The sequence below is a fragment of the Orcinus orca genome, chromosome 1 (assembly GCF_937001465.1).
Source record: "Orcinus orca chromosome 1, mOrcOrc1.1, whole genome shotgun sequence".
Taxonomy (NCBI): Eukaryota; Metazoa; Chordata; class Mammalia; order Artiodactyla; family Delphinidae; genus Orcinus; species Orcinus orca.
The window spans coordinates 168314411-168369205 of NC_064559.1; the positions used below are offsets into that span (position 1 = coordinate 168314411).

General features: G+C 41.9%; 1 protein-coding gene across 3 annotated transcripts; it reads right to left on the reverse strand.

Annotated features, from left to right (window-relative positions):
* Positions 1–6028: 6028 nt before the first annotated feature.
* Positions 6029–33350, reverse strand: CPT2 (carnitine palmitoyltransferase 2). Of its 3 annotated transcripts, none has more exons than XM_004273838.3 (5): positions 33054–33350; positions 21126–21206; positions 19255–19361; positions 7678–8982; positions 6029–6663 (listed from the first exon to the last, which is right to left on the reverse strand). In XM_004273838.3, the coding sequence occupies exons 1-5, from the start codon at positions 33203–33205 to the stop codon at positions 6332–6334; spliced, it is 1977 nt and encodes a 658-aa protein (XP_004273886.1). In that variant the 5' UTR covers positions 33206–33350; the 3' UTR covers positions 6029–6331. The 3 variants fall into 3 exon arrangements, with proteins under 3 accessions (XP_004273886.1, XP_049555879.1, XP_033291379.1); XM_049699922.1 differs by lacking the exon at positions 33054–33350 and adding an exon at positions 22609–22724; XM_033435488.2 differs by lacking the exons at positions 21126–21206; positions 33054–33350 and adding an exon at positions 19116–19167 and having other exon boundaries at positions 19255–19350.
* Between the last annotated feature and the right edge of the window lie 21445 nt (positions 33351–54795).

Sequence of the window (54795 nt, forward strand, 5' to 3'; positions counted from 1 at the left end):
TATAGCTTGGGGACAAGAGGGGAGTGGGGTGCTGGGACACAAAGGACGTCTATAGAAGGCCACTTCTCCAAGGTCAGGAAACAACTAACCTACACGATACATAAAAATACAAACAGCAATTTAAGCAAAGTAAGGCAACAGAAGAACATGTTCCAGATGAAGGACCAAGGTAAAAGCTAAGAAGAAGAACTAAGTGAAGTGGAGAGCGCCGATCTACCCAAGAAAGAGTTCAGGATAGTCATCATAAATATGATCAAAGAACTCGGGAGAAGAATGCATGCACAGAGCAAAAGTTAGAAGTTTTTAACAAAGAGTTAGAAAATATAAAGAACCAAACAGAGATGAAAATACAATAACTGAAATGAAACATACACCAAGGGGAATCAAAAGTAGACCAAATGATGCAGAGGAACAGATCAGTGAGCTGGAAGACAGGGTAGTGGAAATCACTGATGCTAAAAGGAAAAAGAAAACAGAATGAGAAGAAATGAGGACAGTTTGAAGAGACCTCTGGGACAACATCAAGCATACTAACATTCACATTACAGGAGTCCCAGAAGGAGAAGACAGAGAGAAAGGGGGCAGAGAACACATTTGAAGAGATAATAGCTGAAGACTTCCCTAATCTGGGAAAGGAAACAGTCATCCAAGTCCAGGAAGCACAGAGAGTCCCATACAGGATTAACCCAAAGAGGAACATACCAAGACACACTGTAATTAAAATGGCAAAAATTAAAGATAAAGAGAGACTATTCCAAGCAGAAAGGGGAAAGCAAAAAGAAAGGAATAACATACATGGGAATTCCCATAAGTCTATCAGCTGACTTTTCAGCAGAAACTCTGCAGGCCAGAAGGGAGCAACATGATACATTTAAAGTGATGAAAGGGAAAAATCCTGCAACCAAGAATACTGTACCCAGCAAGGCTCTCATTCAGATTTTATGGGGAGATCAAAAGCAAAAGTTCAGAACCACCAAACCAGCTTTACAAGAAATGTTATAGGAACTCTAAGTGAAAAAGAGAAGGCCACAAATAGAAACATGAAAATTACGAAAGGAAAAAGCTCACCAGTAAAGGCAAATATACTATAAATGTAGGAAATCATCCGCACACAAAGCCAGTAGGCAGGTTAAAAGAAAAAAGTGGCAAAATCACCTATATCCACAATAAGTAGTTAAAGGATACACAAAACAATTAGATGTAAAATATGATGTCAAAGACAGTCATCACGATAGGAGGAGAGTACAAATGCAGGGGTGTTAAAATTCATTTGAAATTAAGAGATCAGCAACTAAAAACAATCACGTATACATAAAGATTGCTATGTATAAACCTCATGGTAACCACAAACCAAAAATCTATAACAGATACACACGCAAAAAAGAACAAGGAAAAAAATGAAATTTTGCCGTTTGCAACAACATGGATGGACTTGGGTATTGTGCTTAGTGAAATAAGTCAAAGAGAGAAAGACAAGTACTGTATGATATCACTTATACAAGGAATTTTAAAAATAAAACAAACTAGTGAATGTAACAAAAAAGAAACAGATTCACAGATATAGAAAACAAACTAATTGGTTACCAGTGGGGAGAGGGAAAGGGGGAGGGACAAGATAGGGGTAGGGGATTAAGATGTACAAACTAGTATATATAAAATAAGCTACAAGGACGTATTGTACAGCACAGGGAATAGAGCCACAATCTAGTAATGGAGACAGCTGCAGAAACTGAAAAGCACTGCGATAAAGGTTAGATTGTCAGGATGCTCTGGGCCTACACAGGAGGGGCACCAACTAACTCAGCCTCAGAGGGGTGGGGTGAGAGGAGGTGCAGTCTATCTGAAACCTGAAGGTTGAGCAGAAGATAGCTGAAAGGGTGGAGAGGGGCTTATGCTCCAAGTAGAGGCTTCCTCAGGGTAAGCTGTTAAGAGAGGTGGGTCTGAAAAGATGAGCAGGGCCAGCTCCATCAAGGCCGCAACTGTCACACTGAGGAGTATGGACTGTTTTCCAAGTTAATGGAAAACCACTGAGGAATTTTAAGCAGGGATATGATCAGACTTGTACATGAAAAAAATCACTGGCTACAGTGAGGAGAATGGACTGGAGGGAATGAGTGGAGTCTAGAGGCCAGTTAGGAGGGGAGAAATAGGCTCCGCCTCTTGACAGGAGGCGCTACAAAGTCACCTTGCAAAGGTGCGGGTGCCAGGAGGGAACAATGCAGTCTCCAGAAATAACACGTTATGTGTCAGGCCCCTCACTGGCCGAAACAGAAGCCAAAGCGGAATATGGAGGAAGGGATGACACATTCTTCCGGGGAGACCCCATGAGCGTGGCTTCATGGGAGGGGACATCTGAGCTGGGCTAAAAAGAACAAGGACTAATTTGGCAGAGGATGTGCTGGAGCCAAGGGCATTCTGAGGATGGAGGATGGCATTTGCAAGGTACAGAGTCACAGTGAAGCTCAGACATGTCTGAGACCAATGGGAGGCTTAGTGTGGCTGAAGCACGAGGCTCGAGGACGGCTGGTAAGGAAGTGGGGGCTGCTAACGTGAATTTTTTTTGGTTCCTGCCTAACAACTTGGTGTTGCACAAACAGTATGATATCAATAAAGGAAAAAAGAAAAAGAAATAAACATTTTCTTAAACCCCACCATCCTAGCTCCCTAACAGAAGTGTGTTTATTTTCCCCTGTTCTCTTTCAGGGCCTGTCTACACACAGACATGTTTTCATATGGCTATAATCCTAGCAGCATTAAGATTATATTTAACTGTTTTCCACTTAATATCATAAATACCAAATGTGATTCTGCTTATTCAGTGGCCCTGTCTTCTTTACAATGGAAGATTCCCAGAAAGAAGATATACTTGGAACCAATTCCGCTCAAGCAGTCCCCCGAGCTCTATTCTCTGCTGGAGGCTCCCTGCATCTCTTTGTTTATCAAGCCCCAGCTGTGTCTCCTGAAACACCCTAAACTCTCTCCCTTTCAGCACCTACCCCACTGTCTCATGTCCACCTCCTCCAATCCTGGCTCCCATTCCTTTTTTGTCAGTTATTCCGTCACATGAAGATAATTGGATAGGTGTCACTAGATTTGGAAAATATGTTCGAGGTGGTCTAATTTAAAACATACGCTAATAAAACCCACAATGAGATTCCACTTCACACTCACCAGAATGGCTATAATCCAAATAGATGAAAACAAGTGTTGCTGAGGATGTGGAGAAGCTGGAACATTCACACTCTGCTGGTGGGAATGTAAAATGGTGCAACCGCTTTGGAGAATATCCGGGCAGGTTCTTAAATGATTAAACACAGAGTTACTACGTGACCCAGCAATTCCACTCCTAGGTAAATACCCCAGAGAAATGAAAACATATGTCAACACAAAGACTTATACACAAATGTTCATAGCAGCATTATTCGTAATAGCTAAAAAGTGGAAAAAACCCAATTGACTATCAACTGATCAATGAATAAATAAAATGTGATCCATCTATATACTGAAATAGTATTCAGCAATAAAAAGAAGATAAGCACTGACAGGTTCTGGAACATGGATAAATCTTGAAAACATTATGCTAAGCAAAAGGCCACATATTATATGATTCCATTTATATGAAATGTCCAGAATAGAAAAAGCTATAGAGACAGAAAGTAGATTATGGTTTTGTCTAGGATTTGGGGGAAGTTAGAGGGCTGAGGGAAAAGGAGAGTGACTGTTAATCGGTACAGCCTTTCTACTGGAGATGAAAATGTTCTAAAATTGATTGTGGTGATGGTTGCACAACTCTGTGAATATGCTAAAAATGACAGAATGATATACTTTAAATAAGTGAAATGTATGGTATGGGAAGTATAGCTCAATAAAGCTGTCTTTTAAAAAATGTAACCTTGGGCTTCCCTGGTGGCGCAGTGGTTGGGAGTCTGCCTGCCGATGCAGGGGACACGGGTTCGTGCCCCAGTCCGGGAGGATCCCACATGCCGCGGAGCGGCTAGGCCCGTGAGTCGTGGACGCTGAGCCTGCGCGTCCGGAGCCTGTGCTCTGCGACGGGAGAGGCCACAACAGTGAGAGGCCCGCGTACCACAAAAAAATAAAAAAGAAAATTTAAAAAAATAAAAATAAAAAATGTAACCTACATAGTATCCACGAAACTCACCCTGGGGATCCTGGAGGCACCTCAAAGAGTAGCAGATAACTTCCAGAGAGGCTGGTGTGACTGTGGATCTGGAGATGTGCCATACTTGTTCAGGAGTCATGGAAGAGAGCCACCAGGACAGAGCTTGCTGGCTTCCCGAAGCACCGTGGGAAACTCCACGTGGGAGCTGCTTGAGGGTCAGGAGCAACAGGTATTAATTTAACAAAACTCATCCTCCTGAGTTGGGAGGCCAGCTAATTTAAGGTCTAATTACCGGAAGCCTAGACAAACAAATATAGGAAAAAAAGCACTGGACAAGGAATCAAGAGAGCTGGTCCTAATCCTACATGTTATCAAGCTCCCCCAACCTGTCCATCTTTTGTATGGAAAATGGGGATAACTTCTGTCTATTTCAGAGCCGAGGGGATCAAATCGGCTGATGCTTTACAAATAGCTGAGTTCTGTACAAATGTGCAAGACCTGTGTGTGAGCTCCAACTGGACTGAGACTTAATAACTGTTTTTGCCATCCTAGCTACCTCGTAGAACCCTTCATAGCATGAATCGAAGATCAGGAGGGGTGGAGGAAGTTGTAAACAGGAATGCTGAACACTGGGACAGGCCGGCAGTTCCCCTTTAAGGGACTGCTCGCACCCAATATGTACTGCCCAAGGGTACATCCACCTGAACGTAAGCATGAAATATACTTTTCCACCAAGCTTCAATTGATGCTTCGGTCTTAAGAGCTCCTGCTATGGGGAACTTGCTATCCAAGAGGGGTCAGCACTTCAATAAGGAATGGAACAGCGGCAGCAAGACATCACAGAACAAGAGAGCACAGGCTCAGCTTCAGCTGTATGCCAGATGCTTTACCTATATCGTTACAGCTAATTCTCACGACATCCCCATGCTATAGGAATTATCCCCATTTTACAATGGAACTCACAGACCAGAAAGGCAAAAGAACTTGCCTATAGTCATAAAGTGAGGACATGGTAGAACCAAGATACCAGAGTTCAGGCATTCCTGATCACGGTTCCTGAATGAGAGCAGCATATGTTTATGTGCATTGGCAGCCACAAATGCCTCTCTCCTATCAAACCATGGAGTATGGAGGACCTGGGACCTGCTGGGTATTCACTAAATGGTTAATGAGCAAAGGATGGACAGGGTCGGCTAAGAAAATGTGCAGGAGTGTTTACATGAACTGTAAGGAGGATTAAATGAGATAATGCATTGGAAGAGCTTTGTGACTGGCTCATACCAGAATTCAACCCAGCTGTCCAGTAACTTGCTGGGCAAGCCACTAGAAACGCAGGTAAAATTAAACACAAACAAAAACCCTTCCTTTTCAAAAACAAAAGAGAACACGCTTCCTTTTCACATTACAGCAGTATTCTAACAATAAATTGTTAGAGCGGTGATGTTCTAACAATAAATTCTGTGCTCACTCAATGGAGAGGTTTCAAGTGCAAAATGTATAGAGCAATAATTCTACCTTATTCCATAATTAGCACACAAGATTCAACTGGTAAAAATAAATACACACCAGTTATTAATCTTCATTTGGCTGGAAGAACAGTGATATAGAACTCCCTAAATCCATGGATATAACCCTTTATTGCAGCAGGACTATCAGAATCGAGCAGTAGTGGTTTACTCCTTAGAAAAATGAAGAGGTTTTTTAAACAAAGGATATCCCAGGAGAGAGAAGCAAGTTTACAGGAAAGATAAAAGAGCATTTCCTACCATCACCCGAAGAGCCAGGAGCCAATATGAACTTACTATCACCTGAACTTACTACTGGAAAGTTCTTTGTGGGGATTAGGCAACAAGGTTAAACAATTAAAAACAAAAACAAAAAAACCCAAAACCTAAGAGGAACCACCTCTAAGCATGAATTGCATTTTATTTCTGCTTCCACAATAAATACACCTGAGTTATTTTCTAAGTCTTACCTCCTGATCAAATGTCCTTAAAATTGAAATCTCACATTATCTTTAGTTGTGATCTAGTTCCACTTGGAAATTACATGTTTAGCTTTAAAACCATGGTTTTAAAGCTCAAACCTTATAGCACTGGTGCTCAGGCACCTCACAATTAGTTTCATTAGTCACAGAACAGTGCCTACTGGTTACAGAGGCCCCAGTTTTCATGTTGATGAAGGAATAGAGGCTTTTCATCCACCCAGAAGTTAAGATTTGATGGCTTTGCCTTCTAAGGCATCAAACATGTCTTCTAAGGCCTTCTCCACACACTGGAGAAACTCGTGGGCATTGCGGCCTTGGTAGGCAGAGACGTTGCAGCCTATCCAGTTGTCATGAACAGCATACGCAATGCCAAAACCATCAGGGACCACGGGGGCAAAGCCGCCGATGTTCACTGCTGGGCTGCTCAACGTGCTCGTGGACAGGATGTTGTGGTTTATCTGCCTATACGCAGGGTCCAGGTATAGCTCGGGCAGGTCAATCCCTTTGGCTGCTCCCAGGTACCGCAGAGCAAACAAGTGTCGATCAAAGCCCTGGCCTGTCAGAGACAAAATGGAAAACCAGAGTCTAAGAATCTCAGAACTGAAAGGGACCTCACTTGGTAAAACCTCCGACCCATGGTAGGAGCACCTTCACAGCATCCTTGAGAGTGGAAGAAGGGTTTGTTTATCTCTGCATGCACACCTCCGGCTTGCTAACCTCTGGCTCAGTTCATTCTAGAATATTCCTTTTTAAAAAGCTGTGAACAGCTGAGCTAAAAATCAGCCTAAAATGAACATGATTTTTAAAATTTTGAAATTGAATCAGTTTAGTCAAACAGTCAAGAAAAGTACACTATGGACTCAAAAACTAAGGTAAAAGCCAAAGTCCAAATCAAGTGTAAAAGACAAGACTGAGTCAGTGGAACAAAATGGAAGGGGTATTTGACCAGGGTTCTAATCTCCGCTTTCCTGATAATTTGCTGCGTGACCCTGAGCCAGTGGTCTCAGTTTCATACTTATAAAATTAGAGAAGGATGAGACTAGAATGTCTTGGAGGTCCCTTTCAGTTCCAGGACTTTGGCTACATGAAGGAACTGGACTGTGTGATCCTCCAGGTCCTTTCTGGGTCTCGAATTTTACTATGAAGAGGCAAAGAAAGATGACACTTAGGTTGGGAAGAGCTTCTGAATTGGCCTATTTACAGGCAACCAATACACTTCAACTGAAGTGAAGTAAGAGAGGCCGTGGGCTTAGAAATCCTACATTGTCAAAAGTGAGTCTGATGACCAATAAATAGGAAGAGAGTATTGTAACATGGCTGAAAGTGACCTTAAATGAGGACGAAGTTGGATGCATTTCCCCAACCTTGCTTAAGAGGAGAGAATATTCTGAACCCTAATGGCTAGTCTGGCTGTTTGGACTGCTAAGGTAGAAAAAAATAATAATCAGTTGGCAGGTGGATTAAACCTAGTGAAGAGGCGGAAATCAGATGTGGGGTAGGATAGTGCTGAGGCTTACCCCAGTGCTGAGGGCAACAAGACCTAAGGCATGCTCCCCAAACCCTGTCTCACCCATCGCTGCTTCTTTGGTCAGCTGGTTGTGGTACGTGGAGCACTTGGCTATCATCTGCTGAAGCTCTCCAGCGCTGTGCTTGGAGGGCTCCCTGACAAAGGCCTCAGAGCACCTCTTTGTGAAGATGGAGGCCGGGCGGATGGTCTCGGTGCGGCCGTGCTTGAATGCTGCAGTGCTACAGGACTCATAGGTGCCCACTGTCTGCCCGTACTGTTGCAGGAGGGCCATCTGGAAGGCCAGCTGAGCCACCGAATCAGGGCTCAGCTTCTGCTTCTTCAGGAATTCTTTGCCTCCTCTCTGAAACTGGATGTAGTCAATGGTGAGGGTTTTCATGGTGGCATCAAATTTTTCCTTAGCAGCGCTAATGCCAGTCTTTAAAGCATCATTCAGCTTGAAGTTGAGTTTTTGTACGGCGACAGAAGAGTCAGTGTTAGCTGGCTGGCTCCGTGGAGTGATAGCAGGGGCCTGAGTGCTGTCTTTAAACACTTCATTGAAAAACCTGAGCACTGCAACACCATCGCCCCAAGCATGCTCAAAGTGGATAGCAGCAGTGCCATCCTTGGCTATAATGAGGTTAAAGGATTTATCAAACCAGCGGTTTGTGCCGTCACCATGCAGCATGTTGTGGGACAAGTGGACAAGGTCCTTAATGGGGAAGTCATCTAGGCAGAGACAGAATACAGCAGAGTCCACTTTCCTCAGGGTCTCCTCGTTGCCACCACTCACCAGCTTCTGTCTGAGCTCTGCCCAGATGTCCCGGTTCTCACTGGTCAGATATGACAGTGGAAACTCGGGGGCCAGGCTACTGTCTGAGAGAATGTACTTCAGATGAGCCTGGATTTCTGAGGCGCTCACAATGTTCCCATTTTGATCCAGGACATCAAAGACATAGAAGTGTCCTTTTCTTAGGACCAGGAGGTGTCTGGCCTTGTCATCAGTGAAGAGTTCATCTCGACTGGGTTTGGGTAAACGAGTGGAATTGAAAAGCCGAAAATACTGGGACATATCCAGGGGGTATGCATTGACCAAGTAGGCGCCATACCAGGACAGAGAGGAAGGCACAAAGCGTATGAGTCTCTTGAAGGTATCAGTGTCACTTTTGGCAGGGTTCAAGTGGAACACTTCTGGTTCCAAAAGGTCAGCCCGAAGTGTCTTCAGAAACCGGATGGCAGAGACAGTCATGTTGGTTGCCCGGGTGAGCTGGTCGTTGTACTCGGACTTTGGGTCAGGGTTGAATGACATAAATGGATTAAAGTTCAGGACAACTGGGTCTCGAGCAGTTAAGTACATATCAAACCAGGGACCTAAAAAATAAAAATTAAAACAGAACAATAAAGAGTTAATGCAGTTCCTAAAGATAAAATTTGAGAAAGAAAAAAAAAATCAAGCATATTCAGAAGAAGCGACATTAACCTCCAGAGGATGGAATTTTCTGATTATTTTTTTCCTCTGCAATAATTCATAAATGGTAAATGGGATCATATAATATGTGGTCTTTTGCATCTGACTTCTATCACTTACAATAATGTTTTGATGGTTTACCATGCTATAGCATATATCAGTCTTCATTTCTTTTTATTGATAAATAATGTTCCAATAATGTACCACATTTTGTTTATCCATTCATTTGTAGATGGACATTTGGGTTGTTTCCACTTACTGGTTATTTTGAATAATGCTGGTATGTACAAATTTTCATGTGGACATATGTTCTCAGTTCTCTTGGGGGATATAGCTAGGAGTGGAATTGCTAGGTCATATGGTAAGTCTATGTTTAACCCCCCTTTTTTTGACTGAAATTGTTTGATTTTTTATTAATTTTTTCTTTTTTTATTGAAGTACAGTTGATTTACAATGTTGTGTTAGTTTCAGGTGTACAGCAAAGTGATTCAGTTATACATATACATATACCTAGCCTTTTTCAGATTCTTTTCTATTATAGATTATTACAAGATACTGAATATAGTTCCCTGTGCTATACAGTAAGTCCTTGTTGTTTAACTATATTAGATGTATTAGTGTGTCTCTGTTAATTCCAAACTCCTAATTTATCCCTCCCCCACGCCAACCTTTCCCCCTTTGGCAACCATAAGTTTGTTTTCGATGTCTGTGAGTCTGTTTCAAACATGTTTTGGAAATAAGTTCATCTGTATCATATTTTAGATTCCACACATAAGTGATATATGATGGCTGTCTTTGTTTCACTTACTTCAGTTCATATGATAATCTCTAGGTCCATCCATGTTGCTGCAAATGGCATTATTTCATTTTTTAATGGCTGAGTAATATTCCATCATATATATATATACCACACCTTCTTTATCCATTCATCTGTCTATGGACAGTTAGGTTGCTTCCATGTCTTGGCTACTGTAAATAGTGCAGCTATGAACATTGGGGAGCATGTCTCTTTTCGAATTAGAGTTTTCTCCGGATATATGCCCAGGAGTGGGATTGCTGGATCATATGGTATCTCTATTTTTAGTTTTTTAAGGAACCTCCATACTGTTCTCCATATTGCACCTATTTACATTCCCACCAACAGTCCCTTTTCTCCACACTATCTCCAGCATTTATTTGTAGACTTTTTGATGATGACTATTTTGACTGGTATGAGGTAATACCTCATTGTAGTTTTGATCTGTATTTTTCTAATAATTAGCAGTGTTGAGCATCTTTTCATGTGTCTGTTGGCCACCTGTATATCTTCTTTGGAGAAATGTCTATTTAGGTCTTCTGCCCCCCTTTTTTTTTTTTAAGACATACAATTTATTTATTTATTTATAAATTTATTTTTGGCTGCGTTGGGTCTTCGCTGCTGCGTGCGAGCTTCCTCTAGTTGCATCGAGCAGGGCTACTCTTCATTGCGGTGCGCAGGCTTCTCATTGCGGTGGCTTCTCTTGTTGCAGAGCATGGGCTCTAGGCACGTGGGCTTCAGTAGTTGTGGCACACGGGCCCAGCCGCTTCACAGCATGTAGGATCTTCCCAGACCAGGGATCGAACTCGTGTCCCCTGCATTGGCAGGCAGACTCTTAACCACTGTGCCACCAGGGAAGTCCCATTCTGACCATTTTTTGATTGGGTTGTTTGTTTTTTGATACTGAACTGTATGAGCTCTTTGTAAATTTTGGAGACTAATCCCTTGTTGGTCACATCATTTGCAAAAATTTTCTCCCATTCCGCAGGTTATCTTCTCATTTTGTTTATGGTTTCCTTTGCTGTGCAAAAGCTTTTAAGTTTAATTAGGTCCCAATCATTTATTTTTGCTTTTATTTCCATCACTCTAGGAGACAGATCTAAAAAAATATTGCTGTGGTTTATGTCAAAGAATGTTCTTCCTATGCTTTCCTCTAGGAATTTTATAGTATCTGGTCTTACATTTAGGTCTTTAATCCATTTTGAGCTTATTTTTGTATATGGTGTTAGAATGTTCTAATTTCATTCTTTTACATGTAGCTGTCCAGTTTTCCCAGCGCCACTTATTGAAGAGGCTGTCTTTTCTCCACTGTATATTCTTGCCTACTCTGTTGTAGATTAATTGACTGTAGGTGTGTAGATTTATTTCTGGGCTCTCTATTCTGTTCCACTGATCCATATGTCTGTTTTTGTGCCAATACCATGCTGTTTACATTACTGTACCTTTGTAGTATTGCCTGAAGTCTGGGAATATTATGCCTCTAGCTGTGTTCTTTTTCCTCAGGATTACTTTGGCAATTCTGGGTCTTTTGTGGTTCCATGTACATTTTAGGATTATTTGTTCTAGTTCTGTGAAAAATGTCATGGGTAATCTGATACAGATCATGTTAAATCTGTAGATTGCTTTGGATAGTATGGCCATTTTAACTATATTAATTCTTCTAATCCAAGAGCATGGTATTTCTTTTCATTTCTTTGAATCACCTTCAATTTCCTTTATCAATGTTTTTATAGTTCTCAGCATATAAGTCTTTCATCTCTTCGGTCAGGTTTATTCCTAGGTATTTCACTTTTTTTGGACACAATTTTAAAAGGGATTGTTTTTTTACTTTGTCTTCCTGATATTTCATTGTTAGTGTAAAGAAATGCAACTGATTTCTCTATGTTAATCTTGTATCCTTCTACCTTACTGAATTCGTTTATCAGTTCTAATAGTTTCTGTGTTTGGGAGTCTTTAGGGTTTTCTATATAGAGTATCCTGTCATCTACATATAATGACAATTTTACCTCTTCCCTTCCAATTTAGATACCTTTTATTTCTTTTTCTTATCTGATTGCCATGGCTAGGACTTCCAATACTATGTTGAATAGAAGTGGTAAGAGTGGGCATCCTTGTCTTGTTCCAGAATTTAGTGGGAAGGCTTTTAGCGTTTCACTGTTTAGTAGTATATTGGCTGTGGGTTTGTCATAAATAGCTTTTATTATATTGTGATATGTTCCCTCTATACCCACTTTCGTAAGAGTTTTTATCATGAATGAATGTTGAATTTTATCAAATGTTTTTTTCTGCATCTACTGAGATGATCATATGGTCTTTGTCTTTTCTTTTGTTGATGTGGTGTATCACATGATTGACTTGCATATCTGAACCACCGTTGTGACCCTGGGATGCATCCAACTTGATCATGGTGTATGATCTTTTTTATGTGTTGTTGGCTTTGGTTTGCTAATATTTTGTTGAGGATTTTTATATCCATATTCATCAAAGATATTGGCCTGTAATTTTCTTTTTTGATAATGTCTTTGTCTGGTTTTAGTATCAGGATGATGGTGGCTTCATAGGATGACTTTGGGAGTGTTCCCTCCTCTTCAACATTCCATGTGCACTTGAAAAGAATGTATTCTAGTTTTTTTGGATGTAATGTCCTGAAGATATCAATTAAATCTGTTCTATTGTGTCATTTAGAGTCTCTGTTGCATTACTGATCTTCTGTCTGGAAGATCTGTCCATTGACGTCAGTGGGGTGTTAAAGTCTCCTACTATTATTGTATTCCCATCAATTCTCCCTTTATGTCTGTTAGTATTTGTTTTATGTATTTAGGTGCTCCTATATTGAAAGCATATAGGATAACGAATGTAATATCCTCTTCTTGTATTGATCCTTTTATCATTATACAGTGTCCTTCTTTATCTTTCTTTATGACCTTGTTTTAAAGTCTATTTTGTCTGATTTAAGTATTGCTATCCCTGCTTTCTTGTCATTTCCACTTGCATGAAATATTTTTTCCATCCCCTCACTTTCAATCCATGTGTTCTTTGCCCTTAAGTGGGTCTACTGTAGGCAGCATATTGTAGGTTCTTGTCTTATTATCCAGTCTGCCACTCTACGTCTTTTGATCAGAGCCTTTTGTCCACTGACATTTAAAGTAATTATTGATAAGTATGTATTTATTGTCATTTTAAACCTTGTTTTTCAGTTGATTTTGTATATCTTCTTTGTTTCTTCTTTTTGTTTTTCCTTTTGTGGTTTGATGGTTTTTGATGCTTGAGTACCTTTTTTCTTTTTGTTTTCTTTGTGAATCTTTTAAATATGATTTTGATTTGTGGTTACTCTGATTTTCAAGTATGTTAACCCATCACTAAATCTACTTGCTTTAGACTGGTAGTCATATAAGCTCAAACACATTCTAAAAGATCTATATTTTCTTACTCCCCTCCCCCACATTTTGTGATTTGATGTCTCATTTTACATCTTCATGTTTATTCTTTTGCTGAACACTGTAGTTGTAATCGCTTTCATACAATTAAAAAAAATTTTAAACCTATGTACTGACTTATTTCAGTGAGCTTTAATCCTTTTATATACTTACCTCTTCTACTGTTGTTTTCTCTTTCCTTTGGATTCTTGCTTCTTTTCCATTTAGAGAAGACCTTTCAATATTTAGTTTAAGATAGGTTTAGTATTCCTGTATTCCTTTAGTTTTTGCTTGTCTGAGAAATTCTTTCTCTCTCCTTCTATTCTAAATGATAATCTTGCTGAGTAGAGTATCCTAGGTTGCAGGTTTTTCCCTTTCAGGACTTTGAATATATCTTGCCACTCCCTTCCGGCCTGCAAAATTTCTGTAGAGAAATCAGCTGATAGCCTTATGAGGGTTCCCTTGTAACTGCCTATTTGTTTTTCTCTTGCTACTTTTAGAATTCTCTCTTTATCTTTAACTTTTGGTATTTTAATTATGATATGTCTTAGAGTAGGTCTGTTTGGGTTCATTTTGTTTGGGACCCTCTGTGCTTCCTGTGCCTGGAAATCTGTTTCCTTCTTTAGGTCTGGGAAGTTTTCAGCCATAATTTTTTCAAGTACATTTTCGATCCCCTTTTCTCTTTCTTCTGCTTCTAGGATTCCTATTATGTGTAGATTGGCATGCTTTACGTTATCCCATAGATCTTGTATGTTGCTTTCACTTTTTTTTATTTGTCTTTGTCTGCTGTTCTGATTGGGTGATTTCCACTATTCTATCTTCCAGATCACTTATTCATTCTTCTGCATTATTTAGTTTGCTATTTATTGCCTTTAGCTTTGTTTTCATCTTGGCAATTGAGTGGTGTAATTTTGATTGGCTCCTCTTTGTAGTTTCTAGTTCCTTGTTACAATGATCTGAATTTCTAACAATAGCTTTTCTTAATTCCTTCAGCATTTTTATTACTTCCTTTTTGAACTTGTGGTCTGGTAGACTGGAGAGGTCATCTGTTTCATTGTTCTTTCAGGGGATTTCTCTTATTCTTTTAATTGGGAGTAATTCCTCTGCTTTTTCATTTTTCTTATATTTCTCCGACTGTGAATTTAGGAGAAAGAGTTATCTACTGTGGTCTTGAAGGGCTGTTTTTATGTGGGAGTGTCCCTGTGTAGCCTGCTTGAATCCAAAATTTCTTGTGTGAGGGCTGTTTTTGGTATGGATGCTTGCCATCTCTTTCCTCAGGGTGGCCCTTGTACCCTTGATAGGGGGTGTGTTTGGTGTTGTGGTGACCAGAGCCCACACTGGATGTTGGGTGGGGCCTCCTCTTTGCTTTGTGGATGTCACAGCCCGGCAGAGGGGAAGGGTCTGCTCCCCAGTTATTATAGTAGAAGTCCCCAGATTTGGTTCTAAGCTGTGGTGTGAAGTAGGCAGGACTGGAGCACTCCCTCTGGGAAAGGAGCTGCTGCATGTTTCTCCCCAGGAACTGTCTGCCAGGACGTGCAATTCTGTGATGCTGCCTGCCACCTGGTGTGAGCACCCACAAAGACCACTATTGCCTGGCACTGCCCTTGGGGGACACCTTTGCTTGGAGGCTCTGGTAACCTGAGGTCCCTTAAGCGTGCAGGTGCACTCACAAAGTGGTTGCCCCATAAACCCACTGGAGTTGTGTTCCCTGAGCCCGCCTACAATCGACCCAGATGGCCTTCAGGCATGCATGGTTCTGGTCCCAAATCCACCATAGTGAGAACCCACTGGGGCCACCTCCCTGCACCCACAGTGGGACTGCTGGTAATCAGCTCAGACAGCCCCCAGGCAGGCACGTGCAGTCCTGAACCCAAAATCTGCCAGAGCAGAAACCTGCCAAAGCTGCAACCCAGCACCTGCAGTGGGATCGCCAGCAATAAGCTCAGATTTCAGGCCCGCCTTCATGTGTGCCACCCACAAAGTTCACAGCATCTGTGGTGATTGGAGTCACACCCTGCTGTGAGCATGCTTACAGTGAGGCTGCTATGGCAGGCCCACCCCCCTCCCCTCGTGTGTTGACAATGGGGCTCCTATGGCAGACCCATGCTCCATCCTGTGTGCACCCCCAGTTGCAGCCTGGGTCACACTCCAGGCCCTTTGGGATGTCTCCCCACAGCCAAACCGTGTCCTCTCCCTGGGTCTGTCTCTGAAACCTGAGTTTCAGCACCCAGTCACTGCACACACCAGCAGGCACGCGTCTTGGGCTCAGAAATGTGGCAACATGGCCAGAACCATCTATGTTGGTGTATCTCTACCCTGCAGGGTGGCAAGCCAGCTCCCACACTCTCCTCTCCAGCCTCTGAAGCTCCCTATCTGTCCTGGTGGACCTCCCAGCCAGTGAAGGATGTTCTCAGGGTGAGGGAAGCTGTCCTCTTTCACCGCTCCCTCCCAGGAGCACAGGTCCTGTCCCACATCCTCTTCTCCCTTTTCCGTTCGTCCTACCCAGTTACATGAGGATCTTTCTTGCAGCTTTGGTTGTATGAGATCTTCTGCAAGCTTTCAGTAGATGTTCCGTGAGAACTGTTCCACATGTAGATGTGTTTCTGATGTATTTGTGGGAGGAGGTGAGCTCCACGTCCTTCTACTCTGCCATCTTGGACTGAACTCTATGTTTAACCTGCCAGGGTGCCTTACAAAGTGGCTGAACCAGGGCTTCCCTGGTGGCGCAGTGGTTAAGAATCCACCTGCCAATGCAGGGGACACGGGTTCGAGCCCTGGGCCGGGAAGATCCCACATGCCGTGGAGCAACTAAGCCTGTGCGCCACAACTACTGAGCCTGTGCTCTAGAGCCGCAAGCCACAACTACTGAAGCCCGCGTGCCTAGAGCCCGTGCTCCGCAACAAGAGAAGCCACCGCAATGAGAAGCACGTGCACAACGAAGAGTAGCCCCCGCTCGCTGCAACTAGAAAAAGCCCACGCGCAGCAACAAAAAACCAACGCAGCCAAAAATAAATAAATAAAATAAATAAATTTTTTAAAAAAACAAAGTGGCTGAACCATTACCACCAGCAGTATACAAGGGTTCCAATTTCTCCACATCCTCAGCAGCATTTGTTATTGTTACTGTAAGTCTTATTTGATTGGAGCCATTCTGGTGGGTAACCATCATTGTGGTTTTGATTTACATTTCCCTAATGTTTATTAATTACTTTTTCTTCCTCATTCCGTTTCCTTTTTTGACACTTACAGAAATAAAAAACAATAATACCTCACTGGCATTCATGCTGAAATAGAATAGTTGTTAATTCCCACCCCCTCAGCTTAGGTTTCTCATGCTTCATCTCCTTTCAGGGACAACATTCACACCTGACTGTCTCCCTAATATGGCAGAAAGTCTTCACCATCATTCTGTGTACTATGTACATTACTGCACTCCCTCTTTTAGGAAATGCTTGAAAAGCAATTAGAAATAACTATCAGTGCGAGTGAATTACTCCAACCAGCCCTCTGTATTCCTGTGGATGTTTTGCTTGTAAAAATTCCAGAGGCAGTATCTTATCAGAAAATGTGTTTTCAAGGGAAGTTCCTGGTGGGATTAGGAAATTCCTAATCAAATATAGCCTATCTTTGATTCAAAGAAATAGTTTTTACATATAAAGTATTGGGAAAGGATTAATGGACATGAATTTATCTATTATTCATTTGTTGGTCCCTTCATTCCTTGCGAATCAGTGCTGTGCCAGGCCCTGGCCCAGGGGATATAGAGAGGAATAGGGCATGGACTTTAATTCAGAAGAACTCTGATGAAGGAGACAAATAGAATTAAAACATAATGCAATGCATTAAAATGGGGGCAAGACGTATTTGACAAAAGAAGACATGAATTTATGCCTCTGATCTGTTCAGTAAAAGAATTTAAAGAGACAGAAACCAATAAGGCAAAGAGAATGAGAGACGAGAAAAGAACAAATATTAGAAATTGGAAAGCTCTCTAGCCAATTCAACCTAACCTGGCAGCAGAGAAAGCCAAGAAACAGTATGATTTACACAGCAGAACCCCCAGAGGGCTCAGGAAGTAGCAGCCTAGATATATCTGGTTGAAGGGCTGTTCAATTAAACCCCCACCCCACACCCCAGATTCCCTCCCCACTCCAAATAGGAGACTGAAGTTTTATTCACTGGAGAAAGTAAAATTGGGGGACATAAGTTACATATGAGAGCTCAAGCCTTTTTCCCTTATCCCACTCCTACGACAGCAGCAAACAGGAAAATACCTTTTGGCAGTTTACCGGAAAAGCCTTCCCTGGGAGTCTAACCCAAAGACACCAACATTAGGGGCACCCCGAGGAAATGGTTTAGCTGATCACATTACAGTGAAGCTGTGACTGACAAGCACGCCCTCATCTACAGAGCTTGCCACAACTTTTAAATATCTCATTCAGATCTAAGACAACAGAGAAGGATTATGAAACATCTGAAGAAAGAAAAGAGGGTAAAACAAACCAGCAAAAAGCAAATTCGAGACAGACTAGGAAGGAAGATGAGAATTAAAAAAAAAAAAAAATCCCAGGTAAATTATTAAGCACATAGAAAGCAAAAGAAAGTAGAATTATTAACTTCAGAGAAAACAAAGTTCATATGGGAAAGGAAAAACAATTCCAATGTGCTACACAATTCAGCTGACAATAGTGTTTACATGATTATAATAGTGTAAACACTAGGTATTGAGCAAACGAAAATTACAAATAACTATACTGTGACAATGAGGGGATAGAAATGTGGTGAGGATATAAGAGACTGCTAAATCCTAATCTTTTACAGTGAGACATCAATAGATAATGCCTAAAACTACAAAAGATGCATTAATATGAGTTAGTAATTTAGAGAATGGGGGAAAATGAGAAGTAAGAAATTAGGGCAAGGTCAGGAAATTTCTGTTTCTCCTAACAAGCCTGAGAAAACTATCTGATTCTTTAAACTATATGCATGTATAACCTTATTAAAAATATAAACTGAGTTAAAAGAAGTGCTGTGGGAACAGAGGTGAAAGCAACCAACTCTGAATGGGAAGAAGGGCTGAAAGGTTTCATAGAAAAATCATCCTACTCGATCTTTTTTTTTTCTTTTTCTTAATTGAGATGTAATTGACATATAACATTATATTAGTTTCAAGTGTACAACATAATGATTTGATATTTGTATATACTGCAAAATGCTCAGCACAATAAGTCTAGCTGACATCCATCACCATACATACGTAGAAAATTTTTTTTCTTATGAGAAGCTTTAAAATCTATACTCACAGCAACTTTCAAATATACAATACAGTATTATTAACTATAGTCACCAGGTTATACATTACATCCCCAGGACTGACTTATTTTATAACTGGAAGTTTGTACCTTTTGATCCCCATCTCCCATTTTGCCTAGCCCCTGTCCTGAACTTCTCATAACCACCCTAACTGGGTCTTAAAGGAAGAATTTGCCAGGTAAAAAATGGTGGGGCGAACAACATGGATAAAGGCACAGAAGAATGAAAGACTAACGGGTTGAGGGAAGGAGTTGTTCAGTTTTGCTGAAGCATGGGTGTGTCAGGGAGGATGGTTAAGAGATGAGGCTGGATCGGGCAGTTGGGCCAGACCGTGAAGGACCTAGAATGATACACACAGGACATAGGACTAAATCCTGCATCCTTTACAGACAGAACCAATGATTAGGTTCTGTCTTGATCCCACCTACAGAGCAGGCAAGCTACTGCTCTTGAGCATGGACTCCAGGCAGCACCTCAGTGGAGGATGAACTCACTCAACCTTAATGTTTACCTCAGGAAGAGAGGATGAGATAACACTTCAGTGCTGGTCTCACCAAAAATATCTGTGAGATTAAAACAGGAGAGAAGATGACTTGCTTTCAATTACAGAGGGCTCTGGAAATATCAAGCCCACAGCCTTGCCTACCCACCTGAAATGTAGCTCGTATGTTTATTCTGCTTGTCCTGAGCGACCAGCTGCTTGTGCAGTTCTTTTCCAATACCATTTTCAAAACTCTTACACAATTGTTCCGTTTTCCTGAAATGTTCAAAAAAAGATAGAGTCAAACCATGGCAGGGAATAGATGATTTTTATTTATTTATTATTATTATTTTTTAACATCTTTATTGGAGTATAATTACTTTACAATGGTGTGTTAGTTTCTGCTTTTATAACAAAGTGAATCAGCTATACATATACATATATCCCCATATCTCCTCCCTCTTGCGTCTCCCTCCCACCCTCCCTATCCTACCCCTCTAGGTGGTTACAGAGCACTGAGCTGATCTCCCTGTGCTATGCGGCTGGGGAATAGACGATTTTCAGATTCATGGCCAAGAACTCATCACAGAACTTTGGGTCCCCAATAGCATATCCCTAGAACCAGGGACTGAGATCAGAAAGTACCTCTGGTCAGAAGAACAGGAATCAATCTAAACAGATAAATCTAGGATATCTTAAAATCATTGATTAGGAAGATGAATCCACATCTCATAAAATAATGTGTAATCTAGGAGGCATGGAGAAAATGATATAAGCTTTGGAGCCAAGAAGAGCTAAGTTTGAATTCTAGCTCTGTTACTTTCAAACTGTATAACCGTGGACAAGTTACTTGATCTCTCTCAGTCTCAGTTTCTCTATATGTAAAATAGAGATAATATACCACCTTACATGATTTTTAAAATATTTATCAGAGCTAAGGATTTAGGATAGTTTGAAACATAATACTTAGTAGCAGGTAGCTATTACATCATTACCATGTCAATAGAAGCTTCAAGTGACTAATGTGGAATATTTAAAAGCAGAGGACTACATTATGAATGGTTCATCTTTTTTTTCCCAGCACTGTCCATTGAAGGACTCCGTGATTCTAATGAGAAGGCCAGTTATTTGCACGACAAATCCCCATTGTGGAAAAAGAGTACTATACCAGGATACAAGAGCTTGATGGAATCCGCTTTTTAACAATATCCAATATAATTTTCCAATTCCATACTGAATTAGTTTCCTAGGACTGCCATAACAAAGTACCACAGACTGGATGGCTTAAGACAACAGAAACTTATTCTCTCACAGTTCTGGAGGCTAGAAGTACAGAATCAAGGTGCTGACAAGACCATATTCTCTCTGAAGACTCCAGTGGAGAATCTGTTCCAGGACTTTCTCTTAGCTTCTGGTGTTACCAGGTATCCTTGGCATTCCTTGGCTTGTTAATCCACTGTAATCTGCCTCTGTCCTCACATGGCTGTCTCTGTGTCTCTCCTCTTCTTATAAATATACCAATCATATTGGATTAAGGACTCAGCTCTCTCCAGTATGACCTCATCTTAATTAATTACATCTGCAACTACCCTATTTCCAAATAAGGTCACATAACGAGGTTCTCAAAAGGGAATGAATTTGGAGGGCACACTATCCAACCCAGTACATATGCTCACCAAGCAAACTTCTGGTCTGCCACATGCTCTCCTTAATGAACCTCCCTACCAAGAGCACACGCCCCCTGTAAATGACTGGTACCAGCTAGCCAACCAGGTAACATCCACCAAGATAGCACAAATTTGGCATTCTGGCTTATAAACCATTGCCTGTTGAGTCTAGTTAAAGAGACTCTCACCTCAGGGCCTGGTCAGCCCTTCATGAGTGAAAATCTATTTCCTGAACTTGCAAACGTAAAGACCAGGTCCTAGGTGCCTGGTGACCCAATCAAATCACAGACACTCCCTGAAACTTGGTTCCCCGGCACTTGCCAGCCTCCCCTGAGCGACCCATCCATGGCCATTCAGGGTTCTCAGCTTTTACCTGAACTGGCCATCATCCAAGAGAGGCTTCTGCGCACTGAGGTATCTCCTCACGGTGTCTTCAAGTTTGGGAATAGGCAGCCTGGGAAGAAAGTAAGGTCAAGTGTAAGGGTGACAATCTGTGGAAGAGGTTAACTAGCTTCCCAACCCAAACTAACCAATAATTACTGGATAATTAACTTCTTTCCAAAAAAACAAACAACAAAAGGAAGCCACTTACAAATGAGAATAGATGAATTTAAGTATAATTGGTAGCTCTTTTTTTAAAGTAAAATAATAACTTTTTAATGTATTAATGATGAATTTCATAAGCTGAATTAGTAAACACACTAACAGATTCAAAATGGGGAAGCAGAAGCTGCCCCAAAATTCCTGTTTCCTGTCACTGTTATAATACCTGTGTTAACCCTGTACTGGCACTGATTTTATTTCTACCCTTAGTTTGAACGACTGTCTTTTTCTCTCCCAAGATGAAAAAAAACTTCTATTTTTAAATTTTCTAGTGTATTTTATGACAGAGAATCATACAAAAGGGAAACACAGGTCTGTCCAATGGGCCAGCCAACCATGGGATCGACCATCAAGCCATGCCCAGCTCACCAGGAGTCCTGTGAGGAAGAACCAAATCTTCCTCTGTGCTTACCTACTCATCATTCTCTACCGGTGGATTCCCAATGACAGCTATGGCAATGAAGTTACAGGTCCACAGTGAAATGAAAACACCAGGGGTATGTTGTGAGGCATACTTTTTTTTTTCATGTTAATAATTTTACTGAAAGATATATCCCCTAGTACCAAAACTTAATCCAAGTTTGTTAGGTTACCTCTGCCAACTCAAAATGAACACTGATACATTCAAAATATCTAAATATAGCAGCCATTTAGGAAAACCGAAAGTTATCCATAAAACACAGTTTAAGACCTTACTAATAAGATACACTGTAGTTCTTCAGTTTATTTTTCAATGCATGTTTATCCAAAATACAATGTCAAAAAACAAATCTGAATTTACAGCCATCATGGACTTAGGCTGCACTGAGTAACCATTCACAACACTGTAACACTGTAGGTCCCCTTACATGGACTTATGCAGAAAATCCCTAACACTAGCTCAGCTATCTCATAAGTACAAAGTTACCTACTTACCTTTCTCAAGACTTTGTTTTGATACAGTAGGGACATTAAGGAAAATTTACCTTCTTTTTAAACAATTCTAAATTAGAGGCAATGGCAGTTTTATAAAAGCAGTCCTTATTCAAAAGATTCTGGAGTGTTAACTCTAGCTTGAGCTTACTTTAGTGGGGTAAAGTAAGTTTTCAGAGTGATGATTTATTTTGGAGTTATTAGCACAACAAACTGAATTTTCTCAATGGAACTAAATTAAGGCAGTATAGATTCTACAAAAAAATTATTATCATGGATACAAAGTCACCTGTTTTCTATAAAAATTATCAAAGACCACTTAATGAATATGCTAAACTTACCAAGTCTATATTTTTGCCTTCTATAAAATACCCTCGTTGTAAATGTCAAATAACAACATAGTCCATATCACTGGATTATCTGATACTTGCAGAAGATGGCCATAGTTGTGAAGTTACTGGTTCACAAGGAAATAAAACAAACATGGACAGTACAGTGAGCTTTTCACAAAGCTAAATTTGCTTACATGAAAAGTCTGTTCTTAATTCTGAGATTGTCCCACCCCCCCCTTTTAGGGTGAGAGTCATTAAAGGTCTTTTTTTTTTAAGAAATAATGTTGATAACAGTATTTTCCCCTATAATTTTACTGATCTGTGAAGTCTAAAAGTATATGAACTACTGATGGTGAAAAGACAAGGACATTTAGAATCGGACCTAGGCTTAAGTCCCAGCTCTGTCACTTAATCTCTCTGATATGGTTATAGGTAAATACCACTTGCCTTCAGATTTCTCCTCAAAGAAAGCCACTCCCCAACTTCTAGGAAGGACCAATACCCTCCTAACCTCCACAACCTGCCATCAACATCAAACACGTTTCTTTCCTCTCAAATCTAATTTTACCACCTTCTCCCCATCCTCATCTGTTATCCACTCCAAGGAATGCTGGGTTAGTAAACCAGCTCTCTGGTGGGTAGGGGGTGAAGCCCTGATTTGTAGCATTTACCAATTTCTGTAAATCTCCCACCATGGCCAAGTTCAAGCTACCAACATGATGTCACCGAATGTGGAGCTGGGAAGAAATGCAGAGTTGGCTCACATGATTATGGTGATGTATAGAGAGGGGAGCTCACCACTCATTAGGATTCTTCCTCTGAATCCCCTTTTCTCACTTCCACTGGCACGTGGGCTGGCACAGAACAGGTACTCAATGTGTGTTAAATGAATTAGTTGATTACCTTCCTTTACCCCCCTATGTACCCCAGGACCCTATATTCTTCTCTATCATTTTTAGAGGCATTTATGTATTTATGTCTCTCTTCCCCATCAGACTGCAGACCATGAGATCCTTTAAGGATGCAGAAGATGGAGAGATTCTCTTCTCCCATCCTGTTGGTTTTGACATCTTCTTCTGATTCTCTTTTCCTCCATTATGTCCTCTTGCCCTAAAAGTGCCAGTTTTCTCAAGACTGGCTCCTCTGCCCTCTTCTGACTGGATACTCCATCGGTGATCCCCCCTGCTCTGACAGAATCAACTTTGACACTTACACAGGCTCTTCCAAGAAGGCAACGAGGAAGAAAACTGAAGGTATGCAAGGGGGCATAATCCTGTCAACTGTGGATTCGTTCTTTGTTTAGGGACAGTGTGCTATGCTGGAAAAGCCTAAGCTTTGAAGCCAAACAAACCCGAGTTCCAATTTTAAACAAGTCACTTTTCAGAAAGTAGACTGGTGGTTACCAAGGGTGTTGGGGGGATGGGGAATGACTGCAATGACGGGGAGAGGCGATGAATTAGATAGTGGTGATAGCTGCACAACGCTGTGATTATATAACCCTCCCCCATGGAACTGTACACTTTAAAAGTAGGAATTTTACCAGTGCACAGGCACTAGACCCAGGACCCCCAGGGCCCTGCAGCCAGAGATCACAGGACCCAGATGCACCCACCAGTGAGCAGGCACCAGCCCTCAAATCCCTGACCTGCCCACCAGTAAGCCTGCTCTAGCCTCAGGACCAGCCTACCCACTAGCTGGTGGACACCAGCCCCAGGGCAACAACAGCCCCTCAGCTGGAGGACCCAGCTCAGACTCCAGCAGGCCAGCAGCACCTGCCCTGGGGCTGGTTGGGCCCTGGCCTCACCCACCAGCAGGCCAACACAAACTTCGGGACACCCTTGACCCCGCAGCCAGCTGTGTCAGGAGCCAGCCCCATCCACCAGCAGTCCAGCACCAGATCTGGAACCTCTGGGCCCCCTGGGCCCTGCAGCCAGACCCCAGGAACTGACTCTGCCCACCAGTGAGCCAGTACTAGCCCTGGGACCCCCGGAGCTCTGCAGCCAACCACCTTGTGACCCGGCCCAGCCAACTGGCAGCCAGCAGCCTCTGCACACGGCAGGGCCTGGCAACCAACCAGACCAGGGGACAACCAAGCCTATCAGACTGCCCATGGTAGTCAGCCTACCACAGGAAAAGGACCCACGCAGTCCACATTAGGGGCACCCCTAGAGCATGTAGCTCTGGTGACAAAAGAGGAGTGCAATACTGGGACGCATAGGACATCTCTTACAAAAGGCCACTTCTCCAAGATTGGGAAACATGACCAACCTACCAGATACACAGAGATAAAAACAGCAAGTTAGGCAAAATGAAGTGACAAAGGAACATGTTCCAAATGAAGGAACAAACTAAAACCCCAGAAGAAGAATTAAGTGAAGTGGAGACAGGCAGTCTACCTGATAAAGAGTTCAGGGTAATGACTGTAAAGACGATCATAGAACTCAGGAGAAGAATGGATGCACAGAGCAAGAAGTTAGACGTTTTTAACAAAGACTTAGAAAATATGAAGAACAATCAAACAGAGATGAAGAATACACTGACTAAAATGAAAAATACACTAGAAGGAATCAACAGTAGACTAAATGATACAGAGGAACAGATCACATGAGCTAGAAGACAGGGTAGTGGAAATCACTCATGCTGAACAAAAAAAAGAAAACAGAATGAAAAGCAATGAGGATGGTTTAAGGGACCTCTGGGACAATATCAACTGTACTAATATTCACATTATAGGGATCCCAGAAGGAGAAGAGACAGAGAAAGGGGCAGAGAACATATTTGAAAACATAATAGCTGAAAATGTCCCTAACATGTGAAAGAAAACAGACATCCAAATCCAGGAAGCACAAAGAGTCCCATACAGGATGAACCCAAAGAGGAACACATCAAGGCACATAGTAATTAAATGGTAAAAATTAAGTATAAAGAGAAAATATTAAAAGCAGCAAGGGAAAAGCAACAAGTTACTTACAAGGGAACTCCCATGAGATTATCAGCTGACTTTTCAGCAGACTCCGCAGGCCAGAAAGGAGTGGCATGATATATTTAAAGTGATAAAAAAGAAAAACCTACAACCAAGAATACTCTACCCAGCAAGGCTCTCATTCAGATTTGATGGAGAGATCAAAAGTTTTTCAAACAAGCAAAACCTAAAAGAGTTCAGCACCACCAAACCGGCTTTGCAAGAAATGTTAAAGGGACTTCTCTAAGCAAAAAAGAAAAGGTCATAATTAGAAACATGAAGATTAGAAAAGGAAAAAGCTCACCAGTAAAGGCAAATATACAAAAAAGTTAGATCATCAACCACATACAAAGCTAGTAGGAAGGTTAAAAGAAATAAGTGGTAAAATCATCTATAGCCACAATAAGCAGTTAAGGGATACACAAAACAAGTAGATCTAAAATATGATGTCAAAAACCGTCATCATGATATGGAAGGACAGTACAAATGCAGGGTTGTTAAAATGCATTTGAAATTAAGAAACCAGCAACTAAAAACAATCATGTATATACACAGATGGCTATATTTAAATCTCACGGTAACCACAAACCAAAAATCTATAATTGATAACACGCAGAAAAAAGAGAAAGGAACCCAAAGGTAAGACTAAAGATTGTCACCAAATCACAAGAGAAGAGAACAAAGGACTAATAAAGGAACAAAAAAGAACTACAAAAACAGTCTCAAAACAATGAACAAAATGGCAATAAGAATATACATATTGGGATTTCCCTGGTGGCTCAGTGGTTAAGAATCCGCCTGTCAATGCAGAGGACACGGGTTTGAGCCCTGGTCTGGGAAGATCCCACATGCCATGGAGCAACTAAGCCCGTGCGCCACAACTACTGAGGCTGTGCTCTACAGCCCGCGAGCCACAACTACTGAGCCTGCATGCCACAACTACTGAAGCCCGTGAGCCTAGAGGCCGTGCTCCACAACAAGAGAAGCCACCGCAATGAGAAGCCCGCGAACCGCAACGAAGAGTAGCCCTCACTTGACACAACTAGAGAAAGCCCGTGCACAGCAACGAAGGCCCAACACAGCCGAAAATAAATAAATCAATAAATTTATATTTTAAAAAAGAATATACATATCAATAATTAATTTCAGTGTAAATGGACTAAATCCTCCATTCAAAGACACAGAGTAGCTGAATGGATACAAAAACAAGACCCATATATAAGCTGCCTACAAGAGATTCATTTCAGATCTAAACACACACACTGATTTGAGGGGATGGAAAAAGATATCCTATACTAATGGAAATCAAAAGAAAGCTGGGGTAGCAATACTTACATTAGACAAAATAGACTTTAAGACAAAGATGGTTACAAGAGACAAAGAAGGACACTACATAACGACCAAAGGATCAATCCAAGAAGAAGGTATAGTAATTTTAAATATATATGCACCCAACATAGGAGCACCTAAATACATAAAGCAAATATTAACAGACGTAAATGGAGAAATTGACAGTAACACAGTAATAGTAGGGGAGTTTAACACCCCACTTACATCAATTTACAGATCATCAAGACAAAAAATCAATAAGGAAACACTGGCCTTAAATTACACGTTAGACCAGAGAACCTAATAGATACATAAAAAACATTCTATCCCAAACAGTAGAATACACTGTTCCAAGTGCACATGCAACATTCTTCAGGACAGGTCACAAAACAAGCTAGGCCATAAAACAAGCCTCAGAAAATTTAAGAAAACTTAAATCATATCAAGCATCTTTTCCAGCCACAATGCTGTGAGACTAGAAATCAACTACAAGAAATAAACTGCAAAAAACACAAACATGTGGAGGCTAAACAATACACTACTAAACAACGAATGGATCACTGAAGAAATCAAAAAGGAAACAAAAAATACCTGGAGACAAGTGGAAAAAAACCCACAATGACTCAAACTTCATGGGATGCAGCAAAAGCAGTTCTAAGAGGGAAGTTTATAATGCTATAAGCTTACCTAAGGAAACAAGAAAAATCTCAAATAATCAATGTAAACTTACACCTAAAGGAACTAGTGAAAGAACAAAACACTAAGTTAGTAAAAGGAAAGAAATCATAAGGAACAGAGCAGAAGTAAATGAAATAGACTAAAAAAAAAATAGAAAAGATCAATGAAAATAAGAGCTGGTTCTTTGAAAAGATAAACAAAATTGATAAACTTTAAGCCAGACTCATCAAATAAAAAAGAGAGAGGGCCCAAACTAATAAAATCAGAAATGAAAAAGGAAAAGTTACAACTGATGCCACAGAAATACAAAGGACCATAAGAGATTACTATGAACAACTATATTCCAATAAAATGAACAACCCAGAAGGAATGGACAAATTCCTAGGAATGTACAATCTCCCAAGACTGAACCAGGAAGAAATAGAAAATATGAATAGACCAATTAACAGTAATGAAATTTAATCAGTAATTTAAAAACTCCCAACAAACAAAAGTCCTGGACCAGGTGGCTTCACAGGTGAATTCTACCAAACACGTAGAGAACAGTTAACACCCATCCATCTCAAACTATTCCAAAAAAAACTGCAGAGGATGTAATGCTTCCAAACTTATTATAAGAGGCCAGCATCATCGTGATAACAAAAAACAAAGATACCACACCAAAAAGAAAATTACAGGCCAATATCACCAATGAACATAGATGCAAAGATCCTCAATAAAATATTAGCAAACCAGATCCAACAATACAATAAAAAGATCATGCAGCCTGATCAAGTGGCATTTATCACAGGGACGCAAGGATGGTTCAATATCCACAAATCAATGTAATACATCACAATAGCCAATTGAAGAATAAAAGCCTTACGATCATCTCAATAAATGCAGAAAAAGCTTTTGACAAAATTCAACATCTATTTATGACAATACTCTCCACAAAGTAAGTACAGAGGGAACACACATCAGCATAATAAAGGTCACATATAACTCCAGAGCTAACACATACTCAGTGATGAAAAGCTGATAGCATTTCCTCTAAGATTAGGGACCAGACAAGGAATTCCACTCTTGCCCCTTTAATCAACATGCTGTTGGAAGCCCTAGCCACAACAATCAGACAAGAAAAAGAAATAAAAGGAATCCAAATTGAAAAAGAAGGAGCAAAACTGTCAGAGTTTGCAGATGACATGATACTATGTCATAGAAAATCCTAAAGACACTATTAAAAACTACTAGAGCTCATCAATGAATTCAGTAAAGTTGCAGGACACAAATTGATATACAGAAATCTGTTGCACTCTACATGCTAACAATGAACTATCAGGAGGAGAAACTAAGGAAACAAGCCCATTCACAATCACATCAAAATGAATACCTAGGAATAAATCTAACTAAAGAGGTAAAAGACCTATAAGACACTGAAGAAAGAAATCGAAGATGACACAAACAGATGGAAAGACATACCTTGTTAATGGACTGGAAGAATTAATATCATTAAAATGACCATACTACCCAAAGCAATCTACAGATTCAATGCAATCCCTATCAAAATACCAATGTCATTTTTCACAGAACTAGAACAAATAATTTTAAAATTTGTATGGAAACACAAAAGACCCCCAAATAGCCAAAACAATCTTGAGAAAGAAGAAGAGAGCTGGAGATATCACATTCTCTGACTTCAGACCATACTACAAAGCTAGCATAATCAAAACACTATGGTACTGGCACAAAAACAGACACATAGCTCAATGGAACATAAGAGAGAGCCCAGAAATAAAACCATACACTTATGGTCTATTAATCTATGACAAAGGAAGCAAGACTATACAATAGAGAAAAAACAGTCTCTTCCTTAAGTGGTGCTGAGAAAATGGAACAGCTGTGTAAAAGAGTGAAATTAGAATATTTTATCAAACCATACACAAAAATAAACTCAAAATGGATTAAAGGGCTTCCCTGGTGGCGCAGTGGTTGAGAGTCTGCCTGCCGAAGCAGGGGACACGGGCTCGTGCCCCAGTCTGGGAAGATCCCACATGCCGCGGAGCGGCTGGGACCATGAGCCATGGCCATTGAGCCTGCGCATCTGGAGCCTGTGCTCTGCAACGGGAGAGGCCACACAGTGAGAGGCCCACATACCTCAAAAAAATAAATAAATAAATAAATAAATAATTTTAAAAATGGATTAAAGAGCTAAATGTAAGACTGGAAACCACAAAACTCCTAAAAGAAAACATTGGCAGAACACTCTTTGACATGAATCACAGTAATATTTTTTTTGATCTGTTTCCTAAAGGCAAAGGAAACAAAAGCAAAAACAAAACAAAACAAAAACAAATGGGACCTAATCAAATTTAAAAGATTTTGCACAGCAAAGGAAACCATCCAAAAAAAAAAAAAGACAACCTACTGAATAGGAGAAAATATTTGCAAATGATATGACTAATAAGAGGCTAATGTCCAAAATATACCAACAGCTCATACAATTCAACATCAAATAAACAACCTGACTTAAAAAATGGGCAGAGGGACTTCCCTGGAAATTCAGTAGTTAAGACTCTGTGCTTCGGGACTTCCCTGGTGGTGCAGTGGTTAAGAATCCACCTGCCAATTCAGGGGACACGGGTTCGAGCCTTGGTCTGGGAAGATCCCACAAGCTGCAGAGCAACTAAGCCCATGCAACACAACTACTGAGCCTGAGCTCTAGAGCCCGCGAGTCACAACTACTGAGGCCACGTGCCACAACTACTGAAGCTCGTATGCCTAGAACCTGTGCTCTGCAACAAGAGAAGCCACTGCAATGAGAAGCCCGCGCACCGCAACGAAGAGTAGCCCCCACTCGCCACAACTAGAGAAAGCCCGCGTGCAGCAACGAAGACCCAACACAGCCAAAAATAAATTAATTAATTAATTTAAAAAAATCAAATCTGACTCCTATCTCATGACTGTAACCACCATGAGATGCTGCTTGCCACTTATCCATTATATCATAACTGTTTACCTGTTAAATCTCCCCCACTATACAGTAAGCTCCTCAACATGACTGACTGGTCTCCAAATCCCTATTAATAAATGGTTATCAAATTAATAATGTGAATGTGTAGGTCAGGTTGTTCCACCCTTTCTCTGCTTCGGACTTGCATTTTTATATTCTGAAATTAACTGCTCAGTGTGTATAAATAGAACCCTAAAAAAAACCCTAACTGAACTGTACACCTAAAAATAGTTAAAATGGTAAATTTTATGTTTTGTATATTTGACTACACTGAAAAAGAGCAAAGAAAAAAACATAACACCTAAAAACCAAGCAAATGATAGTGCAAAGGTTCCTAGAGGAAAGCAAGTCCAAAGCCACTTGATTAAAAGGCAGTGATATAATAGGAAAAGAAAGAGGTAAGGAGGGAGATCCAATTGGACCACTTAATACTAAGGGACTAGTCCTTCCCATGCCAACTAATAAGGACAGTTCCCTATTTTGGCATCTTATCTCACTCTAGCCTCACAATAGCCCTATGAATTGTGCTTTCTGTTCCTACCTTACAGGTAAGAACTAGGGCTCAAAGAGGTTGACTGAATTGCCTGAAGCTATACAGAAAGAGTATCAGATCCAGAATCTGAAACTTAAGTTCTACCAGACTTCAAAGCCAGGGCTTTTCACCAAGTGTGACATCAAAACGAGTGTGAAAGACAATTCATTTTACCTCTCCAGAATCTCAGATAAAAGGAATCTTATCTTATCTAACTTCCAACTTACAGGTGAGGTGGTGGAGGCCTGGAGAGGGAGTCATCATTTAAAGTTATACACGGGTGATGAGCGCTACTGTTTGTAGCTCCAAGATATCTGTGCTGTGGATTAGAGGAAATGATCTTGATATTCTTTGATATTCTTAATATTCTTCCCAGCTTTCCAATTCTAAAATGAGAAAACCCCTCTGACCTTACACCTGGGTGGGGCCCGGGACTGTCTGAAAGTTAAAGGCCATCTGTTGCTGGGCTTGGCAAGTGAAGACAGGCTCTGTCATTCCTCACCTTTCCCCCACATACTGGCTCAGCTCATAGTCAAGAGGTCAAGGCTTATCTCACAGGCACAGAGACTTTTTCTTTCTCTTCCCCATCCTCCTGCCAAATTTAAACAGTGGGATTGGGGCTAGATAATCTCATTTTAACTTGTTTTAGATGTTTGCACACTGTAATTTGACAAGAATCCCTCAGCTGATACTCCTGAGAGGATGGGGGTGGGCAGTGAGGACAATGGGTTAAGGGGTTCCCAGCTGTAGAGAAAAACAGCAACCTAGTAGTTGGGGTTGATGCCTGTGACAATCTTTGTTCTGTTCATGGGGTAGGGTCTCCAGCCCCTGGACTGGGAGGGAGATCCCTAATGGCAGCTTGGGGAGAAAGGAAGTAAAAAGTCTCTGTGAAACAAATTTGGAACGTGGCACCAGGAACTAACTGGTGAGTAGGTAGAGAAGTTAAAGTTTGGTTTTAGGAGGTGAAGGAATTTAGGGACATTTCTAATATTGGAGGAGACTTGGCAGCTTAGAGTAAGGCTGGGAGTTCAAAGACTGGGCAAACTGGAAGCTGAATTAAAGAAAATACTGGATGAGGGAAGGAGAAGGAAGATGTATGGGAGCTGTGTTTCACAGGGGAAGTAGATTCTGGGAGAAGTGTTTTAGAAGGGGGCGGGGGCGTAGCTATGGTGAGGAGGCACAGAATTTGGGTGGGCTCTGTATCTAATGTGAATAAGAAGATTTGGGGAGGGGTACTGAGGGTGCCGCCTAGAATTCTGTGAGGGTGGGCTGAAGTTGCAGGGAGTAATGTGGGTTAGGGAGGAGGGTGGGAGGCGTGTTGAGGAAGGTTTGGTAGGGGTGAAAGGTTTCCAGGTGAAGATTGGACTTAGAATGCTGAGGACTTGGAGGGTAAGATGAATACTTGAATCTGCTTGGGGGAGGATAGCGTGCTAAAATACAAGAGGACTGGAGGCATGGGGAGTGGGGCTGAGGTTATGAGTAACAGGCGTGAAAAAGGTGGCGTGCTGGGAGAAATTGAGGGAGAGTACCTATTATGTACCAGGAATTGACCGATCCATATTCTGTGCAGGAATGCGGGGAGACAACCTAGTTGGAGGGCTAAGGGTAGTGTTGGCGATATGCAGGTTGGACGTTTTTCAGGGAGAAATGTGAGGGACAATTAGATATTTGATTGGGAGTCGGTTTTTTGTAGGAGTTCGAGAAGAGTTCAGGAGAGAAAATCTGAGAGAACAATGGCTGGGGGGAGCGGGGGATTCTGGAAGAGAATTCGGGCATTCTGATGTTCCAGTACCATGAGATCCTGAAAGTCACAGGATTTTCAGATTGGAGGATGCGGCAGCGTCCCAGGTAAAACTTTAGAGGCTGAAGAGGGTTCAGCAGAATAGGCGTGAGTGATTGGAGAGAGGCTGGGGCCGAACCCCAGCTCGCGTGGACGGCGGGGACAGGGAGGCCGGGCTCACCTGGGCAGACTGTCCTGGTAGTGCATAGTGGGCACGATGCTCAGCTGCAGGTACTGGCCCGGGTCGAAGCCTGTGCTTAGGAGCCGACTGAGGGCTCCCGGGCCAAAGGCAAGGCCCCGGGGCCAGGCGCGCAGCAACAGGCCGGCCACCATCGTCCCGGAAGGCGGCAGCAGCGAGAACGCGGAGAATGCGGAGCTCTGGTTCCAGAGACTAGGCCGCCGCCCTCAGTGCCCCAGGACGCTGCGTCAGGGATTCGCGTTCAGTTTGTGCTGGTACGCGGAACAACTTCCGGCCTTCTGGCCCTGCCCACGGAGGGCCCCGCCCACAGATGGGTCCGCCCGCAAATAGGCCCGCCCACAGGCCCAGCGAGGCTCAGAGGGTCCAGCCCACTGCGGGACTGGGACGGCCGTCGCCTCCCGGCTCTGTTGGTCTCTCTTCTGCACTCTAGGCGGCAGGAAACCGAGCTCCGAAGCCACACCCTTCTCCTGTTTTGGAACAAGATAGAAACTGAACTGGAGAAAAAGAGAAGCCGAAAAAACTTTTGGAATCTGATAAATTTTGTCCAGACTCTGTCCCTGGGAGATCGTGGGAAAAAATTTAAACCTCTGTTTCCTCATCTGAGAAGTAGAGGTATGATCATTCAACCCAGCCCCCACGTTCCTAGATGTGAAATGAAACAACTTGGTGTGTACGGTTCCTGGCGCTCTAAGCAGTAAATGGTGGCTGCTGTCGTTAACTAGTCACCCGTCAAGTTTGCCCAGCAGAAGATTTTTTGACATACCGTGATTAACCCTGTCGAGCTGCCCTTCGAGCTCACTTGAGCCGGTATTAGAGAAAATGTGTGCAGGAGTTCCCTGGCGGTCCAGTGGTTAGGACCTCCGCGCTTTCACTGTCGTGGGCCAGGTTCAATCGCTGGTGGGGGAACTAAAATCCCGCAAGCTATGCAGCGCGGCAAAAAATAATAATAATAATAATAATAATAATAGAGAAAATGTGTGTAGAAGCCAGAAACCATTGGAGTCTCCCATCCAGCCACCACTTCTGTGCAGAAAACCCTTTTTAGAGCAGGATCCCTTCTGCTAGAACATCCTTTCTCAGTTTGAACATTTCCAAAGACAGGAAGCTCTGCCTCTGGCCCTAGGAAGCCTTCTATGCTCAGTGGACCCCATGAGGCTGCCTGTCCCCACAGATCACCTCCAAGTTTCCTTCCAACTCCGACTCTAAGATTATACAACTTGAATAGAGAGACCTATCAGCCCTTACCCATCACAAAGCAACCCCACCACACTCCCATTCTTGCTTTCAGCTGCAGTTTAGAATTAAGCAGGCTCTGCTCCCATTTTACAGAAGAAAAGGAAGTATCAAAAGACACAGAATCATGCTGTCTGGCTTGAGGTACAGAATTCCATTCCAGGAACAGGACCTTCCTTTAGCTTCAGCTCTCACTCGTGGCCCTGTGGGTTTGAGGTAGCCCAGTACATCTGCTCTGTCCCATAACTGAATAAGCAGTGCCAGAAGCTGGAGCACACTGAAAAGAGCACTAGACTGGGAGTCAGGAGACCTGAGTTTTGGTCTCAACTCTGTCCTCATCTAGTTAGGTAACCCCTGGTTGAACAGGAAGATCACTAATGAGCCCACACTCATTCAGTGGTGACTACAAATCCCTAAGAACTGAACATGAAACTTAAAAATACTGAATGTCTAATCCTCCTCCCTTGAGGGAAGAACAGACAGCACTGTTTAGACCCAAGTCTAAAACATCAGTGCCATTTGCCTGTAGCGTATAGGACCAGAGGGAGAATATCAAATCCTTTCTGAAAAAGCTTACTCCAAATCCAGACAGTTTTCAGAGCCTTGAAGCCTGAGGCAAACATCAGGAGCTGTGTAGAGCTAAGGGGTTCAGAGAACCCGGAAGAAACGGTGAACCTAACCGAAGAGCAGTGGCTCAGTTCTAGAGACAGAGGGCCAGGGAATGTGCCCATCAAGTCTAATAGCTGAAGAGGGCCCAAAAGACTTCTGGAGGTACATGGCCAATAGCAACAAATGTACCCACCTGGTTCTCTACTTCCCATGATGTCACCCCAAGAACCCTATGCTGTAGTAACACTGAACTGTTCACCATTCCCAGAACTTGTCCTCACTCCATGCTTTTTTTTTTTTAAGCTGTGCCTACTGTCTGAAATATTTTTTCCATGCATCTCTTCCTAGTACACTTTAACATCCTTCAAATCCCATTTCAAAACTCACAACCTCTATGATGTCTTCCTCAATCCTCATCCTTCCTCCTTCCCACAAGAACAAGTTTCTCCCTCTGATTCCACAGCACTTTTCACAATGTTTTACTGTTATATATGGAAAACAGAACTATATTATGATTCATTATGCAAGGCAGAGATCTTGTTTTCATTTATGTACCCAGGTTTCTAGCACAGGGCCTATCATGGGTAGGTGCTTGCCTTCTTTCTTCTTGGTATGGCCCTGGGGCTTGTATCACATTAAGGATAAACATGAACTGGAGGACCAGAAACACCATATTTTGCTGTGTAAGGGTCAAGAAAGTTCCTCTACTTAGAGAAAAGTTCTGAAGAATAAATTGTATCAAAGTAATCCCAGATTTCTGCTCTGTTTCGAATTAACTATGAAAAAGCAGAACATGGTGGACAGGTTTAAGTAATATTCTTATTCAAAACCAAAGTTCTGGGCTTCCCTGGTGACGCAGTGGTTGGGAGTCCGCCTGCTGATGCAGGGGATACGGGTTCGTGCCCCGGTCCGGGAAGATCCCACATGCCGCGGAGCGGCTGGGCCCGTGAGCCATGGCCGCTGAGCCAGCACGTCTGGAGCCTGTGCTCTGCAACAGGAGAGGCCCCAACAGTGAGAGGCCTGCGTACAGTAAAAAAAAAAAAAAAAAAAAAAAAAAATTACAAAACAAAAGTTCTTAAAAACAATAAACATTTTTATTGAGGTGTAACTGATATATAACATTAAGTTAGTTTCTGGGGGACAACATAATGATTCGATATTTGTATACACTATGAAATGAATACCACAATAAGTCTCGTTACCATACATAGTCACAAAAATCTTTTTTTTCTTGTGATGAAGACTTTTAAGATTTATTCTCTTAGCAACTTCAAATGTACAATACAGTATTATTAAGTATAGCCATCATGCTGGACATTACATCCCCATGACTCATTTATTTTATAACTGGAAGATTGTAGCTATTGACCCCTTTCACCCATTTTGCCCACCCCCCAACCCCCTGCCCTCTGGCAACCATCAATCTGTTCTCTGTATCTATGAACTTGATTTTTTGTTTTGTTTGTTTAGTTTTTTAGGTTCCACATATAAATGAGATCATACGGTATTTCCCTCTCTGACTTATTTCACTTAGCATAATACCCTCTAGGTCCATCCATGGTGTTGAAAATGGCAAGATTTCATTCTTTTTTTATAACTGAGTACTACTGCGTTGTGTGTGTGTGTGTGTGTGTGTGTGTGTATATATATATATATATATATATATATATATATGCCACATCTTCTTTATCCATTCATCCATCTATGGACACTTAGGTTGTTTCCATATCTTGGCTATTGTAAATAGTGCTGCAATGAACATAGGGGTGCGTATACCGTTTCAAATTAGTGTTTTCATTTCCTCTGGATATATACAAAGAAGTGGAATTGCTTGATCAAATGGTAGTTCTATTTTTAATATTTTGAGAAACCTCCATACTGTTTTCCATAGTGGCTGCACCAGTTTACATTCTCTTCAACAGTGCATGAGAGTTCTTTATTTTCCTCACAACCTTTCTTGAGAATATGGCAGGACTGATATGGGGAGACCCTTTAAAGACGGGCAAGACTGGAGCAAATTTGAAGGCTGAGAGGGAGGAGCCAATGGGAAGACAGAGATTAAATAGAGGTAGAAATTAACTGATGGAGAATGTCCTGGAGGAAATGAGAGGGAATGGATTGGAGGAAGGGGCATGTCTTTAATAGAGAGAAGAAAAGGGGACTTCCCTGCGGTCCAGTGGTTAAGACTCCGGGCTTCCAATGCAGGGGGTGAGGTTCGATCCCTGGTCAGGGAACTAAAATCCCCCATGGCACGGCCAAAAAAAACACAAAAACTGAGAAAGAAGAGAAGGATGGGTCAAGATAATTTCACCACTCACCTCTACCACCTGCTCCAATATCTGTACTTTTGCTATTGCTGCTTTGCTTCCATTATCCCATCAGCTTCAAGACCATGTTGGGAAAAGTTGGAAGCCACATCCGGGTACCTCTCAAAACTGTCTGAGAATCCTAGTGTTAGGAGCTCCAGTTTCCCACAATTTCCATAATTGGGAATATGGAGCTAACGGCAGCAAGGACTGAACTCTGGGTCCCTTCAAGGCCAGGCCAATCAACACACCAACTAAGAGGAATGAAGCTAACCTTCCCAGTGTTCTTATAGGGTTTCTGCCTGCTGCACCTTGTGGGCAGCAGAAGGGAAGTCAGATAGACCAGGTGCTCCCATGTACTTGTCATGTGACCTTAAACAAGTCAGTTTATTTCAGATCCTCAGCTTCCTTTATTAATAAAACTGGACTAATCTTTACACTGACTTCTTCTCAAGTTTGTAAGTGAAAGGAATTTGCAACAGTTCATGAAGGTATGAGTTTTTAAATTATTGCAGGAACCAAGTCCTTCACTGCTTTACTGTAATAGTTTGTGACTACCTGTCCTGTTTCCAGTTTAGGTCCCCTCCAGTCCTCTCCATCATGCTGTCAGTATAATCTTTCTAAACCACAAACTGACATTAATAATAATAATAATAATAATAAATAATGCTAATGATGAGGGCTAACATTTATTGTGTGTTTGCTATTTGCCAGATACTTCTTAAAACCCTAGACTTGGGCTTCCCTGGTGGCGCAGTGGTTGAGAGTCAACCTGCCGATGCAGGGGACACAGGTTCGTGCCCCGGTCCAGGAAGATCCCACATGCCGCGGAGCGGCTGCGCCCGTGAGCCATGGCTGCTGGGCCTGCGCGTCCGGAGCCTGTGCTCCGCAACGGGAGAGGCCACAACAGTGAGAGGCCCGCGTACCTCAAAAAAAAAAAAAACCAAACAACAACAAAAAACCCCTAGACTTCATAATGAAGGTCAAACTCTTTAGCCTAGCACCCCTTTATGATCTTGTTCCTAATTTCTTCTCTAACTTAGCTACTTACCCCTCCCATGGGTAAACCCAAGTCTTTTCTAGCATGTTACGTCTTCTTGTTCTTACTTGGCCCCATTCATCTTTTAAACTTAGTCCTACCTTCCCCTCCCACGGAGAAGCCTTCCTTGCCCTTGACTGAAGAGTCTGGCTGAGCCCTCACACCCCCTGTCCCATATAAAGCACTCAGTGTCCAGCATTTATCATATGCTTTGTGCTGCTGTTCTTTGGTTTGTCCTCCTCACCAAGTTCAGTGCATGGCACAGAGTAGAAGCTCAACAAATATCAGCTGATTGAATGAATCAGAATTGTCTGGAGAGGAGATTTAAGAAGATTTTGAGCACCAGCACCATTTGGGTCGCTTATTAAAACTATAAATGCCTGAACCCCACCCTTGGAAATTTTGATTCAGTAGATCTAGTGTTGGGGCTGAGAGTCCACACTTTACAAGTAGGTAATTCTAATGTACAGTCTGCTTAAGATCACTGTTCTATACCTTTGGTATTCAAGCACAGCTGGTGGACTGGAATCACCTGTGAGCTTGTTAGAAATGGAGACTCTCAGGCTCCATCCCAGATCTACTGAACCAGAAACTGCATTTTAACAAGATCTTCAGGTGATTTGCAGGTACACGAGCATTTAAGAAACACTGGTCTCTTCCACTGGACCAGCTCCACCTACATCATACAAACAAGTATTTGTCAATGACATTTGTCACTTTGTAATTTACAAAGCACATTTCAAATAGTAAAAGGAAAAGCAACTGAAAATTATTGACTGCCACCCTCTGCTGTGTGCTGTACCAATGTTATGTCATTTAATCCTCACAACAATCCTTTGAGATAGGCATAGGTCATAAGATCCAGAACTTTAAGAGTTTAACCAATGAAATCTATCCAGGATGGGTTCTCAAATCAGATATATGTAAAGACAACCTACTGAGTCAAAGCAAGCTTGTGACTGTGACTAAATTCACACGATTAACATGTACCTTCCCGAAGGGTCCCCATATTGTCGTTCATATTCTTCTGGCCCAGAAAGCCCAAGGTTCTTTGGTTCAATTTCAGAGTGCCATTTAAAGTCGATCTGTCACCATATTTTTGAGGACTTGCCAGATAGGGTGCAACCAAGGCCCCTCTATGATGCGCCTAATGTTAGGTTATCAGAATTTCCATCTACTACACATGGCTTTAATCAGCTGAAAGTGACAGGAGGAGGAGTCTTGAACCATGATCTATAGGTCACCCACACTGTACTTTAGAGGCTCCCTGATAATTTGAAATGGTGTGATATGAGATGCTAATAAAGCCTGACTTTATGTGTACAACTTTAAAATAATGCAACTCTCCTGAATTAAAAACAATCAGGACCCACAACTTCCAAGACTGGCTATCCAAGTCAATTGTGGACGGTGTTCACATTCTTGCCACATGGTGGCGCCACCTTAGCCGGTAAACAGAAATCCTTGCCGGGTCCCGTCAAAATTGTGTGAACCAGCAACGCTCCAGTTCACACGCTCCAGAATTTCTTCGAGTAACCGTGGTAGCTTGTATTTGCTTTTTGTGTTCTAAAATCTCTTTAAATATCTTATAATAATGTTATCCAAACATTCCATAAACAGTGGTGCTGCTGAGAGTTCTGAAAAACATTGCTGGAAATCAGTTACGAGGGAAGGAAGGTTAGATGTGATAAGACCCCTGCTGTTCTATTCGCAGAGAGCACGCCATAAAATATTAGCGGTGATACTGAGAATACAGAAAGCAAAAGTATGCTGCAGGGGCTATAGACTGATGTTTTCCCGGAAAGCATTTCCTAAAAACTATAAGGGAAAATGAGCACTGAATGATGGGCACTTGGATTCCTGCCCTGAGTGGAAAGGATTTGTTTATCTCGCGTTCTCAGCCATTTGCTGGGAGATCCCTAACGACCAGACTATGGCTTAGCTGCTGTTTGGTTTAGCAGTTAGGGCCATGGACTCTGCTGTGAGGCAATCTGGGTTCCAATCCTGTGATCCTGGGCAATCCATAGCTCTGCATCTTATCTCCTCATCTATAAAATGGTCACATGACAGTGCCCAGCTCATGGGGTTGCTGTGTGAGATCTCAATGGAGATAATCTAGCAGGGGCTTAGCACAGCGCCTGGGGCAGAGAGAGTGCTTATTAAATGTTAGCCATCCTGCTTCTCCTCAGCATCGCCATTAACCCAGCTCAGGGCTGTGCTGAACTCCCAGGAGATGGCGAGTTCCCGTACCCGAGAGAATTATTTCCTCTTCATCTCTCTTTATATCTGACATGTAACTGATCATGCTTGTCCTGGAAAGTCAGTATGTTATTCCATTCTTTGCCAATCTCATTTTGAAATCTGTGGGAAAACTTTTGAGCTTTTCTAAAATTGTAGAAAAAGGCTATTATAGCCCTGTGAATCAAGGCTGGCAAGATGTTGGCAGAGTCTTCAGGGACTGGTCCTTCCCCTTTGCCATGTCTACCCCTCCTCCTCTGGGCTTCTCTGACCACCTCCTCACTTTCCTGGAGACTTCACAAGGACTTGCTGCCCGAGACACAGCACCCCATGTGAGTGGGTGAGCCAGCCCAGGGTTCTCCCATCCCCTCCATCAAATCTCAGAGTCCGGAGCTCCATCAGAGACTTCCTTACTCCTCTGGAGGACCTGTCACCTGGGGGGGAAATAGGATATTTTAGGGATGAGTAAAAGGATAATAAAGGCTAGAAGGGGAATATAGGGACCCTTCTCCCTCTCCTTGGAGTAGCATTTGGGTGGGAAGATTTGAGGGCCAACTTTGAGGGCTGGGGGTCGAGGTTGTTTCTGATTGGAAGCCTCTGACCTAGGGTCACTCAAGCAGCTGGACAAGCCCAGAAGAAGAAGAGCAGGAAGCTGACTCCTTAGAGCTTCAACTCAGTCTCCTGAAAGGTTTTAGCTACCAAACTGCATTTTAAAAACACTCTGTTGATTCCCTTCTCCATTAAACACACACACACACACACACAGAGCTGGGTGTTTAAACAAGGGAGGGGCCTCAGGGAGGACTATTGGGGTAAAAGGTGTGACAAGCCTCACAGTGGTCTAGGATTCAGAGGTGCTGGATTGGCTAATGCTCTGGAAAGGGCCCTGGAGACCCGGATAGCTGCCCTGAACTCCATCAGTAATTTGCTGTGTGACCTTGGACAAGTCGCTTCTTTCAGCCTCAATTTGGAAAGCGAAGGGCTCTGACAGCATGATCTCTGCTATCCCAGATGAGGGTTCCCTCCTCCTGATGCTATCATATCCCCTCTGCCATCTCAAGTCCCCGAGAGACACACAGTCTCTCTCTTCCATAGCTCCTTGTACTATGTCCAGCACAAAGTAGATACTTGGTACATTTTGTGTTCAATGAGTGAAAGACAAAAAGCTGATGGAACACCTACCATGTGCCAAGCACTGTGCCAGGGGTGCTTATGGACAATGTGTATAATTCTGACAACACCTTGAGGGAAGGATATTTTTAAACTTTTGATGCAGGAAATCAAGTTGATCATACCTCTTGGTTAATGGCCCATTACTGTCATTGGTCTGCGCAATGCTCTTTTCTGGTTTCAATTTCCCCCCTCATCACTAATCTCCACTCATAGGCATCCATTCTAGTGCATTTGATATAGCTCTGTAAATATGCATGTATCCTTGTAAAATATATTCTCTTGTTTCGTGTGTGCTTCTGGTTTTTATTCATGTCTGTGGTATCATGGTACACGTCCTGCCTCTTATGTTTTTACCCAAGTCAGTTTTGAAGAATCATCCCTGTTGCTGTATGTGCGTCTAGTTCATTGCTTGCACCTGCTCTCAGAATCCTATAGCTGCACCCACCACAGTTTACTCATCCTTTCCTCTGGCAGTGAAAACCTTCAAGCCCTTTGCTGTCTACTACCACAGACACCACCATGATGAATATCCTCCAACATGTCCCCTTATTTATACACCTGTAAGAGAACTTCTCTTGGCTATAATCCAAGAGCAGGATTGCTGGGTCACAGGGCACGTACAAAGTAGAGATTTTAGTCCCAGTTTTAGAGCTGAGAAAACAACGCTTAGCTCACACAAAGAGAAATTGGGGATCTAGGATTCATTTCCAGAATGTCTGCTTCCAGATCCTGGGTTAGTTCCAAAGGGCCTCTATAAATAACCAAATCTGGTCCAATCAGCTCAACAAGTAATTTCCCTGTTGTGTGGCTCTCAATAATAAACTCAGATAAACCGACTGGGTTGTCTAGACATCTTGGCATTCGCTAGTAAGGGTGTACTCACCATGCTGGGTACATCACCCTGAGACTGTGGCTTGAGGAACTCTTGCTTCCTTGAGTTACTAACAATCTCTCGCATGTTACAGCAACAAGCAGTTAAAAACACATCCCATGTGTAATGTCTTACTTCTCATAACAACCCTGTGAGGGAGGAACAATCATCATTTACATTTTACAGCAAAGGAAACTGAGGTTCAGTGTCATTTTGCTGCAAAGTGGCAGGGCTGAGAACCAGACCCAGGCCTCAGAGCCCAAGTCTGGTGTAATTTCCACCACCCCAGAGCTGATAGCCTAGGAAAAACAGTCTGCGCCCCACAGCCAGGCGTTTGGGTGAGATCACAAAAGCTCAGAACTTTGTAAATCCTGCCTGCAAATGTTTGGCCTTCAGCAGGGCCAACTCCAGCCAGCAGAGACCCCAACTGGCACACAGAAGGGAGAGGGATATGGCACCAGGGAGAGCTTCCCAAATGGCTGTTACAGAGCTGCAGCGTTCCATGCCGTGTCGGCTGGTGGCAGCAAGGCGCTGTGACCTGTACCAACGAGGGAGACCATTCGGCTTCCCTCCCTCGCCCTCTCCCCAGACGGTGAGAATCGTCAGTGGTGGTGAAAGAGAAACAAAATCTCTCTGCTTCTGAAGACTTCCCTGACAAATACCTCTAGTTTATTTTATTCCATTCCAGTGAGCTTGCAAAGCTGCGCAACTTTTTACAATGTCGTTCCATTTGAATTTACTAACTACTCTTCGCCAGGCAGGATGCTCAGCCCTGGGGTTTTAAATGATTAAGCTCATGAGCCATGAGATGCTGAGCAGGTACTTAACCCCTCTGAGCCAATGATGATAGATACCACACAGGGTAGTTGCAGGGCGAGCACACGCCCAGCACAGAGTAAACACTCAACAAGTGGTATTTGGAGGTATTACTCAATGTGATAAATGAGGAAAGTGGTAACTATGAAATGTTAGGGAGCCCTGGAGAGGGAACAGTGAATGGTCTCTGGAGAGAGCAGTGGAGGCTACAGTAGCTCTACTGAGTAGAGAGATGATATTTAGCTGGGCTGACGTGATACTGAGCTGCCAGGTAAGTTCACTGGGGACTAAGTACAAGGCAGCAGAGGGAAGAGCATGTGTGAAGTTGTGATGTTCCTGCCGTCTGCGAAGTGTCTTTACCACGTGCTTCTTTCCTCTCCTCTATGGTCTGTACGGATCTCTCTTGGGGCACTGCCAACCCATGGTCACACTTTACTGCTTCCATGCCTGTTTTTCCCCTAGACCCTGAGCTCCTGAGGCCTGGTGCTATGGGGTCAGCCTTTAGCATAGGACTGAACACAAGGTCAATCTACGTTCATTAGAGATTTGTTAGATGACTGAAAAACACACAGGCATAAAAGAGCATGGATTATGAAAGTAGTGGCAAAGAGTTCTTCGCAGCCAGCACGTGGAGCCAATGTTGGGAGTGGCGGGGATAAAAGCTGGGAGTTAGCAACAGTTAGTCCATAGAGGGCCCTGTGTGATGGGTTGGGAATTTCTCTGCATGGCTCAGGCTAGGGTGGTAGCAGTAAGAGAGAGAAAATGCAGGCAGTAGAAAGGATCAGTCACTAGATGAATTAATAGGGTCAGGGATTAGTGGAAGGAGTCAGGGAGAGTCCTCTGATGCATCCTGAACTGGCTTCCTGCTCTTGGATAATTTTCCATGTCTGCCAAGAAGTGACAAATATTCATTTGAACAGAGCCCCTGACATTCTTCTGTGGTTAATTGGTTCCCACCTAGACTCCCTGGCATGGAAGGTACTTGAATTAGGTTTCTCCAGAGAAACAGAGCCAACAATGTGTGGAGATACGTGTGTGTGTGTGTATATATATATATATATGTATATATATATATATATATATATATGTGGGTGTGGGTGTGGGTGTGTGTTTTGAGAGAGAGAGAGACATAGGCAGAGACAGAGACAGAGAGAGAGAGAGATTTTAAGGAATTGACAACTGACTCACATATTACGGAGGTGCAAGTTCAAAATCGGCAAGGTAGGCCAGGAGGCTGGAGACCCAGGCAAGGGTTGCAGTTCAACTCCAAAGACCATTCGCTGGTAGAATTCCTTCTCACTCACAGGAGGTCAGTCTTTGTTCTATTCAGGTCTTCAAGTTATCAGATTAAGCCCACTCAAATTATGGAAAGCAATCTGCTTTTCTCAAAGTCCACCAATTTAAATGTTAGTCTCATCCAAAAACATCCTCACAGAAACATCCAGAATATTGTTTGACCAAATATCTGGGTGCTGTGGACAGCCAAGTTGATGCATTAAACTAACCATCCCGGTACTTTAAGAATTCAGCCACTTTCCTGTCATGGGGAAGTCCATCCACAGCACATTCTCTCTCTCTCTCTCTCCCTCTCTCTCTCTTCTCCCTCTCTCTTTCTCTCTCTCAGTTATTTTCACACTTCAACAGGTCCACTTTGGGGAGAATTTCAGGGGACTGTCTCCAGCCCTGTTTTGCCCACATGAGCCATGACACCCCATCTATTGGTCTCCCCTCATCTCAGTGTCCAAGACATAAGTATAAGGAAGCAATTTCCATTGTTCTATAATTAAGTTCACTGAACATTTCTTCTGCCTGCTCAAATCTGCTGTTGAATTCCTCTAGTGAAATTTTCATTTCTGTTACTGTACTTTATAGCTCCAGAATTTCTTTTTTATTTCTTTTTAGGTTTTCTCTCTCTTTATTGATATCTCCAATTAATACATCATTTTCTTAACTTTCTGCATATATTCCTTTAGTTTTTTGGGAATCTTTAAGACAGGTGTTTTAAAGTCTTTGTCTAGTATATCTGCCATTAGGTTTTTTTCAGGAACAGTTTCTGTTGATTTTTTTTTTCCCCTTTGAATAGGCCATACTCTCCTGATCTTTGTATGCCTTGTGGGTTTTGTTGTTGTTTTTGTTGTTGAAAACTGGGCATTTGAATCTAATAATGTGGTAACTCTGGAAATCAGATTCTCCCCCTTCCCCAGGATTTGCTGTTTTTTTGTTATTGTTTTGTTTACTGTTCTTTTTTTTAATTGCTGTAAGTTGTCTTTGTGCTGAGGACCAGCCTGTGGTATAAATTAAAGGTCTTCTCAGGTCTTTTCTGAGCCTTTCCCTGGGCAAACACACTTTCTAATTTTCCCCACATATGCAGTTGTTTTTGAATTTCTTAGTGTTTAATGTCTCTCCCAAAAGGGAAAACAGAAAAAAATGAAGGGTGGCTTCACAGGCTAATTCTATCTAACATTTAGAGAAGAGTTAACACTTATCCTTCTCAAACTCTTCCAAAATATAGCAGAGGGAGGAACACACCCAAACTCATTCTATGAGGCTGCCATCACTCTGATACCAAAACCAGACAAAGATGTCACAAAGAAAGAAAACCACAGGCCAATATCACTGATGAAGATGCAAAAATCCTCAACAAGGGCTTCCCTGGTGGCACAGTGGTTGGGAGTCTGCCTGCCAATGCAGGGGACAAGGGTTCGTGCCCTGGTCCAGGAAGATTCCACATGCCGCGGAGCAGCTAGGCCCATGAGCCATGGCTGCTGAGCCTGTGCGTCCGGAGCCTGTGCTCCGCAATGGGAGAGGCCACAACAGTGAGAGGCCCGCATACTGCAAAAAAACCCAAACAAACAAACAAACAAACAAAAAATCCTCAACAAAATACTAGCAAACAGAATCCAACAGCACATTAAAAGGATCATACACTATGATCAAGTGGGGTTTATCCCAGGAATGCAAGGATTCTTCAATATACGCAAATCAATCAACGTGATACACCATATGAACAAATTGAAGGGGAAAAACCATATGATCATCTCAATAGATACAGAAAAAGCTTTCGACAAAATTCAACACCCATTTATGATAAAAACCCTCCAGAAAGTAGACATAGAGGGAACGTTCCTCAACATAATAAAGGCCATATATGACAAACCCGCAGCCAACATCGTCCTCAATGGTGAAAAGCTGAAACCATTTCCACTAAGATCAGGAACAAGACAAGGTTGCCACTCTCACCACTATTATTCAACATAGTTTTGGAAGTTTTAGCCACAGCAATCAGAGAAAAAAAAAAATAAAAGGAATCCAAATTGGAAAAGAAGAAGTAAAGCTGTCACTGTTTGCAAATGACATGATACAATACATAGAGAATCCTAAAGATGCTACCAGAAAACTACTAGAGCTAATCAATGAATTTGGTAAAGTAGCAGGTTACAAAATTAATGCACAGAAATCTCTTGCATTCCTATACACTAATGATGAAAAATCTGAAAGTGAAATTCAGAAAACACTCCCATTTACCATTGCAACCAAAAGAATAAAATATCTAGGAATAAACCTACCTAAGGAGACAAAAGACCTGTATGCAGAAAATTATAAGACACTGATGAAAGAAATTAAAGATGACACAAATAGATGGAGAGATATACCATGTTCTTGGGTTGGTAAGTCAGAAAGAGAAAAACAAATACTGTATGCTAACACATATATATGAAATCTAAAAAAAGGAAAAAAAATGGTCAGAAGAACCTAGGGGCAAGATGGGAATAAAGATGCAGACCTAATAGAGAATGGACTTGAGGATACAGGGAGGGGGAAGGGTAAGCTGGGACAAAGTGAGAGAGTGGCATGGACATATATACACTACCAAACGTAAAATAGATAGCTAGTGGGAAGCAGCCGCATAGCACAGGGAGATCAGCTCAGTGCTTTGTGACCACCTAGAGGGGTGGGATAGGGAGGTTGGGAGGGAGGGAGATGCAAGAGGGAAGAGATATGGGAACATATGTATATGTATAACTGATTCACTTTGTTATAAAGCAGAAACTAACACACCATTGTAAAGCAATTATACTCTAAAAAAGATGTTTTAAAAAAAAAGAAAAAAATGAAGGGGGAAGGGGACCAGCCTTTTAAATTCCCTTGAAGTCACTTCGGCTGGATGGGTAGGGGCTTTCAACGATAGGGGAGGTACAGCAACAATGCTGGGCCACCTCTTTGTCTGTGCCTCTGTGATCAGAAACAGCAATTGGCGATCAGAGCACAGACCCCTGACATGTGGAGGACAGGACCCTTTTTGTTCACTCCAGCTCCAGCAAGCTACTCCAGGAACATATGCGCAGCTGCCTACCACATGGCTGGGATGGAGGGTGGGCAGCTGCTCCTGTGCAAAGAACTGAAATTGACCAAAATTAACTGCAATTTACTATCCAAGCCTTCCTCTGGAAGTTGCAAGCCTGGAACAGACTCCAGAGTACCAAAATAGGTACATCAGACAGATTGTGCCAAAGCAATTGTTGTCTAGGTGCGAAGATAGATTCCTGGTGTTTCTTAGTGTGCTCTGTTCCCAGAACCCCCTCTTGTATTTAGTCTTAAAGGATTGTTTGGTACACTAGATGGACTGAGAGGAGAGAGCATTCCAGGTAGTGGGAACAGCATATGCAAGACTCAGACAAGGAAGGGTATGGGTATGCTGGGGAAATGATAGGAATTTCAGTATGGGTGGGGCAAGGGGAAGGAGAAGAGAAGGGAAAGTAAAGAGAGATGTAGACAAGGAGAACAGCCTTTGGCCTTTGTGGTAAATAAATTTTCATGGCACAATTCTTGCTGATGTGCAAACTCAAAATTTTATTCAAACATAGAATATGCAGTGACCAGCCAAAGGTCTTGAACTTGAAATGTTAAGTAAATTTTATTTATTCAATTTGTGTAAACACAGTTATGAAAAGAGCTAAATAACTTGAAGAGGATATTTTGAATTCTAAAAGGCAGGGGGTGGGGCAGAGTCAGAAGAACCTCTTGCTGTTTTGAGGGAAATTGTCTTCTCAGGGCTTTGGAACTGGTGACTGCCACCTTGCATAGTTAACAGAAGTGGAAGATCCTGTGGTCCCAGTGTCTCACGGGCACAGCAACCTCTCAGGAGCCTCTTCTGAGGCTTCTTTCTACAGGCCCACTGCTTTCCTCATCTCTGCTGCCTCCAGATTTTCTCCCCAGTAACCAAGCAACAGCCTGTTTATCCACAATCTAAACAACCAAGAGAATCAGGGAACCCCACGGTGGTGATGGTATATGAGAGCAGTTTGTATTCCATTCTATGAGCAAGAAATAATAAGAAAACATGCTCCTGTTAGGCACTTAGTTCAAAAATAGCCCACTGGGTGGGTGTAGCCCCTCAGCTGGCACCATCCAACTTCTACTCATTTTGCGTGGCACTCAAGACTTTTCACAATAACATTTGTGAAATTATAACATGCCATTTGCATCTTTAAGAATCATTAAGGTCTGTTCAGTGAGGGCCATATTTGAGGGCATTCAGACCCTTTGATTGAGTCAACCAGAAAGTTCAGTTAACTAGAAAGCTCCATTTTCCAAAGAATTCAGAATAACCAAGAATTCATTGGAATCTCTCTAAAAGTAAATCTCCTGGACTTACTCCCCAGAATTTAATTTAAGAACTTGAAGCTGCAGCAACACACTTCACCTTAACCTAGAGTGGTTCAACTTTCTAGGAATAGCCAAGGGGTAGGGGCCTAAGTGCACTCAACTGAGCAGAAGGAAGAGACTGCACTGTGGAAATAAAGACCACCCAAATGAGAACAAACAGGGGCTGATTCCAAGCTTGCTATAGCAAAGGAGACGGCCACCATCACTTGCATTTGGCAGGCAAGGGAGCAGGAAAGCTTTATAGTGGAAAAAAAGTGAAGGCTTCAAGGGTACTCTGATTGGAGGTTGTTGGCAAAGAGGAGTGGAACAGCTGACTAGAAGAGGGACATCTGTGTAATTGGTTTGGGGAGCAAATTTGGTTTTCTCTGGCTGGTCCTGAGTTGAAGTGAGAGCAAAGATTCAAACAGCTGACCATTGTTGACTCAGTCCTGATTGTTTTGGGCTGATTACTTCAGAGGTTGTGGTTTTGCTTCCCAAGCTGGTTGCTGCAGAGTTTGTGGGTCAAAATTCAATTGTCAAATATGATCTGACAGTTGTGTTTATATATTTGATCTCTCAGTACACACACACATCTATGATTTTCATTTTCAGATTGAGACATTTATCAAATAGGACACAAGCTAGAGGCAAAGCTGGGTTAAGAGGTGAGGAGGGGAGTTCAGCACAGTGATGAGTGGACAGCAGACATTTAATAAGTCCATGGTTTATTATTGACGCTGGAAGATAAATCTGGGACTTCAGGCTTCTATTATAGCTCATCCTCAATTCCCTTCAATTCATTCCATCCATTCAACAAACATTTTTATTTGTTATTGTTGTGTTAAAGTTGTCTTCCTTTTCTTCCACTAGTTCTTCCCCCAATAACCATCATCTGTTCTGATGTTTCAGCTTGGTTTCCCTCCCCCAAGTTTCTGAATTTCCCCCCCACCCTCCCCAGTTTCTGAATTCTCTTAAATGGCTTATAGTGGGTTGAATGATGGCCCCTCAAAAAGATATGCCCACATCCTCCCTGGGATCTGTGAATGTGACCTTATTTGGTAAAAGGATCTTTGCAGATGTAATTAAATCAAGGATTTTGAGATAAGTAGATTATTCTTGATTATACGGGTGGACCCTAAATCCAATGTCAAGTGTCCTTATAAGAGCGAGTCAGAGGGGGACCACACAGACACAGAGGAGAAGCAACGTGAAGACAGAGACTGGAGAGATGCAGGCACAAACCAAGGGAGGCCAAGGATTGCTGGCAGCCACCAGGAGCTTGGAGAGAGGCATGATTCTCCAATGAATGGTTCTCCCCCAGAGGTTCTGGGGTGGAATGGCCCTGCTGACACCTTTTTTTTTTTTTCTGTCACCAGGGAGCTGGGATTTTCTTTCTTTCTTTCTTTTTTTTAATTGGGGTAGAGTTGTTTTACAATGTTGTGTTAGTTTCTGCTGTATAGCGAAGTGAATCAGGTATATGTATATATATATATCCCCACTTTTTTGGATTTCCTGACCATTTAGGTCACCACAGAGCATTAAGCAGAGTTTCTTATGCTATACAGCAGGTTCTCATTAGTTATCTATTTTATACTTATCAGTGTGTATATGTCTATCCCAATCTCCCAATTCATCCACCCACCCTTTCCCCGCTTGGTGTCCATACATTTGTTCTCTACATCTGTGTCTCTGTTTCTGCCTTGCAAACAGGTTCATCTGTACCACTTTTCTATATTCCACATATAGGCGTTAATATACGGTATTTGTTTTTCTCTTTCTGACTTACTTCACTCGGTATGACAGTCTCTAGGTCCATCCACGTCTCTACAAATGACCCAATTTCATTCCTTTTTATGACTGAGTAATATTCCATTGTGTATATTTACCACATCTTCTTTATCCATTCATCTGTCGATGGACATTTAGGTTGCTTCCATGACCTGGCTATTGTAAATAGTGCTGCAATGAACATTGGGGTGCGTGTGTCTTTTTTTTTTAAATAAAATTATTTATTTATTTTTAGCTGCATTGGGTCTTTGTTGCTGCATGTGGGCTTTCTCTAGCTGTGGTGAGAAGGGGCCACTCTTCGTTGCAGTGCATGGGCTTCTCATTGCGGTGGCTTCTCTTGTTGCATAGCACAGGCTGTAGGTGCACGGGCTTCAGTAGTTGTGACACGTGGGCTCAGTAGTTGTGGCTCGCGGGCTTAGTTGCTCTGCAGCATGTGGGGTCTTCCTGGACCAGGGCTCGAGCCCGTGTCCCCTGCATTGGCAGGCAGATTCTTAACCACTGCGCCATCAGGGAAGTCCTGCATGTGTCTTTTTGAATTATGGTTTTCTCTGGGTATATGCCCAGTAGTGGGATTGCTGGGTCATATGGTAATTCTACTGTTAGTTTTTTAAGGAACCTCCATACTGTTCTTCACAGTGGCTGTATCAATTTACATTCCCACCAACAGAGCAAGAGGGTTCCCTTTTCTCCACACCCTCTCCAGCATTTATTGTTTGTAGATTTTCTGATGTTGGCCATTCTAACTAGTGTGAGGTGATACCTCATTGTAGGTTTTTTTTTTTAATTTTATTTATTTATTTATTTGCTTATGCTGGGTCTTAGTTGTGGCAGGAGGGCTCCTTAGTTGCGTCATGCAAACCTTAGCTGTAGCATGCATGTGGGATCTAGTTCCCTGACCAGGGATTGAACCCAGGCCCCCTGCATTGGGAGCACGGAGTCCCAACCACTGTACCACCAAGGAAGTCCCCTCATTGTAGTTTTGATTTGCATTTCTCTAATAATTAGTGATGTTGAGCAGCTTTTCATGTGCTTCTTGGCCATCTGTATGTCTTCTTTGAAGAAATGTCTGTTTAGGTCTTCCACCCATCTTTTCATGGGGTTGTTTGTTTTTTTGATATTGAGCTGGATGAGCTGTTTGTATATTTTGGAGATTAATCCTTTGTCCATTGATTCTTTTGCAAATATTTTCTCCCATTCTGAGGGTTGTCTTTTGGTCTTGTTTATGGTTTCCTTTGCTGTGCAAAAACTTTTAAGTTTCATTAGGTCCCATTTGTTTATTTTGGTTTTAATTTTCATTACTCTAGGAGGTGGATCAAAAAGATCTTGCTGTGATTTATGTCAAAGAGTGTTCTTCCTCTAAGAGTTTTATAGTGTCCAGTCTTACATTTAGGGCTTTAATTCATTTTGAGTTTATTTTTGTGTATGGTGTTAGGGAGTGTTCTAATTTCAGTTTTTTACATGTAGCTGTCCAGTTTTCCCAGCAGCACTTATTGAAAAGGCTGTCTCTTCTCCATTGTATATTTTTGCCTCCTTTATTATAGATTAGTTGACCATAGGTGTGTGGGTTTATCTCTGGGCTTTCTATCCTGTTCCACTCATCTATATTTCTGTTTCTGTGCCTGTACCATACTGTTTTGATGACTGTACCTTTGTAGTATAGTCTGAAGTCAGGGAGTCTGATTCCTCCAGCTCTGTTTTTTTCCCTCAGGATTGTTTTGGCTATTTGGGGTCTTTCATTTCTCCATACAGGTTTTAAGATTTTTTGTTCTAGTTCTGTGAAAAATGCCCTTGGTAATTTGATAGGGATTTCATCGAATATGTAGATTGCTTTGGGTAGTTTAGTCATTTTCATGATGTTGATTCTTCCAATCCAAGAACATGGTATATCTCTCCATCTGTTTGTGTCATCTTTGATTTCTTTCATCAGTATCTTGTACTTTTCTGAGTACAGGGCTTTTACCTCCTTAGGTAGGTTTATTCCTAGATATTTTATCCTTTTTGGTGCAGTGGTGAATGGGATTATTTCCTTAATTTCTCTTTCTTATCTTTCATTGTTAGTGTATAGGACTGCAAGAGATTTCTGTGCATTAATTTTGTATCCTGCAACCTTACCAAATTCATTGACTAGCTCTAGTAGTTTTCTGGTGGCAACTTTAGGATTTTCTATGTATAGTATCATGTCATCTGCAAACAGTGACAGTTTTACTTCTTCTTTTCCAGTTTGGATTCCTTTTATTTCTTTTTCTTCTCTTATTGCCACAGCTAGGACTTCCAAAACTATGTTGAATAAGAGTGGCAAGAGTGGACAGCCTTGTCTTATTCCTGATCTTAGAGGAAATGCTTTCAGTTTTTCACCATTGAGAATGATGTTTGCTGTGGGTTTGTTGTATATGGCCTTTATTATGTTGAGGTTGGTTCTCTCTATGTCCACTTTCTGGAGAGTTTTTATCATAAATGGGTGTTGAATTTTGTCAAAAGCTTTTTCTGCATCTATTGAGATGATCATATGGTTTTTATTCTTCAACTTGTTAATATGGCTGACACCTTGATTTAGGACTTCTGACCTCCAGAACAGTGAAAGAATAAATTTCTGTTGTTTTAAGGCACTGAGTTTGTGGTAATTTGTTGCAGCAGCCATAGGAAAAGAACAGTCACCCATAGGAAGAAATTTCTTTTACTCAGGTCAAATAATTGTGTGATTTTGAGTACTATGTTTATAGAAACACTGTTAAAACCACCTAAAAGTTTTTCAAGAGAAACAAAAAAAATACCCAAGATCCTCACCAGGCATATTGATTCTTTCTATATCTTCATATTCTCTTCCATTCACTATACTTATGAGTATTATAAAACTAGTATTCGCAATTCTTTATTTTCATTCAACTTCAGAATGGAGACATTATCCCATGTGACCCCCTTGTCTCCACCATTGTGTTCATGCTTATATTTCATAGAGTGAAGCTGCAGGCATGAATTACTTAATTATATCCCTATTGTTACATATCTAGGCTATTTCCAAACTTTTTGTTACAGATAATGTTGCAGTGAAAAATAATAGTAATAATACCACCATTTATGCTGTGCCTATGATACCACATGCCCAGACACTTCCCTCTGTGTGGTTTTATCTAAGCCTCACAATCAATAATTCTTTGAAGCAAAAAAGAGCTTGAGGGGGGAGATGGGTATTGCAGATGAAGAAAATGGGGCTCTAAGAGGTAAATCAACATGTCCCCAAAGATTCATAAAGTTAGGAAGCAGGGGAGCCTGGAGTAGAATTTGGTCAGTCTGTCTTCAAAACCCACACTTTGTCATTAAGCCATACTTCTTCCCAAAAGTTAGTACAAATGAAATTTTTAATTGGCATCATATCCTCAAACTACGTTCCCAGGAGTGAGATGATAAAAGTCAGGGATTAAATGCTTATCATGTCTTAAAAACATCTTGTCAAACCACTTGGGCAAAAATTTTGAAACGAACCAAATTTTTAACTAACGGGGATTTGTCAACTAAATTGTGGAACAGCCATATAATGTGCTATAAAGAAGGCCTTGGGGAAATTTGGTTATTCATATGAAAAGATGTTCATAATATATCAAGAAGGAATATATACAATAGTTAAAAGGTAGAAGCAACCCACATGTTCATTGAGAGATGAATGGATAAGCAATATTATTCAGCCTCAAAAAAGGGAGGAAATTCTGCAATATTCTACAACATGGATGAACCTTGAGGACATTATACTAAGTGAAATGAGGCAGTCACAAAAAGACAAATACCATATGATTCCACTTATATGAGGTTCCTAGAATAGTCAGATTCATAGAGATAGAAAGTAGAATGGTGGTTGCTGAGAGCTGGGGCTTGGGGAGAATGGGGAGTCACTGTTTAAGGGGCACAGAGTTTCAGTTTTACAAGATAAAAAGAGCGCTGAAGATGGACAGTAGCGATAATTGCCCAAGAAAATGAATGTACTTAATACTATTAAACTGTACACTTAAAAAT

What these genes read in the sequence shown, in the direction of transcription:
- CPT2 (XM_004273838.3), bottom strand. Translation starts at nt 33,205, where the DNA reads ATGGTGGCCGGCCTGTTGCTGCGCGCCTGGCCCCGGGGCCTTGCCTTT. An exon ending in TACCAGGACAGTCTGCCCAG is followed by an intron (nt 21,207 to 33,053) that starts GTGAGCCCGGCC and finishes CTTTCTTCCCAG; the next exon opens with GCTGCCTATTCCCAAACTTG. An exon ending in TTGGATGATGGCCAGTTCAG is followed by an intron (nt 19,362 to 21,125) that starts GTAAAAGCTGAG and finishes TGAACATTTCAG; the next exon opens with GAAAACGGAACAATTGTGTA.